This window comes from Arvicanthis niloticus, chromosome 25 (assembly GCF_011762505.2).
Source record: "Arvicanthis niloticus isolate mArvNil1 chromosome 25, mArvNil1.pat.X, whole genome shotgun sequence".
In the NCBI taxonomy this organism is placed as follows: domain Eukaryota; kingdom Metazoa; phylum Chordata; class Mammalia; order Rodentia; family Muridae; genus Arvicanthis; species Arvicanthis niloticus.
This window is the reverse complement of record NC_133433.1, coordinates 41,192,157-41,253,104: the sequence shown is the minus strand read 5'-3', so window position 1 is coordinate 41,253,104 and position 60,948 is coordinate 41,192,157. Positions and strand designations below refer to the sequence as shown.

General features: G+C 37.1%; 1 protein-coding gene across 1 annotated transcript; it reads left to right on the top strand.

Annotated features, from left to right (window-relative positions):
- Nucleotides 1–394: 394 nt before the first annotated feature.
- On the top strand, nt 395–54,245 carry LOC143438427 (uncharacterized). The gene is made up of 17 exons (XM_076923978.1): nt 395–863; nt 9,603–9,717; nt 9,869–10,042; nt 11,688–11,794; nt 15,277–15,370; nt 25,199–25,539; nt 27,679–27,772; nt 30,353–30,459; nt 33,207–33,240; nt 33,733–33,868; nt 35,709–35,901; nt 41,032–41,104; nt 43,300–43,406; nt 46,278–46,389; nt 47,578–47,868; nt 48,652–48,834; nt 54,102–54,245. The coding sequence occupies exons 1-17, from the start codon at nt 613–615 to the stop codon at nt 54,159–54,161; spliced, it is 2,472 nt and encodes an 823-aa protein (XP_076780093.1). The 5' UTR covers nt 395–612; the 3' UTR covers nt 54,162–54,245.
- The last annotated feature ends 6,703 nt before the right edge of the window (nt 54,246–60,948 follow it).

Genomic DNA, 60,948 nt, shown 5'->3' with positions numbered 1-60,948 from the left:
ACAAACCAAAACCGCAAAATAAGGTCAATGTGTTTGGAGTCACCAAAGTCGTCTTACTTGCCTAATGGCTCCTGCTAAATCCCCATGGACAACAGTGGGGGCACAGTGGCTTTCTTTTTCCTTGGGAAGGAAGTCAAAGAAAGGGCAGCTTGACTGACAGGGTTTTAGGAAATTGCTCTTGGAGACTAAACCAGTGCTGGCTCCAGCAGGCTCCAGCAGACCCCAGTGAATGTGTGGTTTCTCAGATCCAAGGCTAGACTGAGCTGGTAATCCAATTTCCCAGATCAGGCCATGAGCATAAACAGCAAGCACACTGACAACTCCTATCATAGTAGTTTGATCCAGGCGTTCCAATTGGTCAGCGTTCGCATGCCTGTGTTCTGATGCGTTGCTTGGCAACAGTTGGAAGGACTTCAGTTAACAGTACCTGTGCTGCATGGACTCTATCCTACTGAGCTTGCTTTGTGGGTGCTTTGTCGTGGTGGTGGTGGTGACAAAACCCACTTGGCTTCCTTTTGATATATAACAGTGTGTTGGTTGAGGGTGGCCAACAACCAAGGTGGAGGGTCAGGGGTCAGGTGACTTCGGGTGGTTGGGTGGGGGAGCTACAACATGAAGAAGTTCTTTGGTAATGGGAACCAAAGGCATTCTTTCTCTGCCTCCCCAATCAGCCAGAGGGAGTCCTTCCTGGGCTCTGATGGGCAGTGCTGGGATGCTATTGCCCTCCACTCCTTCAAAAAGCTCAAAAGCTACAAAGCTTTTGGAAAGATCCACAAGGCTGCGAGCCGGGGTGCTGTTGCCACGATTCAGAGCAGACTCATACTTGGAAAAAATGAGGTCAATGACCGAGACAGGAATGGCAGGTAACTGGGACTGGGAGTCAGGGCCAAGGCAGAGGTTGGGAGTGGAGTGGAGAAAGATGTGTCAGCTTTCCTAAGTAGCCCAGAAAACTAGGGAGGAGGGAACTGCCAATGCCTTCAGTTCTGGTGACTAGTATGTTGACCTTTGTCATTAAGATGTCTTGGGAATCAAAGGTGCTAATCTCTGAGTTTGGCAGTTATTCTACTGTTCCATGAATGCGGGGTGGGGGTGGGGGCGCTACTGACCTCGAACTGTTCACCACTCAACTCGCATGATTCTTGAATTTCTTTATGTTTTGATATCCAGCCTTCCTCTTTCACGTGACTGTCTGATGTACCTCTTTCTTTCCAAGGCTCTATAGTAGGTTGATATGTTCATGTCATTAAATTTCATTCCTTCAGTGCTCCAAAGTAACTCTCACTTAATGGTAATAACCATGCTTTCAGTTTGGCGTCTGAGTTCACCTACGGGAAGTATACAGAGAATCACGTATACGGAAAGTGTACATGAACTCCTGCTATGCTAACATTAATCTCTGGAGTCATTTTCAAAGGCTGTCTCTAGCTGATATCCAGGCTTCTGGAAACTATGGTCTTATCATGCAGCCCAGGGCAGAAATTCAGGACCACATGGTTTATCTTTTGGAATGCTTAGCTCTCCTCGGCCAGTGGAGAGACACACATGCTGCGTCCCCTTCACTCTTTGATATTTTTTGTGTTTTTCATCATCTGCAAACTGTACAGTACTTTTGGTTTTCCCTCAGCTCTTTCTTGTAGGGTGGGTTGTTACCTTCATTTTTCTCAATCTGTATATTCCAAAGAATTCATATCCAATATGTCATCCTTGTTAGATGGCACCTTAATTTTTTCTTTATCTGTGAATTCTGCCATAAACACATGGAGAGTATTATTATACATTTATTGGTAATAAAATATTTCTTGTAACAGGCAAGTTCATAACTATTTTTCACATAATAATTATTGTATACTATTTATACTTTATATTAATGTATTCTAAAAGCAGTTAATGCCTTTAGAAGTAAAGAATAGATCTTAATGCAAAACTGAAAGTTTATTATGCAATCATATTATTATATATGTACAGGTTTGTTACATATAAATAATTAGACATCATCATTTTAGTTGAAGTTTTCTGAAACTAAGACATTGAATATGTTTATCTCAAATGCAGGTTTTCTTTCCATTTATACAAGTTTTCCTTCAAGAGGTTTAATGACTGCAGTCATAATATCGAGAAGGCAAAATGACTTCAAACTGCATATCTGTCTTAAATATGCTCATTAATTTTGGAAACCTTATAAAAAATTTTAAAGCTGAGATACATGAATCATGTATAGTGCTTCGCCTAGAATAGGAGGAAGACAAAAGTTTAGGTTAGAGATAAGTTGAAAAAAAAAATCAGAGATACTCACGGAAAAACCAAAAGTGGCTTCCTGAAATCAGGAAATTATAAATATAGGCACAAGAGCATAAGTATGAGCTTTATAAAGTCATGTGCATTTGCATGTTGGAAATTTTTGGACAGGATGATCATTTACCTCTCATTATGCTTGGTAAACACCAAATGGTTATATGCGTCCATATATGAATACCGGCAGTTTGAAAATCCAATTGGCATACTCTGTGACAACTTCATTCCTTCTTACAGAGTCTGCATAATGCTCTCTATATTTTTCACTGGCCATTGTCTTCTTTATATCTCTGGTACATTTTGTATTTTATCTTGAACATCAGGTATGCATCACAAAACTAAGGGTTATTTTACTATTTCCATGGCTTCATTTCTGTTAGATCAAACACCCTGACAAAGCAACATACTGGAGAAAAGGGGGTATTTGGCTTACAGTTCTAGGTTATAGTTCATCATAGTGGGGAAATCAGAGTCAGGATCTGGTCACACCACATCCACAGACAAGAAAGGAATGAAACAAAAGCAAACTGCTCATAGTTAGCTCTCATTACTCAGCCTATGGAACATTGGTACCTGTAGTGTGTCCTTCTACAGTTAACAAGAAAATACCCTATAGACATCCCCACAACAAACCTGATGTACAGAATTCCTCAGTTAAGGCTCTGGTTCTAGGTGAATGACCCATATTGTAACTATTTAAATGAAAACCTTTCCATGACTATGGGCCTTGAGTTGAAGATAATAAAATAGAGACTTAAAGATTAGCTAACATTTTTCTTCCAGGAAATACATAGGTACACCTGTACACACACACACACACACACACACACACACACACACACACATGCTCACATGCACATGCACAGGCACACACACAGGCACACACTCCTACACATATTAACACAAGAAACACAGAAACACTTCCCCACATACATACATGTACATACACACACATATTGTACACATGCTCACACATACACCATACACACATTCACACACACTCACACATGAAAATAAAATAAAAATAAAATAAAATAAAACCATTGGACATACAAATGCAAATGCAGAGGTTTTGCACTTAACTTCATGGACCCATTTGTTGAGACAATTTTCTCACATTAGGGGAAGAGAATGATTATTGACAGTGTTACTTTATACCTCCTACAGCTTGCTGATAAAATAACTGTAAGTTCAATCTCACCCATTTCTTGATTTATGAGTTGTTAGTTATAATTAATAAAATCATTAATTAAATTTATCAGAATCTTCACGATTATTAAATGTAAAACACTGAACTCCTCAACCTTATTTATTCTTTTTACACAGTAATTCACCAAATAAACATTGATTCTCTATTATGTAGGTATCACATTTATTCTATGACCTGTAAATGCCTCTCACCCTGTACAGATTTTCTGCCCTGTGTAGAAAGTTTAGAGAAATAGGCCTCAAGTCTAACTGAACCTCTACCTCTTTCCTTTCAGTTAACAATATTTCTAAAATTAGGAAATTATAAAGAGTAGCTATTTTGAAAAATTATAGCAGTATCAAAATCTCCTATTCATTAATCATTGAAACCTCTCATTTCTGCACACTGTATACATTTAAGTAATGAATAAAATGATCTGTATTTTCTCATTTGAGTCCTGGTTTTGCTTTAGCTGAAGATTTATAAATCAAAAGTTATTTTTCAGATACAATTTGCTATTACCATATTCTCTTTACCTATAGCAAGACCGTGCCTCAAAGCAAAAATACCCAAGTATCTAAATACTGAGCAGTTTCATGGCAGAAACTGCTCTAAATGATTTGCATGTGTGTTGATTAATTCCTCTGTGACTTATGAGATGAGTGTATTTTGATCCCCATTTTATGACTGAGGGGTTTAGGTATCGAGATAATAATACAATGTCTAGCAACAGAGTTTAAGGCAAGCTTTGGGTCCAAATTGAGGTAAGTTTTAATTCAGAAAGGTTGCTTTGGCCAAGTGTGCTGGATCGTTTTAGGTCAACCTGACACAAGCTAAAGTCATCTGAGAGGAGGGAACCTAAACTAAAAAAAAAAAAAAAGTCTCCATAAGACATGGCCGTAGGCAATCCTATATTGCAGTTTCTTAATTAGTGATGGATGGTGAAGACCCAAACCCATTGTGGGTGGTGCCATCCCTGTTCTTGTGGTTCTGGGTTCCATAAGAAAGATGAGGAACAAGCTAGTAAGCAACACTCCCATGACCTGCATGATCAGCTCTTGCCTGCAGGTTCCTGCCCTGTTTGACTTCCGGCCCTCACTGCTTTTGGAGATGAACTCTTATCTGGAACTGTGAGTGAAATATGCCAATTCACCCCCAGGTTGCTTTAGTCATGGTCTTTCATTCCAGCAAAGGAAATCATAACTAAGAAAATGTGGTACAATTATAGTGGGGGATTGACATGATAGAGCTGACCATATTTTTTGGGAGGATGGCAGAATGATTTTGAAATATTGTTTAAGAAAAGCAACTGAGTGTTCAATGCTTGGTGAGCTGTTTTGTAGGGGCTTGGAAGATAAGAATGTTGAGGGTAATGCAGTGGATGGAGGCTTGGCTTGGAAATCATCAGAGGGATGTTTAAAGTCTCTATCAGGGCCATCTCATGTTTCTCTCCCCTGGTGTCTTTGGTTATGTTGTTTTGTCACAGCAATGGAAACCTAAGACAGCTGGCATTCAGCTCCGTGGTGCCATCCTTGCCTCCTGTGCAGGAAGTATGTGCCATGTTTTTAACAGTGCAAGTAAAAAAAAAAAATCTCTGAATTGGTTGCCCTAACTTAAGGAATTGTGTGCTAAGAGCAGATATATATTGTTTCTACATCAAAAGAAAATTAATTACATGCTAATAATGTTTATAATTGCATGAATAATCGTGTGGTTTTGACATTGTTTTGTAAAAATTCTTTTTAAAAATATTTTATTTATTTACATTTCAGATGCAATCTCCTTTCTCCTTTTCCCCTCCCTAGAAAACTCCTACCCCATCCCCCCATCCTTTTTGCTTTTATAACATTTTAATTACATGCAAGTATTAAGGTCTGTTCTATGTTGAGAAACTAGCAATAAAATAGATGCAAATAATCAAGGAACAAAAAAGACAATAAATATAGTCAAAGAACCAGCATGGCAATAAACAAAGTTCTGTGAAGAACCCTGTGATCACTGTTTCTAAGTGCTTATCTGGATGACCACAGTATCTGAGCCTACTTTCCTGTACTAGCCCAAAGTCATTTTCATGTCTGAAGCCTACTTTCTTTTTTCCAGCCTAGTATTTAGATTCCTGCCTGAGATTACTTCTTTGTTGTAGCCTAAGATTTAGATTCCTGCCTGAAATTACTTCATTGCTCTAGTCTAATGTCAGTTCCCTGCCTGAAGCCCACTTCCTTGTCCTTGGCCAATGTCGTATTCATGGCAAGCAGCCCAATTTCTCTTTTTGATTCTCTGTTCCAAGTCAGGTTTTCCCATCAGGAGTATAGGTAAAGCAGAGGTGGGTCAGGAACATATGTCCAATACAGCTTCCCAGTCACCATTGTCAGGACACGCAGCAAGCTCACAGGTCAGCATCATTCTTTGTCTGGACATCAGTGTGTCCCACCCATCGCTCTAGCAGCCACTCTGATCCTTCAGCTTCCTGCAGAAAAAACACAAACATGTCCTGTTCCCCATATTAAATAGCTGATCAGGATCATGCCGTATGCCAGTAAGTGGATCCTTCCCTTTCACCTATGCATAAGTATACCTAGTTGTTGAGTGCCATAGACACTCAGCAAATAGTTCCTTAGCATCCAAATTTTTTGTAAAAAATTTAAAATAAAAAGATCATGATTTAAATAAAATTGTGGTGTAGGGTGATATACGTCCCCCTTTTTATTTTATGAAGATATTGTTTTAGAGTTCCATGACCCCCTTCCACAGTCCCTTGTTTTTGACAATTATAAGGTATCCCAGTAGTATGGGTAATCTTAAATTGCTTCCAAAAGTCTCAGTTGCTTGACTATATAACCAGTTCCATTATCAGGTTTTTGTTGTTGTTGTTGTTTTTTCATTTTGTTTTTTTAATCATTGAATACTTTATTTATCTACATTTCAAATGTGAACACCATTCACTCTGTCCCAGAATCTCCTTATCCCATTCTCCCTTCTCCTATTTTTATGAGGGTATTCCCCCTCCCATCCACACACTCCCACCTTGAAACCCTCGAACTCCCCCTCACTGGGGCATCCAGCCTTTAATAGACCAAGGACCTCCTCTCCCACTGATGCCTGACAAGGCCATCCTTCACTATGTATACAGCTGGAGCCATGGGTCCTCCATGCGTGTTCCCATGCTAGCTGTTTAGACCCTGGGAGCCCTGGTTGGTTGGTATTGTTGCTCTCCCGATGGGGCTGCAAGCCCCTTCAACTCCTTCAGTCTTCTCTCTAACTTCTCCATTGGGGACCTTGTAATCAGTTCAATGGTTATATACTAGCATCTGCCTTTGTATCTGTCAGGCTCTGGCAGAGCCTCTCAGGAGACAGGTATATCAGGCCCCTGCAAGCATGCACTTCCTGACATCCACAACAGTGTTTGCATTTGTTGACTGCACCTGGGATGGATCCCCAGGTAGGGCACTATCTGAACAGTCTCTCTTCCAGTCTCTGCTCCACAAATTATCCCCAAATTTTCTCCAGTGAGTATTTTGTTACTCCTCCTAAGAAGGACTGATGCACCCACATTTTGCTATTTCTTCTTCATGGGCTTCATGGGGTCTGTGAGTTATGTCTTGGGTATTGTAAGCTTTTGGGATCATGTCCCACTTATCAATCAGCACATTACCATCTGTGTTCTTTTGTGACTGGGTTACCTCACTCAGGATGCTAATTTCTAGTTCCATCATTTTGCTAAGAGTTTCATAAATTAATTGTTTTTAATAGCTGAGTTATACTCCATTGTGTAAATGTATCACATTCTCTGTATCCATCCCTCTATTGAAGGACATCTGGGTTCTTTCCACCTTCTGGCTATTATAAATAAGGCTGCTATGAACATAGAGGAGCATGTGTGTTTGTTATTTGTTAGAGCATCTTTTGGGTGTATACCCAGAAGTAGTATAGCTAGGACCTCAGAAAATACTATGTCTTCTTGTATCTGTTGAGGCCCGTTTCATGACCAATTTTGACCAATTTCATGGTCAATTTTGGAGAAGGTACCATGAAGTTCTGAAAAAAGGATATATTCTTTTGTTTTTGTATGAAATGTTTTATAAATATCTGCTAAATCCATTTGGTTCATAACTTCTGTTAGTTTTATTGTGTCTCTGTTTAGTTTCTGGTTCCATGATCTCTCCATTGCTGAGAGTAGGGTATTGAAGTCTCCCACTATTATTTTTTGAGATGCAATGTGTACCTTGAGCTTTAGTAAACTTTCTTTTGTGAATGTGGGTGCCCTTGCATTTGGAGCATAGATGTTCAGAATTGAGATTTCATCTTGGTTGATCTTTGCTTTGATGAGTAGGTGTCCATGCTTATCTTTCTTGATAACTTTTGTTTGAAAGTCTGTTTTATTCCATATTAGAATGGCTACTCAGGCATGTTTCTTGGGACCATTTGCTTAGAAAATTGTTTTCCAGCCTTTTATTCTGAGATAGTTTCTATTTTTGTAACTCAGGTGCATTTCTTGTATGAAGCAAAATGTTAGATACTGTTGACATATCCAGTCCATTAGTCTATGGCTTTTTATTGGGGAATTGAGTCCATTGATGTTAAGGGATACTAAGGAAAAGCGATCGTTGCTTCCCGTTTTTTTTGTTGTTGTTGTTAGAGGTGGAGTTTTATTTGTGTGGCTATCTTCTTTTGGGTTTGTTGGAAGAACATTACTTTTTTGCTTGTTCTAGGACATAATTTCCCTCCTTGTGTTGGAGGTTTCCCTCTATTATCCTTTGTAGGGTTGGATTTGTGGGAAGATATTGTGTAAATTTGGTTTTGTCATGGAATATCTTGGTTTATCCATCTATGTTGATTGAGAGTTTTGCTGAGCATAGTAGCCTGGCCTTGCATTTGTCTTCTCTTAGGGTCTGTATGACATCTGTCAAGAATCTTCTGGCTTTTATACTCTCTGGTGAGAAGTCTGGTGTAATTCTGATAGGTCTGCCTTTATAAGTTACTTGACCATTTTCCCTTATGGCTTTTAATATACTTTCTTTGTTTGTGCTATTGGTATTTTGATTGTTATGTGACAGGAGGGATTTCTTTTCTTGTCTAGTATATTTGGAGTTCGGTAAGCTTATTTAATGTTCATAGGCATCTCTTTTTTAGGTTAAGGAAGTTTTCTTCTATAACTTTGTTGAAGATATTTACTGGCCCTTTTATTTGCGAATCGTCACTCTCACCTGTACCTATTAGCCTTAGGTTTGGTCTTCTTATTGTGGTTTCCTGGATGTTTTGGGTTAGGAGTTTTTGTACTTTGTATTTCCTTTAATCGTTGTGGCAAGGCTTTTTATGGTGTCTTCTGCATCTGAGATTCTGTCTTTTATGTCTTGTATTCTGTTGGTGATGCTTGCATCCATGACTCCTGATCTCTTTCCTAGGGTTTCTATCTCCTGGTAGTCTCCCTTTGTGATTTCTTTTTTGTTTCTACTTCCATTTTTATGTCCTAGATGGTTTTGTTCAATTCCTTCACCTGTTTGGTTGTGTTTTCTTGTAATTCTTTAAGGGATTTTTGTGTTTCCTCTTTAAGGGCTTGTACCTGTTTAACCTGTGTTCTTTTGTATTTCTTTCAGGGAGTTGTTTAGATCCTTCTTAAAGTCTTCTATCATCATCCTGAGAAGTTACTTTATATCTGAATCTTGCTTTTCTGGTGTCATGGGATACTCAGGACTTGTTATGGTGGGACAACTAGGTTCTGATGATGACATGTAACCTTGATTTTTCTTACTTATGTTCTTGTACTTGCCTTTTGCCACCTGGTTATCTCTAATGCTACGTTCATTCACTATCTCTTACTGGAGAAGTCTATCCTATTATCTTGCTTGTGTCAGAACTTGTCAGAGTCCAACTGTCTCTGTGATCCTGTGATTGTGAGACCCTGGATAGCTCCTGGGAGTCAGGATACTTCTGGGATCCTAACATCCTGGTGTGCCCTGGCTTCTGAGATCCTGTGGTTCCTGGGTGTCTTAGAGCTCCTGGGAGTCCAGCTTCCTCTGGATTTTGGGAAATATGGTACAGAGCTGGTGTCATGTGACCTCTCTGGGCACGGGTGGAGACTGGAAGGGTTGTAAAAATTCTTAAAATGTCTTCATTTTCACAGAACAATGTTGCACTATGCCTGTGCACATGGCCATCCCGTTGTAGTTGACCTCTTAATACAGTGGAATTGTGACATTGATCTCCGTGACAGTGAAAACTGCACAGCACTAATTAAGGTAGACATCACCCAAGAGTTTTAGTGTGACACAGATTTGATGGGAATTTGGGGAATAAAATGATGTCAGCTAAATGCAAATGGTTAGTGAAATATGTGAAATTTTCATGTTTTTCATCTTTTCTATTTATTTCTTGATGTACTACCCATAGACTTCACAGTATGGGAATGGAGAATGCGCGTCAATTTTACTAGATCATGGTGCTTATCCAAATACCAAGGACAACCATGGGAACACTGCTCTGCACTATACTGTTTGGTATAACAACACCTCAATGGCTGACATACTCCTGGAACACCATGCTGACATCAGTATAAGGAACAAGGTACAGACCACACAGCTTTGATTTACAGATTATTTTCACTGCATGTGCTTTAAATTACTTATTTGCATGTGAAAACCATGATAGAACCTTTATAAGTATATTATTTGATGAGACTATGTTGTGTAATTTATAACAATCTTTAAAATGGTATTTTATTTTAATAGTTAAAGGTGGTTTTTAAAAACAATTTTCAGCTCTTATGCAATCCCATTCACTTTGCATATCTGTAAGCTGGATGAAGTTAATTATAGGAGCAGGTGCAAGCCTTATGATTATTGAAAAGAAAAATATCTTCTTGTTAAGCATTGTTCATTGAACTTGCTAGCAGCTAAGTTCCTATCTCTTTGTCTCTTTGTCTGTTTGTCTGTTTGTCTGCCTGTCTGCCTGTTTGCCTGTTTTTCTGTATATCCCTGGATTTCCGAGACTGAGTCTCTGCTTCCCAAATGCTGGGACTAAAGTCATGCATTATTCCACATGCAGTCAGTTAGTGGTTTTCATTGTTCTAAAATGACCACATAGACAGTTAGCAGACTTTGTATTGATAAACAGTTTCATTTTAACATCTGATTTATATTTTGCTTGGAAATAACCTTAAAATGCCTACAAATGTGTCCTCCTGACACACATTTGAGAGTGAAAAGGTCACCTGAGCTTGGCTTTTCCCTGGCATTACCATGGTATTAGAGTCATGTGATTGCTCCTTGCTAAACCAAAGCTCCTTGAGGATGGAGCCATCGTTTGTACCTTTAGTAACTAAAGAAACTGGCCTAAAAAATTTTTAAGTAAATTTTTGTATCCGAGACATTGAGAGTTCTTAAAGATAAAAGATTCACTGTCCTGTAGGTGGGAAAATGGCACAGATCCATTGTTCATAAGATATCAGAGTACATTTGATGCCTGTATCATTTAGTTCACAACTTATGTCTCAGTGAGCCACTTGCATGTCTGCCATGGGTTCCTAATAACATAAGTAGAAACTAAAGAGTTGCTTCCATAGCCTGGTGGGAATGCAGTTGTTTCTGTAATGCTTTCAGTGAAGTTCTGTATGTTTGCCACAAAGTCACCATGTACGGAGGATTATGCATGTCATGATATTTCTTCCATACTGGTCTTATTGTGCTCAGGATTATAACATTTTTTCTAACAGATGAACATAGTGTTCACATGAGGCATGGTATTCTGGTAAACTAAATATAGTTTGTAATATGAAGGATTAAACCCTCTCCCAGAGATGCAATTTAACTCATCACTCAAAGGAAATACTGGGAACATTTCCACTATGGTTTAATGTCTGGGGTATTAGAGGTATAAACGAGGGCTCCATCCTCAAGGAGCTTTGGTTTAGCAAGGAGCAATCACATGACTCACATACCATGGTAATGCCAGGGAAAAAGCCAAGCTCAGGTGACCTTTTCACACTCAAATGAGTGTCAGGAGGACAGGATTTGTAGGCAGCTCTCAGCAGGCAGGCAGAGGCTGTACAAAGGGAAGAGCAACAAGTATAAGAGCACTCTGGGGTAAGAAGGGCAAGACTGTGGCTCACTGACCCTCAGGAGAAGGGAGCTCCATCAAGTCTTCCACGGGATTGTCCATTATTTTGAGAGATATCAAGTTCTCAGAGTTATCAACTATTGTTTTTCCATAGGATAATTTTACGCCATATACTCTGGCTCGATTAAGAAACAACGAAAGCCTGGCAAACTTTTTAGTAGACAAGAGAGACCAGATACTGAAAGTTGATGAATTGAAGAGGTAAAGTTGCTAATTCTGTTATTTTTCTGACTTTGTAGTATTCTATAACGGGTACAATCAGTCGTGTCTGAGGCAATAAATTGATATGAAGAACAAATCAATATATTATTTAGGATATCAACACATAGTATCAATAGATAGAGAAGCAATTATCAAAATTAAAAAGTGTATATACAGATTCAGCAGTAATTTCTCTATGGGACAAAGATTTTCATTCATAATCTGATTCTATTTGTTGTTTATATTAGCTGAAGATTTGTATTTTTCTATTTTTTATTGGATATTATATTTACATTTCAGATTTTATCCCTTGGCCCCATTCCCCACCCCACCCAGGAACCCTTATTCCATCCCCCTTCTCCTGCTTCTATGAGGATATTGCCCCACCTACCCACCAATTCCCACTCCACCTCTCGAATCCCCCACCCACACTCAGTGTTCAGCCTTCATGGGACCAAGGATCTCCTTTCCCACTTATGGCTGACAAGGCCATCCTCCCTTAGATATACAGAAGGAGTCATGTGTCCCTCCCTATGTGCTCCCAGTCCGGTGGTTTGGACCCTGGGGAGCTCTGGTTGGTTGGTTTTGTTGGTCTCCTCATGGGGCCACAATCCCTTTTATCCTCTTCAGTCTTCTCTCTAACTCCTCCATTGGGAACCCCTTGATCAGATCAATGGTTCATTGCATCTGCATCTGAATATATCAGAATCTGTTAGACCTCTAAGGAGACAGCTATATCAGGCTCCTATCAGCATGCTTTTCCTGACATCCACATCAGTGTCTACATTTGGTGATTGCACATGGGATGAATGTGCAGGTGGAATGGTCTCAAGACAGCCCCTCCTTCAGTTTCTGTCCCACATTTTGTGTCCATATTTGCTCCCTTGAGTATTTTGTTACTGCTTCTAAGTAGGACCAAGGCGTCCACACTTGGTCTTCCTTCTTCATGAGCTTCATGTGTTCTGTGAGTTGAATCTGGCTATTTCAAGGTTTTTGGGCTAATATCCACTTATCAGAGAGCAAATACCATGTGTGTTCTTTTGTGATTGGATTATCTCACTCAAGATGATATTTTCTAATTCCATCCATTTACCTAAGAATTTCTCAAAGTCATTGTTTTTAATAGCTGAGTAATACTCCATTGTGTAAATGTACCACATTTTTTTGTATCCATTCCTCTGTTGAAGGACATCTGGGTTCTTTCCAGCTTCTGGCTGTTATAAATACGGCTGCTATAAACATAGGGGAGCTAATATCCTTGTTATATGTTGGAGCATCTTCTGGGTATATTCCCAGGAGTGGTATAGCTGGATCCTCCGGTAATATGTCCAATTTTCCGAGGAACTGCCAGACTGATTTCCAGAGTGGTTGTACCAGCTTGCAATCTCACCAACAGTGGAGGAGTGTTCCTGTTTCTCCACATCATCTCCAGCATCTACTATCACCTGAGTTTTTGATCTTATCCACTCTGACTGGTGTGAGGTGGTATCTCAGGGTTGTTTTGATTTGCATTTCACTGATGACTAAGGATGTTGAACATTTCTTAAGGTGCTTCTTGGCCATTTGAATTTCCTCAGTTGAGAATTCTTTGTTTACCCCAATTTTTAAATAGGGTTATTTGGTTGTCTGGAGTCTAATTTCTTGAGTTCTTTGTATATATTGGATATTAGCCATCTATAGGATGTAGGATTGGTAATATGTTTTTCCCAATCTGTTGGTTGCTGTTTTGTCCTGTTGACAATATCCTTTGCCTTACAGAAAATTTGCGATTTTATGAAGTCCCATTTGTCAATTCTTAATCTTAGAGCATAAGCCATTGGTGTTTTCTTTAGGAACTTTTCCCCTGTGCCTAGGTATTCGAAGGTCTTCCCACCTTCTATTCTATTAGTTTCAGTGTATCTGGTTTTATGTGAAGGTCCTTTATCCACTTGGACTTGAACTTTGTATAAGGGGATAAGAATGGATCGATTTGCATTCTTTTACATGTTGACCTCCAGTTGAACTAGCACCATTTGTTGAAAATGCTGTCCTCTTTCCACTGGATGGTTTTAGCTCCTTTGTTAAAGATCAAGTGACCATAGGTATGTGGGTTCATTTCTGGATCTTCAATTCTATTCCACTGATCATCTGCCTGTCTCTGTACCAATACCATGCAGTTTTATCACTATTGCTCTATAGTACAGTTTGAAGTCAAGGATGGTGATTCCCTCAGAAGTTCTTTTATTGTTGAGAATAGTTTTTGCTGTCCTGGTTTATTTGTTATTCCAAATGAATTTGCAATTTGCTCTTACTATCTCTATGAAGAATTGATTTGGAATTTTGATGGGGATTGCATTGAATCTGTAGATTGCTTTTGGCAAGATGGCCATTTTTACTAAATTAATCCTGCCAATCCTGGATGGGAGATCTTTCCATTTTCTGAGATCTTCTTCGATTTCATTCTTCAGAGACTTGAGGTTCTTTTCATACAGATTTTTCACTTGCTTGGTTAAATTCACTCCTAGATATTTTATATTATTTGTAACTGTTGTGAAGGGTATCATTTTCCTAATTTCTTTCACAGCCTTTTTATCCCTGAGTAGAGGAAGGCTACTGATTTGTTTGAGTTGATTTTATATCCCAGCTGAAGATTTTTAATATCAGAATTTCTTTAAAGCATGTATTTGGAACTCTATACATTAGTATTTGATATTAAATAAACAGCATAAGGATTATTTATCTAAACCTGTTATATTCATTTCCCTTTTAAATGCCATATTAAATGAAAGTACTTTTTTTCTCCTCAGTTTTCTGACTGCTTTCTTTAGTTTCTTCTATTTTTAATGTTGGGTTGAAGGCAAGTACCCTAACATTCTCAAAAGTCATAAACTTGACAAATGGGGATAGCCTTAAGATTTTTATCAGCCTGAATAAGTACTTGGACAGCTCAGACAGGAATAAATAGAAAACAAAAGTTTATCTTTACACTTAATACACACACACACAGGCACACTCACTCACACACACACTCACACACCCACTCACATAAAGAGAGAGGGTTGTAGGAGGGAGATTGAGAGAGATATCTTCCTAGTATTGTGCATATCTTTAATGTAAATGTGAAAACCATTAGTTAACATAGGGAAACATCAGCAGAACTATGCTTCTCTGTCACACTTTTTACTATATTGTACACAATGAAAGATTCTAGTGTTAGTTAATTTATATAGACCTGAAAAGCTAGGATCTATATGGAAAAACTGAATGAAGATTGTAATTGTCAAGTTTTTACAAACCAGGGACTTCTCCCAGAATTAGCATAGGCAATTATTCTTTACATCTTGTATATTTTATCTTGGCAAAATTTTCAAGCCCAGCTAAAAAAAATGATGATTACCAAAACATTCATTTGAATAATTTTAGAAAACTATCTGCACCTTTCAGGAACTCTGTTTTGTAAAAGTTGATCTTTGAGTATAATTATTTTAAAATATGGTTTTTAGACTGAAACTTGGCAACCTGAAGATAAAAGTACAACCAGAACCCCCAACAGAAGATTCAGAACAGCCTCAGGTGATGTTGGATGGTACAAGTTTGGTAAGTCAGTTGTACTCAGAATATTATTTTTCTTTGTCAAGTAAGGTTGTACAGGAATACTTGAGGCACCATGAAAAACATCCCATGAGCAATAGCAGGCATATTCACTCTGCAGAGATACATACAAGCAAAACTCCAATGCATAGAAATGTAACAATGAATAAATTAACAATTTAAAAATGATACTTTTTAAAAATTAAATTTAGCTAATCAGATGTGTGTTGTCATAGGACTGCCCCATTGAGTATGGAATAGTGACAACTTGCAGGACTTGTTTCTCTCCTCATACTCTGTGTGTTCTTATCACGCTTGGTGTCAGCTACCTATACCCATGAAACTATCTTGTCTGTCTAAAATACATACACACGGACATACATACATGCAAACATACATATATGCATACATATGCATGTATGCTGTTAGAGGGCTAATAACCCTAAAATTCTAATAACATTAAAATGGATGTTATCTATTATTTGTGAATCTCACACATATGGATAATTTTTTAAAGCATATACTCCCATTCTTGACAGCCAACATATCTTTGGGATCCCTTCCCAACTTCATGTCTCCTCTTTCATTTCCCCCATGTTTCTATTCCTCCTCATTTTTCTCCATGTTCTTGTCCATTATTAAGTATCTTTCTGAATCTGATTACTGCTGGTCATATATTTATGGATATGGGATCATTTCCTGAATGGTGATCAGTTGTCAAATTAAATATATATAACCTCATTGTAGAAAGTTTTGGTATGATGTACCTTCATTTCATGGGTGGGTAGGGAACACCCTTGAAGAAACAGGAGTAGATGGGAAGGGATAGGGAGTTTCTGAGGTGAAAACCAGGAAACAGGATAACATGTGAAATGTAAATAAAGAATATATCTAATAAAAATGAATAAATGTGTTTATTTATGGATAATATAACATGGCATATAGGAATTAAGCACATTAATTCATTAATTAATTTATATATCCATATATGTAATATATGGATATATATTATATAAAGACACTTCTGAACTAATTAGGAGTTTGGAAAATTAACTGTATATAACCTCATTGTAGAAATCAGTTTTCTTTTTGCACAGCAGAAAGAATGAAATTACAAAAATTCCATTTGCAGTAGCATCAAATATAGTGTTTTTTCAGAAAATGGTAAGTTAATTCTAACATTGGAAATGATGCAAATGTTAAATTATTTAATAAAAAAGAAAATTAATTAATTACATTTAATGTCTTATCTTCAAATTTCCTGTTCAAAATCTAATGAGGAAGAGACTCTAATAATGGCTTGTAGACTGGTAGGATACAATTGAGAGCCCAGAAAATTAAACCTGATTTTTGGTCACTTGGCGTTTACAGAAGTCCCAAGGCAATTTGGCAAAGCTGGGAAGGTGTAAAGACCACACTTATATATTGTATATATATATATATATATATATATATATATATATATATATATATATATAATACTTACAGATTGAAAATATTTACCTCACGCCATCTATCCATCTACAAAATTTAGCTCATGGATGTAAATTCGGGAGCTAGAATAGAGAAACTTGAAGTTTTGACACAAGAAAAATTTTGTGATTTTGTGTCAGAAAGAGTCCTTAGATATGCCACTGAACCTTGATTTTAAAATGAATAGCCTAGTAGTGATTGAACTGGCAAGCTATGCTCACTGGTGTGATAGTGGCATAAATGGCATGGATTTAATACTCGCTCTGCAAGATGGAATCCGTTTCTGATATTGTTAACTAGGCCAAAACTTTCTGACTGGCATGGTCATAAATATAGGGAAGACCTAATACTATTATTTTTCAGTAAGATCATTGTACTAAATTGTCCCTTAAGCTCCCATCTTTATACCCATAGATTAGTGTATCTCTCAACCCTCATTGTAGGAATTTCTTTTTGCAGATGGTGATTAATACAGAGAACAGTAGCTGTTGAGTGCATTATAATCAATACCACTCATTTTCCTCCCAAGATTTTGGGATTATTTAATAGAGGACAGAAGGAGTGTAAGCAGTAGATAGTAGACATCTGCAATAGAGTTTTTTATCTTATTTCATATTTATTTTTATTTGGATATTTTATTTTCATTTCTGATATGATACCCTTTCCCCATCCCCCCAGACCCAGGAATCCCCTATCCCATTCACCCTCTTCCTGCTTCTATGAGGATGTGCCCTCACACACTTTTCCACTCCCACCTCCCCACCCATGAATTCCCTCACACTTGGGCATCCAGGCTTCATGGGACCAAGTACTTCCACTCCATGCCTGACAAAGCCATCCTCCCTTACATATACAGTTGGAGCCATGGGTTCCTTTCTATGTGCTCTCAGCCTGATGATTTAGACCCTGGGATCTCTGGTTGATTGGTATTGTTGCTCTCCCCATGGAGTAATAAACTCCATGATATTGTGAGCTTTGAGGATAATATTCAATTATCAGTGAGTGCATACCATGTGTGTTTTTCTGTGATTGGGTTACCTCACTCAGGATGATATTTTCTAGTTTAATCCATTGGCCTAAGAATTTCTCAAATTCCTTGTTTTTAATAGCTGAGAAATACTCCATTGTGTAAATGTATCATATTTTTGCATCTATCCCTCTGTTGAAAGCATCTGGGTTTTTCCAGTTTCTTGCTATTATAAATAAGGCAGCCATGAACATAGTGGAGCATATGACCTTGTTATATGTTGAAGCATCTTCTGGGTGTGAACCAAGGAGTAGTATAGCTGGGTGCTCAGGTAATGGTATGTCCTGTTTTCTGAGGACCCACCAGACTGATTTCCAAAGTGGTTGTATGAGCTTGCAATCCCACCAACAATGGAGGACTGTTCCTCTTTCTCCACATCCTCGCCAGCATCTGCTATCACCTGAGTTTTTTATCTTAGCCATTCTAACTGGTGTAAGGTCAATCTCAGGATTTTTTTTTTTATTTGATTTTCGCTGAAGTCTAAGGATATTGAACATTTCTTTAGGTGCTTCTCTGCCATTCGAAGTTCCTTCCTTGAGAATTCTTTGTTTACTTCTGTACCACATTTTTAATGGGGTTATTTTTTTCTCGAGTCTAATCTCTTGAGTTCTAATATCAACATATTGGATATTAGCTCTCTATTGGTTGTAGGATTAGTAATGATCTTTTCCCAATCTGTTGGTTGCCATGTTGTCCAACTGACAGTGTCCTTTTCCTTACAGAAACTTTGCAATTTTATGACGTTCCATTTGTTAATTCTTGATATTAGAGCATAAGCCATTGGTGTTCTGTTCAGAAACTTTTCCCCTGTGCCTAGGTATTCGAGGGTCTTCCCATCTTCTATTCTATTAATTTCAGTGTATCTGGTTTTATGTGAAGGTCCTTTATTCACTTGGACTTGAGCTTTCTACAAGAAGATATGAATGGATTGATTTGCATTCTTTTACATGGTGACCTCCAGTTGAACCAGAACCATTTGTTGAAAATGCTGTCCTTTTTCTACTGGATGGCTTTAGCTCCTTTGTCAAAGATCAAGTGACCATAGGTGTGTGGGTTCGTTTCTGGATCCTCAGTTCTATTCCACTGATCTTCCTGCCTGTCTCTGTACCAATACCATGCAGTTTTTTAAATCACTATTGCTCTGTAGTACTTTTTGAGGTTAGAGATAGTGATTCCTCCAGAAGTTCTTTTATTGTTGAGAATAGTTCTTTCCATCCTGTTTTTTTTTTTTTTGTTATTCCACATGAATTTGCAAATTGCTCTTTCTATATCTATGAAGAATTGATTAGGAATTTTTATGAGGATTGCATTGAACCTGTAGGTTGCTTTTGGCAAGATGGCCATTTTTACTAAATTAATCCTGCCAATCCAGGAGCATGGGAGATCATTACATCTCCTTAGATCATCTTACATTTCTTTCTTCAGAGACTTAATGTTCTTGTCATACAGATCTTTCACTTGCTTGGTTAGGTTCACTCAAAGGTATTTCATATTATTTGTGACTATTGTGAAGGGTGTCATTTCCCTAGTTTCTTTCTCAGCCTGTTTATCTTTTGACTAGAGGAAAGCTACTGATTTGTTTGAGTTGATTTTTTATCCAGCCACTTTGCTGAAGTTGTTTATCAGGTTTAGAATTTCTCTGTTGGACATTTTAGGTTCACTTAAATACACTATCTTATCATCTGCAAATAGTGAAATTTTGACTTCTTCCTTTTCTATTTGTATCTCTTTGACTTCCTTTTGTTGTCTAATTGCTCTGGCTAGGACTTCCAGTACTATATTGAATAGGTAGGGAGAGAGTGAGCAACCTAGTCTAGTACCTGATTTTAGTGGGATTGCTTCAAGTTTCTCTCAAGTTTGATGTTGGCTCCTGGCTTGATGTATATTGCTTTTACTATGTTTAGGTATGGGCCTTGAATTCCTGATCTTTGTAAGACTTTTACCATGAAGGGATGTTGAATTTTTTCACATGTTTTCTCAGCATCTAGAAAGATGATCATGTGGTTTTTTTCTTTGAGTTTGTTTATATAATGGATTATGTTGATGGATTTCTGAATATTGAACCATCCCTGCTTTCCTGGGATAAAGCCTACTTGATAATGATGGATGATTATTTTGATATGCTTTTGGATTGGGTTTGCAAGAATTTTATTGAGTATTTTTGCTTTGATATTAATAAGGAATATTGGTCTGAAGTTTTCTTTCTTTGTTCTGTCTTTGTGTGGTTTAGGTATGAGTGTAATTGTGACTTCATAGAAAAAAATTGGGTAGTGTTTCTTCTGTTTCTATTTTGTGGAATAGTTTGAAGAGAATTGGTATTAGGTCTTCCTTAAGGTGTGATAGAATGCTGCCCTAAAACCATCTGATCCTGTGCTTTTTTTTTTTTTTTTTTTTTTTTTTTTTTTTTTGGTAGGTACACTTTCGATGGCTGCTGCTATTTCTTTAGGGGTTATGGGACTGTTTAGATGATTTTTCTGCTCATGATTTAACTTTGTTACCTGATATCTGTCTAGAAAATTGTCCATTTTGTCCAGTTATTCCAGTTTTGTTGAGTATAGGCTTTTGTAGTAGGATCTGGTAGTTCTTTGAATACTTTCCGTTTCTGTTGTTATGTCTCTCTTCTTTTTTTTGGGGGGGGGGTTCGAGTCAGGGTTTCTCTGTGTAGCCCTGGCTGTCCTAGAACTCACTCTGTAGACTAGGCAGGCCTCAAACTCAGAAATCTGCCTGCCTCTGCCTCCCAAGTGCTGGGATTAATGGCGTGAGCCACCTCTTCCTGGCATGTCTCCCTTTTCAGTTCTGATTTTATTAATTTGGATACTGTGTCTGTATCCACTGGGTAATCTGGCTAAGGGTTTATCTATCTTGTTGATTTTCTCAAAGAACCAGCTCTTGGGTTTTCTTTCTTTCTTTCTTTTTTTTTTTTTTTTGAGTCTTTGTATAGTTCTTTTTGTTTCTACTTGGTTGATTTCATCCCTTAGTTTGATTTTTTTCTGCTATCTACTCCTCTTGGGAGAATTTGCTTCTTTTTGTTCTGGAGCTTTCAGGTGTGGTGTCAAGTTCATAGTGTATCCTCTCTCCAGTTTCTTTTTGTAGGCACTTAGAGCTATGAGTTTTCCTCTTAGCACTGCTTTCATTGTGTCTCACAAGTTTTGGTATGCTGTATCCTCATTTTCATTAAATTCTAAAAAGTCTTTAATTTCTTTCTTTCTTCTTTGACCAAGTCATCATTAAGTAGAACATTATTTAAGTTCCATGTATATGTGGGCATTTCATTGTTTTTGTCATTATTAAGGACCAACCTTAGTCCATGATGATCTGATAAGATGCAAGGGATTATTTCTATCTTATTGTATCTGTTGAGGCCCATTTTGTGGCCAGTTATATGGTCTATTTTGTAAAAGGTACCATGAGGTACAGAGATAAAGGTACATTTCTTTTTGTTTTAGGATGAAATGTTCTATAGATATCGGTTAAATCCAGTTGGTTCATTGCTTCTGTTAATTTCACTGTCTCTGTATAGTTTCTGTTTTCATGATCTGTCCATTGCTGAGATTGTGGTGTTGAAATCCCCCACTATTGTTCTGTGAGGTGCAATGTGTGCTTTGAGCTTTAGTAAAGTTTCCTTTTTTCATGTGGGTGCCGTTGCATTTGGAGCCTATATGTTTAAAATTGAGATTTTATCTTGGTAGATTTTTTTTCTTTTATAAGTATGAAGTGTCCTTCTTTATCTTTTTAAATTACTTTTGGTTGAAAGTCAATTTTATTTGATATTAGAATGGCTACTCCAGCATCTTTCTTGGGACCATTTGCTTGGAAAATTGTTTTCCATCCTTTTAGTCTGAGGTAGTGTTTGTCTTTGTCACTGAGGTTTGTTTCCTGTATGCAGCAAAATTTGGGGTCCTGTATATGTATCCAGTCTGATAGGCTACATCTTTTTATTGGGGAATTGAGTCCATTGATGTTAAAAGATATTAAGGAAAAATGATTGTTGCCTCTTGTTAAATGTTGTTATTAGAATTAGAATTATGTTTTTTAGCTATCTTCTTTTAGAGTTGTTGGAAGCTTCCTTGCTTCCTTGCTTTTTCTAGATTGTAGTTTCCCTCCTTGTGTTGGAGTTTTCCATCAATTATCCTTTGAAGTACTGAATTTGCTGGAAGATATAGTGTAAATTTAGTTTTGTCATGGAATATCTTTGTTTCTTCATCTATATTAATTGAGAGTTTTGCTGGGTATAGTAGTTTGGGCTGGCATTTGTGTTCTCTTAGGGTCTGTATGATATCAGTCCAGGATCTTCTGGCCTTTATAGACTCTGGTGAGAAATCTGGTGTAATTCTTATAAGTCTGCCTTCATAGGTTACTTGGCCTTTTCCCCTTACTGCTTTTAGTATTTTTTCTTTGATTTTTTTAACATTTGGTGTTTTGATTATTATGTGACAGGAGAAATTTCTTTTCTTGTCTAGTCTATTTGGAGTTCTGTAGGCTACTTCTATGTTCATGGACATCTCGTTCTTTAGGTTAGGGAAGTTTTTTGTATGATTTTTTCAAATACATTTACTGGACTTTTAAGTTGGGAATCTTCACTCTTATCTGTACCTATTATCCTTAAGTTTGGTCTTCTCATTGTGTCCTGAATTTCCTGATGTTTTGGGTTAGGAGCTTTTTGTGTTTTGCATTTTCTTTGACAGTTGTGTCAATGTTTTCCATGGTATCTCCTGCACATAAGATTCTCTCTTATATCTCTTGTATTCTGTTGGTGATGCTTGCATCTATGACTCCTGATCTCTTTTCTAGGTTTTCTATCTCCAAGGTAGTCTCTTTTTTTAGATTTCTTTATTGTTTCTACTTTCACATTTAGATCTTTGATGGTTTTGTTTAATTTTTTCACCTGTTTGCTTGTTTGTTTGCCTGTGTTCTCCTGTACTTCTTTAAGGGAGTTATTTATCTCCTTCCTAAAGTCCTCTATCATCATCATGAGAAGTGATTTTTAATCTGAATCCTGCTTTTTCAGTATGATGGGGTGTCCAGGGCTTGCTATGGTGGGAGGATTTGGTTTTGATGATGCCAAGTAACTTTGGTTTCTGTTGCTTATGTTCTTGCACTTGCCTTTTGCCATGTGGTTAACTTTAGTGCTACCTGCACTCATTGTCTCTGAGTTGAGCCTCTCTTTCCAGTTATCTTGCTTGTGTCAGAACTCCTGAGAGTCCAGATGTCTCTGTGATCATGTGATCCTGAGCTCCTGGGTGGAAGAACTTCTGGGACTCAGGCCACCTCTGGGATCCTGAAATCCTGCTGCTCTGAGTGCATTGGTTCCTTTGATGCTCTGTGTGCAGTGGTTCCTCTAGGATGACTCAGGATATGGTGTCTTTACAGAAGCAGACCAGCTAGTTTCTGCCCTAGCCGAAAGGGTGCAATAATGTTTTATTTATTGATCACAGTAGGACAATTGTATACATGAGTTCACAGAAGCTCTGACTTCATGTACAACACCTGTACAAAATGAAGCCAGCCAAAATCCTAGTCAAAAAGCCCCATCCCTGTCTGAGAATCTATTTGGTAATTAATGGCTGTTGAACAAGTTTGAGTAACTTTTCTTCAAATATGCTCCCACTGCAAAGCTACCCATGTCCAATAGATGATTCTACACTCTTGTGTACACAAGCAGCACTAATTAGACTCCTGGGTTTTGAAACAGACAGGCACACAAGACTGCCTACAAACAGGTATGTGCCCACGTACGTGCACGCGCACACACACACACACACACACACACACACACACACACACACACACAAACACACATGCACACACACGCGGGCAGGGAACAAAATTGAAGTCGTATAAAATAGAGGAGAAATTGGAAATAAGAAAATGGAGAGTGAGTTTGATAAAAACACATTATATGCATAAATGAAATTTTCAATAAAATTGTGCCTAGGGAAAGAATAAATTGATAACTTGAGCTTCCACAAACTAAGAACTTGTGAGCTTCATGCTAGAAATGAAATGATAAAACACAGATAAGACACAAGACACAAGATTTTGAGTATATCTAAAAATCATGTTTTCATAATTGTTATTTATATATCATAAATATCTCATAATATATATAGATATATTCCATAGTATGATAAAGAATCCTTTTGAAACTCACAATATTTTGAATATATATTTTTCTGAATAAACAGAAATTGCCAAAAAACAGGAAAAGATACCCAACATGATTAAACTTAGGGTAAAGTAAACTTAAACCAGCAGATTCCACTTCATACTTCTTTAGTAGTTATAATTCTGTTTTTTAAGGCAAATATAAATATTGTAGAAGATGTAGAGAAATAGAACCATCCCACACAACTAGAGTGAATGCAATATTGAATATTATACTTCAAACATGTTGTAAATTTCTTAACAGTTAAAGTGAATGGAATCCAAGAGCACAACAATTCGACTTATCACTGCATTCCAAGGAGAAACAAAAACATATATCCATAAAAAGTCTTGCAATTAGAGATGTTCAGAGCAATATTATTCATAATAGCCAAAAGATGAAGACTGCCTTAATGCACATCAGTTGAAAACTGGATGAAAAATGTAATGCACAATACAAATTCCATTTAGTAGCTAAAATATTTGAGGGCAATTTGGATTGTGAGAAAGAATTTCTCAAACTGTACTGTGTGTGTTGTTGAATAACTCTGAATGTATTCAAAGTTATTAATAGTAAGAATAAGTACATTATTATGGGTTATTTAGATTGTCTTTCTGACACAATGTAGAATCAGTTTGGAAATGTGTCTTCAATGGGAAATTTCCTAGATTAAGTTGGCCTGAAGTCATTCCTGTGAGGGATTTTCTGAATTTGGGTCACTGGGTTTGAAAGACTTACTGTGAATTTGGACTGCCCCATTCTTGGGCTGGGCCCAGGGTTATTGCAGTCTGGACTGACTGTAGTCTTAGCATGCATGCATTCATTGTTCCTGTCTGTGGATGACCTATGGCTAGCTACCACAGGTTCCTGCTCCTTTGTTTTCCCTGTGATAATACAGTATAACTTGGACTTTGTAGCTAAACAAACCATTTCTATGTTAAGAAAAGAAAAATCAGGGAAACTAATGAAATTGATAAAATTATTGAAGGAAAGTTTGTATATTGAAACACATCAGTTACTTGGGCTAGAGAGATGGCTCAGCAGTTAACTGTTCTCGCTTCTCTCTTGGAGGTTCTGGTACCAATCCAAGCACCCATACACAGACATACATACAGGATAGATACTCTTTCCCTTAAGAGAAATAAAACAATTAAAGTCAGTTATTCTTAATATTAATTTTTCATTAAAGGTCACTGAAGAAGCTGATAAGCAGAAAGTTATCGGGTTGCGATCAGCAGAAAACCTGAATGACAGTTGGTTGCATTCATCAGAAGACCAGTTTCAAAGTGTGGTTCATGCTTCAGAAAATGAAAATCACAGTGCAATTCGTGTATCAGAAAACCTGAATCCTAATTTGGCAAACACATCAGCAAATAAGAGTCAGACTGAGGTGCCTGAAAACCTGATGAACAATGTGGTTCAGGAAGCAGAAAAAACGAATCAGAGTGCTACAGCCCTAGGTCTACAAAAAAATGATGGACAAACTGAAGAGCAACCTGTTCCTTTTGAGGAGAATCAACAAGATGATGGGTAAGGCCACCGTGGTATTTAACAGTAGATGTTACTCTCTAGTAATGCTCATAGGAATGATGACCATGTTGGATACTTCTTAAGCATAGCACCATCACACTTCTATGATCATAAGATGCTGATAATCAATCATATGTTATGTTTTCCAATTCTCTGGACATGTTTTGTTTTTTTTTTTTCTTTTTTTTTTTTTTGTAAAAGACAACCACAGTTGGCAAACTCATGTGACAACTAACATTCTAGAACCTGGGGTAAAAGGGAGTTTTGATTGGAAATTACAATAGTAAACAATGTTTTGACAGTGTCTTTACAATATAGCACAAAGTTATTGACTTTGGGTTGTTTAAGCATAAAAGCTTTGCTTCTCTGCACTAAACGTTTTCCTTGACCTGTATTATTTCTCAGTACTTTAGAGTGTGTCAAGGGAGCTATCCATCAAATGACACCTACTGAAGAATATTTAGAAAATACATGTACACACACACACACACTACACATACTACACAAACTACACACATGCACACATGCACACACATACAATATCCACACACTCACATAAAACACACACAGCCGCATATAAAAATGACAGCAGTCTCGTGAATAAAACTATTATATGTGGGAAAGCAAATACAGTGGTTTTGCACTTAATTTCATGGATCCATTTATAGATGCAGTTTTCTCACATTAAAGGAAGTGAATGGTTTTTGACAGTATGTTATTTTATAGCTCCTATTGCCTGCTGATAAATAAGTATAAGTTCAATCTCACCCATTTCTTTATGATATGTGATTTATCATCAAGAATATATTTAATTAAATTTATCAAAATCCTTATAATTATTAAATATAGAACACTGCAATCTCCACATTTATTTATTCTTTTTTACACAGTATAGTAAAAAGATCCATTTAGTTGATATGAAGAACAAATAAATATATTAATTAGGATATCAAAACATAGTTTCAATAGATAAAGAAGCCATTTTCCAATTAAAAATGTTTATATGCCGGGCAGTGGTGGTGCATACATTTAATCCCAGCACTTGAAAGTTGGAGGCCAGCCTGGTCTACAGAGTGAGTTTCAGGACAGCACGGCTATGCAGAGAAACCCTGTGTCGAAAAACCAAAAAATTAAAAAGTGTTTATACAGATTCATCAGTAATTTTTGATATGGGCCAAAGGTTTACATTCATTATCTGATTCTGTTTGTTGTTAATACTAGAAGAAGATTGTTAATATCAGAGTTTCTTTAAAGCATAAGCTTGAAAATCCATACGTTATTGTTTGATTAAAATGAATTGCATAACCAGTTTTTAATGTCGACATGTTTTATTCATTTTTTAAAATGCAATGTTAAATGAAAGTGTATTTTGAAAACACCCTTTTCTCTTCAGTTTTCTGTTTTATGCAAGATTTTTTAATTTAATCTTTGTTTGATGGTAAGTACCTAGCATTCTTAACACTTAAAAACTTGAGAAATGAGGATTGCCTTAAGGTTTTGGTCAGCCTGAATTTATAGTAGGACAGACTCAGGCAGAGATACATAGAAAATCCAAATCCATCTTGACACTTAACACACACACAACACACACACACACACACACACACACACACACACACATGGACATATGCACACACAAATGCAAGCGCAAATGCATCCAAGCACTCACACATGCACTCACACACAGAGAGAGGTGTGTGGGAGGGAGATTGAGAGAGATATCTCGCTGGTCACTGTGCCTATCCCCATTTCAAATGTTAAAACCATGAGATAAACATAGGGTGTAATCAGCAGAACTTTGTTTCTCTGTCAGACTTTCCACTATATTGAATACAATGAAAGATTCTAGTGTTTGTTAATTTATATGAACCTGAAAAGCTTGGACCTGCATAGAAAACCTGAATGCAGATTGTAATTTTCATGCTTTTATAGCCCTGGGACTTCTCCCAGAACTTATCATAGGCAATTATTCTTTATGTCTTCTACATTTTGTCTTGGAAAAATTTTCAAGTCCAGCTAGAACAATGATGGTATCCAAGCCATTCATTTGAATAATTTTAGAAAAGTATCTGCACATTTCAGGAACTGTTTTGTAAAAGTTGATCTTTGAGTATAATTATTTTAAAATATGGTTTTTAGACTGAAACGTGACAACCCAAATATAAAAGTTGAATCAGAACTTCCAACAGAAGATTCAGAACAGCTTCAGGTGATCTTGGATGGTCCAAGTTTGGTAAGTCAGGTGTATTCAGAACACTATTTTCCTTTCTCAAGCAGTGTTGTACAGGAATACATAGGCACCATGAGAAAAATCTCATGAGCAGTATGAGGCATATTCACTCTGCAGAGATACATACAGGCAAAACTCCAATGCATATAAGTAAAACAATGAATAAATTTAACAATTTAAAAAATAGATTTTGCTAATCAGTTGTGTGTGTTGTCCAGTGACTGTGCTAGTGAGTATGAAATAAAGACAACTTGTAAGACTTGGTTCTCTTCTCATATTGTTTATGTTCCAGGGGATGTACTCCAGTTACCAAGCTTGGTGTCAACTACCTGTACCTATAAAACTATCTTGTCTGTATGAAATACATACACACATACATACATATATACATACTTACATATATATGTATTTAAGTATACATATAAAGTGCCTATAAAGCTATCTTGTATTATACTTACATATTATGTATGTATGTATGTATGTATGTATGTGTGTGTATTCTGCTAAAATGCTAATAACTCTAAAGCTCTAATAACTTTAAAGTCGATGTCATCTATTATTTGTGAATATCACACATATGAATAATTTAATGCATATACTCCCAATCTGGATATCCAACACATCTTTAAGATCCCTTCCCAACATCATGTCTCCTCGTTCTTCTCCTCCTTCCTTCTACTCCTTTTCTTTTTTCTGCATGTTCTTGTGTTGGGAGCCGACATTAATCAGAAAGCGGCTAGAAAGCAGCTATCATCTTTGCAGCCATCTGGAACCATATACCCTGATAGAGACGTATTTTTCAACAGCCTACAACAGCTGAGCACACACTGACAAACATCTTGTTTATCCCACATAGCTTGTTCTGCTGTTTAGGACCCCAGCTGAAACATCTTCTTTATCCCACATAGCTTGTTCTGCTGTTTAGGACCCCAGCTGAAACATCTTGTTTATCCCACATAGCTTGTTCTGCTGCTTAGGACCCCAGCTGAAACATCTTGTTTATCCCACATAGCTTGTTCTGCTGTTTAGGACCCCAGCTGAAACATTTTGTTTATCCCACATAGCTTGTTTTGCTGCTTAGTGACCGCAGCTGCATGTTGCACGTGGTAAAATGTTTTCACCTGTGTTCTCCTGTTTGTGCTCATAAATACCCAGGATTTCCTTGTAGTGGTGTGGTGTAGGAGTGGTGTAGTAGGAGTAGGTGTAGTGGTGTGTATGGTGAAGACAATACAGGAGACTTGACTACAGATCCTCTGGCTTGTCTCTATTTTTCGCATCTCTTCCCCTTCTTCCCCCCACTCTCTCTCTTGCTAGACCTCGACCTGCAGAACAGAGCAGGCCGTTACATTCTTCTCCATTATTAATTATTCTACCAAGTGTGATTACTGCTGGTCATATATTTATGAATGTGCGACCATCTCCTGAATGGTGATTGACTCTCAGTACCAACACTTCCTCCACCCAAAAAATTCACGCATCATCACCAGCCATCAACTACCAATATCTCTTCAGAAAAGGATGGAGCCTCATGAGCCATTTCTCTGTACATTCTGTCATTCTGATTACTCCCTGTATGTTGTATGTAGGTACCATAGCTACAATGAGTTCTTGAAAGTTGGTTTCCATTTTGTTCTATTGAAAGTGTTCTTTGCCTTACAGAAGAAGCTTTGCAATTTTATGAGGTCCTTTTTGTCTAGTGTTGATCTTATAGCATGAGCCATTGTTGTTTTGTTGAGCAAAATTTCTCTTGTGTGCAGGTGTTCAAGTCTCTTACTCAATTTCTCCTCTATTAGTTTCAGTGTATCTGGTTTTATGTGGAAGTTCTTGATCCACTTGGACTTGAGGCTTGTAGAAGAGATAAAAATGGATCAATGTGCATTCTTCTACATGACGACCCCCAGTTGATCCAGCACCATTTGTTGAAAATGCTGTCTTTTTCCACTGGATGGTTTTAGAACCAGCTCCTGGTTTTGTTGATTGTTTATATAGTTCTTTTTACTTGTACTTAGTTGATTTCATCCCTGAGTTTGATTATTTCCTTGAGAAATTACTTAAATTGCCTTTCTAGCACATGATTTAATCCTTTGTATCCCAAAGTATTTTATTTTCACAAAATATCAAATCTAGCATAAGGCCATGCTCATTTCTTAGAGAGATAGTATAGCTAGGAGAACAGTAGGTCCAGTATGGGAGAAGCAACGTGACATGTGTTATCTTCTCTACATGGTGCTTTTCTGTCAAACATTCTCTGCTTCAGTGACTTGGAGTTAACAGCACTTCTGAAGCATTTTCATTCTCACCAGGCTATGGAAGAAAGTCTTTATACTCTACTCGTGGTATCAGGAACTCATGGCAGACACTATTTTAAATGGTTCACTAAGACATAAGTTCTAAATTAAATGACACAGGTATCAAATGTACTCTCATGGCTAATGAAGAATAGATCTGTGTGAGAACACTGTGTGTGAGAAGGTGAAGGATGCCGTTCACTGGACCTCAGAAGTGAGCACCACTGTGTTTTCTGCATGATTTTCTTTAGAGAAATATTGAGTTCTCAGCGTTGTAAATTATTATTTTTTATAGGATAGCTTCACACCACTTATACTGGCTGGAATGAAAAACAATGACAACCGGGTAAAATGTTTAGAAGACCAGACAGGAAAGATTAAGGAACTTGATGAATTAGACAGGTAAAGTTATTAATTCTTTATCTTTAAGTCTTTATGGGATTCTATAGTGTGCACAATCCCTGAAGCCCTGTTGCTAGAGTTTCCAATCCTATTAAATAGTTATAAAACCCCACATAATCCAGGTATTATAATGATAAGGTATGTGCCATAATTATAAGCTATATGCCTAGATTGGACAGCCTAGATTCTAGCACTGAACTAACTTACTCACCAGCTATGAGACCCCTTGCTTCTTGAGGTGTCTCCTGTCAAGGGGGTTCTGGTTCATGGTGGCATCTCCTCTTCTTCCTCCATGCTCTCTTCTCCCCTCATCTTGCTCCTCTCCTCCTACCTTCCCTGCCCCCCACTCTTGAGTCTCCCTTCCTGTGTTTCACCTCCACTGCCCAATCACTGGCTTAGCCTCTTTTAAGTATAGATTTTGAAGTCTATACTTTCATATTTGATTAAAAATGAATAGCTTAAACATTTCTTTTAAAAAATCTGCCTTTTACATTCATTTCTTTAAAAATGCTATATTAAATGAAAGTACATTTGAAAAGAATTTCTTCTCTTCAGTGACTATTTTCTTCAAATTTTTTTCTTTATTTTTGTTGGATAGTGAATCCCTATCCTAACAGTCATAAACTTGGCAAATGGAGATTGCCTTAAGATTTCAATCAGGCTCAGTGAGTAGTGGAACAGCCATAGACAAGACTATATAGAACCCGCCCCCCACTTACATGCATGGAACCAGCCAACCAAGCAAACCCACACACATGCAAACACCCAAGCACAGACACACACACACATGCACATGAACACACACACGCACACACGCAGACACCCCCTCACACACACAGAGAATCTATATGTCATTGTGCCTATCTTTAATTCTATAATGTGTGCCTTAATAGGTTGTATAGGTTGAGCATTTAAATGTGAAAACCATTGGAGAAACATAGGCTAAAAAAGCAGCAAGACTCTCTCCTCCAACCATTTCCACTTCATTAAAGACACATGGGAAGCTTTAGTGTTTACTAATTTATGTGGTCTGGAATTGGTAGGACATGTATAGAAAAGCTGAATGCAGTTTGTAAATTTTATGTTTTTAAAGCCCCTGGAACTCCTCCCAGAAAAATAATGTATCCATTTATTCTTAAATTTCCTACATTTTTCTTGCAAATGCACAACTGTTTCATGGGACTCACTGTACCATTTTAGACAAAGTGAAGCCATGAGTTCTTTTTATATGCATGTTTGATTTGAAAACGATGATGACTAATTTAGTGTTGCAAAACTTACCTTTGCATGAATGACAGGGTTGGTACATCTCTCTGCCTCTGTCTGATTCTCAGACCATTTTCAGTTCAGAGAGCAGAATTAGGGCTGGAGAGATGGCTCAGCCGTTAAAGGCTAGGCTCACAACCAAAAGTATAAGAGAGCAGAATTATATGAGTCAGTAAATGGACACCAGTGCAGTCTCCAGGAAAAGTTCTATTCTTCCCCTCTGCCAGTGGGTAGACAAGGTTTCCAGGCACCCTCCTGTTTCTGTCTCCCCAGTGCTGGATCCCTAGTACACACCGCACCACATTTGGCTGTATTTTTTTGTCCCTCACAATTTCTGGCAAATCAAACTCAGGTCCTCATACTTGCAACTTGGGGACTTAACAACTGAATGATTGTGTCAGTCCATGTCTTTTTAGATTTCGAAAATAAAAGTGCTACTTAACAGTTTCCTCAACACTGAAGAGGCTGAGCCAGGAGAACTGGGAATCTGGGCTGTGAGATACTTTCTAAAGAAAAATCTAGTTGAAAATCTCACATTATTAGGTATAGTTTTTACTAAAGTGTGATGATAATTTATGGTCATCTATTATTTCATTGAAATCTACTTGAAGATGAACATTTTGATAGATTATTATGGAATAAATTATGGTTCCAGAATTTCTGAGCATGAATTCTCATACTCAGAAAATCTGTCACCTGTTCATATGGGCTTTCTGTGTCTAATTCTTACAATTATAGAATCTGAAATATGTTGTCTTTGGAATTAAAACATGTTTAAAGCAAGTCCAATGCTTAGGACAATGGGTGGTAATTACATAGTAAGGCCTCAGAACAGCTAACCCTTTCCATTGTTCACAGGTATTTGTTTGATGCCTATAAGGAGTACAGTAGTATTAATAAAGTAGGTTTTTTACTAAATATGAGTGAGACTTTCTTTTGCTGAGAATGACACTGGAAATATTGGTGTATTTACCTGTATCAAATAAGGCATAGGATATTATGTTTTCCCATTATCTTAACTGTTATAATACTTGACCAATATTTATTATTTTAAAAATTATTACTATTGTTATCAGTATTTTAAAATGCATGTACATGTTTGTGCTTGTAGTTGAGTATGCAGATGTGAGTGCAGGTGGCTGAAGAAGGCACAGGTATTATATGTCTCTGGAGCTGGAGTTAGAGTTGGCTGTTAGCAACTCAAAGGCATGGGTTCTGGCTACTGAACTCAACTCCTGTGTAGAAGCAGTACCTGCTGCTAACTGGAGTTTTGTTTCCAGTTGTAAGTTCCATCTTTTTATGATTGTATTAGTGGTGTCAATTGTATATCAATGTTCCTCTTCTTGTCTACAGCTTACTTCCTTTGTAGAAAAACCTTTTATTTGTAATACCTGGTAAGTTTTATGAATAGGGAGAATACACTTTTTGTTCTTTATTTTACAAATTTAATATTCATCTGAAAGGATTTTATGTTTTTGTAGGTCTTCAAAGAAAACTTCCAATGGAGAAAAAAAGGTATGGGGAAATTAATTTTAAATCATATTTAGTTTGGTACAGTAGAAAAGTCAAAGAAATATATTATAAAGTGACTTAGAAATATCATATAAAATAAAATAAAATTAATATTTTTTCTTATATTCAAATATTTATTTCCAAGACATTTTTTAAAGCCACTAGTAGTAAAGGTGTTTTTCCTGCCAGGCAGTGGTGGCCCACGCCTTTAATCCCAGCACTTGGGAGGCAGAAGCAGGCAGATTTCTGAGTTTGAGGCCAGCCTGGTCTACAGAGTGAGTTCCAGGACCACCAGGACTACACAGAGAAAGCCTGTCTGGAAAAACAAACAAAACAAAACAAAACAAAAAAGGTGTTTTTCCTTTCAAAACCAGGTCTTTCAGAAGCATCTTGTTTGTTACTTATGTAAAACATGGGCATCTGTCTCTTCTTTATATTTAGTATATAGGGTGCAAAATGTGAAGAGATCTGAAATTGCTAATATTCATTTTATAGGTCAAAGAACAAGGAAATCATATGTTTGACCTTAACAAATTACTCTCATCATCTGAGGGAAAAGTAGAGGCCTGTGAGATATGCAGTTATGACACTATTTTGCACCTTATTGAACACCTCATGAGACAGAACAAAGGTAAAAGTTTTGCATGCAGTCTCTGTGTGTGCTGTTGACGAGGGTGACTGAGTATTGCCCATGACACAGGTTTGCTTGATATCAAAGAAGAGAAAACTAGTCTCAGCAGGAGCTGCCACCAAGCTTCTGAGCTTCAGAGAGCAAGCATGACACTGTGGCCTTGGGGTTGTTACACTAGACTCACGAGTTACAACAAAATGGAACAGGCCAGTCAGCCAATACATTAAACTGGTAGGTTGTGCCTTTTTGTTACTAGTATCTTCATGAGACTGAAGGATTGAAGCAACTCTCCAGAGTCACTTTGGTAAAGGATGCTAAATCTCCTCATGATGGCTCTGCCATACAGTATTTGAGGAGGTGCTCTGAGACCCCAGCTTTGTTTTATTGCCTCCTCTCTTCTACTTGGCTTACGTTAACATTGTCTTCTGTAATTTTTAAAAAATGTTATATTTTTATTAACTGTGCGTGTCTATGCACGCATGTGTGTCTGTGTTTGTGCATGCGCGCACACACTTGATTGTGAGCATCTGTTTGCATGCACAGACTAGAGGAGAAGTTCTGGTGTCCTGCTCTATCACGGAGGTTTAAGGTAGGTTGGCACACTAGCACCAATAATCTTGTCTGTAGCTCTCAGAGGCTGGGCTTACAGGCACATGTGTAGTCATATGTGATTTTTGTGTAGAGATTTGAACTCAGGTTCTCATGCTTGCACAGCAAACATCCATATACACCGAGTTAGCTCCCTTAAGGCTGATGTATCTAATTCTTATTTGCTCAGATGTTGATGAGTGTGGGTATTAATGTATTTGTGTATGTGTGTGTTTGTGTGCTCATGCATGTGTGTATGCTTATCTGTGTGTGTGCCTGTAATGCGTCTTCCTCAATTGCTCTCAACCTCATTTCTTTTGAAATAACAACTCTCACTGAAGCCAAAGCTAACCACTTCAGTTAGGTTGGCAGGCCAGTGAGCTCCAGGTATCCTCCTGCCTGTGTCTCCCCTTCATTAACATGATGGGAGGTACCATCATGCATAGCTTAAAAAAGTAAACAACAAAAACAGCGACAAACCTGCTAAGTTTTGGGTACTGGGGTACAATTTCAAGTTAGAATAGCTTGCATAACAAACACTTTAATGACTGAGAAATCTTGTCAGACCTCATCCTCTCAAATGATGTCACAACGTTTTATAATCTTAGATTTTTAATAAGCACTTTAATAAGGGTTCTCAAATGCTTCAATCACCTTTTTAGGCCACTGTCAAAAGGTAGGGGGAAAAGTTTGGAAATAGGACAAGTGGATGTGTACCTGTTTTAAAAGTAGTTCTTTGTGGGTGATTCTAATCTCCACAGTCAGGATAACATCAGTTCAGTTCAATAGTTCCAGGATACCAACAGTCCAGTACAAAAGTGTCACCTAACATGAGTCAGCAATGGTGGCATGATTCAACAGAAAATACCAAGCCTCCCCTTAGTCAGCAGAGGCTGCTGTATACTACTGGCAATGTGCCTCTTTACACTCTGACCAACTATTTCTTGTTCTCACTTCATGCCTATGCATCTCTTCCCTTAGGACATATTCCTGCATGCTTATTCGACATTAAAACTGTGTTTGATCTAATACCATCTGAGTCTGTAATGTCTGTTTTTATGTCTTTCTTGTCTTCTCCACAAGGTTTTGGGCTAAACACCTTAACCTTCTTCTCTTTTTATCTGCAGATTGTACCATGTGTGGGTCCTCAGTATTCCTTTCTGCAGTGTATCATAAGTTTATTTGAATCTCTAGTCTGTTTTATTTATCAAAAATACTACGGTACTTCAATTGTTCTTTTCCCCCAATGCAGATTCTGACAGCTTAGTGAAAATCCGGCGTGCGGTTTGTTCACATAAAATATCAATGGAGTTACAAAAACAAAATATTGAACGACTCAAAGGAATAAAGAAGAGTTTGAAAAATGAAATTCCTGCACTAGAAAAGGAAAGGTTGCAAATGGAGATTAAAAAGACTAATCTGCAGGCAGAGCTGCATGCTATGAGGTATGTCCCAGGTTTAGAGAAACATTTTAACTGTTTACATTGGAGGATAAACAGAACATTTCTAGTTTGTCACTAACTATTTAAGTGTTCTGGAGGGGGAAAATCTTTTCAGATTTGGGGTTTATTATTATTACTTTTGATATATATCTTTATGTAGTCTAGGGAAGCCCCAAATTTGTGATCTTCTGGTCTCAGTTGTTTGATTTTGGGGGTAACTGGTTGGCTGCCTCTATGGCTAAATGAGAGAATGTTAGCCTTGTAGAATGTGAAAATAATATAATCAACAAACCTCACTAATTATGACTATTTTCCATAAATAAATATATATATATATATATACATATATCCTTTGAAATCACACTTTTGATATCGACAGAGAAACTTCATATTTTTTGTGAGACAACAATTAAAGTTTTAAAAGATATTTTACAATTATGCTACAAAGAATACAGTTTCTTAAACAGTTCTCTAAATATTGAATTATTGAATATGTATTTGAATAAATTCTTTAAAATCAATTTATTTAGCTAAAGGCTATAAATCATATTAAAGGACTTGGTTGATATAATTGTTCCAAACTAAATTTATGTTAATTTAAAATTCCACTGATGGAATATGAAGCGATAGTTTTCTTAATCCAGAAAATGTCATTTAGTATTATGCTGCTTTGTATTGAACCTGGACTTCTCCATGCAGTAGTAAGATATCACTCTTCCATAGAGAAAAACTTAGATAGTATTTCATTCTCACACGCACAAAGTAAAAAATGACTTCTAAATAGATTATTCAACATTAACTCATAGAAAAAATTCAAATTTGCATGTTGAGAGACATTTGATACTTTGTAATTAATTACTAGGTTTATCAAGGGATTGTAAAGCTATTTAGAAATTATAAAATAATTGACAGAGTAAACTGAAAGAAAATAAAATAGAAATATAAAAATTGTGAGAACACATTTGAGATGGCTTATATGATTTTTGTTTCTAATAATGTTCAAAATGCTTGAAAAAATTTCAAATATGCTTCATTACTTTGTGAGTTATTTTAGTGGATAATTGTATTTTATGAAGATTAAAGTTTACTTCTATGAAATTTATAAACTTTAATTATAATTAATATTTTTATTAATTCTTGGCAATTTTAGATAACCTATTTTAATTATTCATTCTGTATACCACTAGTTCTTCTCAACCTCTGGGTTGTGACCCCTTTAGGGGTTAAGTGACCCTGTTAATGGGGGTCACCTAAGACCATTAGAAAATATTTACATTATGAAACATACAATACATAAAAATACATACATTACAAAACACAATATAGTAATATTATAATCATGAAGTGGAAATAAAAGCAATTTGATAGTCAGGGATCACTACAAGATGAGCAACTATATTAAAGAGTCAAAACATTAGGAAGTTCAGAATTTAAGACCCACCCAGCCAGAGACCCCACCCAGCCAGATACCCATGCTCCAGTCACTTTGCACCTATTCCCAGAGCAGAGCCTGTGCACTGAATTCCCACCCATTAAGCCCCCACCCAGATGCAGCTTGACCCTCAGGAGTTCTGAGATCACAGAATCACAGGCTCACAGAATCACAGGATCACAAGCTTCCAAGAGGGACAGACTCCAGTCAGAGACAGCGAGGCCAATTAATGCCAGAGATAACCAGATGGCCAGAGGCAAGCAGAAGAACATAAGCAACAGAAACCAATACTACTTGGAAACATGACAACCCAGTTCTCCCACCACAGCAAGGCATTGATACCCCAACACAGCTGAAAAGCAATATTCAGCTCTAAATTCTCATCTCATGAAGGTGATAGAGGACTTTATGAAGGACACAAATTACTGCCTTAAAGAAATACAAGAGAACACAGGTAAACAAGTGGAAGTTTTAAAAGAGGAAACACATTAATCCCTTAAACAAATACAGAAAAACACAATCAAACACAGGAAGGAACTGAGCAAAACTGCCTCACAGTTTGAGGTCCTGCAGTTATAGGTATTTCGCATTATTTACCAACATAGATGTCAAAATGCTACTTCATGAGAACTGACTTTAATTGAATCAGGAATATTGATTCCACAGTATCATATTTTCACATCAGTGCTTGTGATGCTTCCCGTAGTCTCATCTGTTACTTCCTGTGTAAGCTGAGAGATCCTGAGTGTACTCTGTTACATGTTCATTCCAGCCAAGCATTACTAAGAAATTAACCTATATGTTATTACAAATGTACAAAATGGCTTGCTCAATGGAATTAGTGAACATCTATGATGTTGTATGGTGTGTTGAGGGATTCATGCTCCTCATATGCATAGTACTGTATGGTGATCAACATAGTGCAACTTATGTAAACTCATTGTCACACTACCTAAAAGATGATCAGCTGTAACCATATTAATGCGCACCACAATTATTGTATGTAGCTCCCATTGTGATGAGTACTCTTTGAAGGGTTTTATTTAAAGTTGCTAATTCAAGTAGCAAATTTCATGTCCATTTTTCAGATGAAAAAGTCAACACCACAAATATTACCTTGTCTGAGCCACAGTACATTATGTATGTTTAAAGCACAATGAGGTGGATATATAAACAAAAGTCACTTTGGGGATTTCTCTACTTATCATGCTTGGCAAATTTATCCAAGGACTGTGCAGTAGTCCTTGACTGTGGGCCCTTAAATATCACTAAAATTACTAAGATAATGTGACCTTAGGTATCGTGAACAATGACATTCGTACTACAGTAGCCGAATGACATTATAGGTGTAGCTTTACACAGGCATAGCAACATGCAAAAGAAGTGCTGGCTATGTTCTAACTTAACATCACAATATGCAGAGAAGACATTTTGATCCAGAATGTAACAAAAGTTATTTCTCCTGATTCTTTACAAAATTTCATTGCGGTTCATAGGGCATGAGACATTCAGTCCATCACGGTGGGCGTGTCAGTGGAATAAGTCTAGGGTTAAAGCTTCAGAACACTGAAACATAATGACTCTTTGAGATTCAAACTATAAAACTCTTCTTCTGACGCCCACAGGCTTGTGGCCATCTCACAAGGCAAAATTTATTTAGTCCAAGTTCAAAGACCAGATAATCTTAATAGTTCCCACTATTAAATTATTATTATTCATAATGCTATATTTGTATGAAACTCAAGTCCAATTCCTAGTTTATAAAATATGAAAATTATATACGTTTTTATCTCTATTACCTGAAATATACCAAAAGGCAGTAATAGGAAAATATTAATGAATATTATGCCAAGTGCAGCCTGAATCCCAGCAGGACAAACATAGAAAATGCATGCTCCATATATACTGTCTGAGTACATGGTGATACCACCTACGCTCCTCTAGGACAGGGCAGCCCTGCCTCTTCAGCACCTTTTAGCACATGCGGTATGATTCTTGGGACAGTTCCGCTCATTTGCTGGTTGAATCTCCTATTTCTGACATCTGCAACATCCTATTACTTCTTAGTATCTCAACAACTTAGGATTCACCTCCTTACACTTCAACCACTCAGGTGGTCTATATATGAATGCTAACAGGTACACATGGCCTTGCATCACTGTCTTTTCTCTGCAAAACTGCTTCATCCCACCTCTGCCATGTAATGCTTGCATTTTGACACATACTGCAAGATCACCACCACAATGGATACTACTCAGTGGTTTTGCAGCTTAAGTAATACCCAGGCCTGTGGACACAGGGCAGCCATACCTCCAGACTCACTACCCTATCTGACTTTTTGCAGCAGAGTGTCACAGAGGCATCTTCAAGGTGCCCTTGAGAGTCACTGCTATCCTAAAGAATGCATTTCCATTTTGTTCTAATTTTATGCCCCAACATTTGAAGGTTGGCCTTGTCTCAAAGGCAACCCTGTCAATGCAAAGTCCTCTAACCTGTTTCCAGTGTGGCTGAGCCTTTTCCTTTTAGCCATCTTGTCTAATCTTTGTCTACTTCCACCAGGATGATATCCCATTTTTTACTGAACTGCACAGTTTTCAACCCACATGTTTACCCTTTTCACTCTTGAGTATCACTGTAAGTAAAGCTAAAATCATGAGCATTAAAAATGTGACAGACCAAACTGTAATGATTTTTGGAATATTTCCTTCACTAAATAACCTTATCCACTACTTTTAAACCCCATATCACTGAGAATTTCAGGCATGGATCCAGATTCCTGGACAGAATCTAACTAATCTAATTATCCGTGTGGCCTCAGGGCAACTCTCTAGAAGAATTCTTTATTCCACCTAACAGCTTATGATGTGCATTTTTGAAAATGAGTTTTCTGGTCTGATGAACTCATGTAACTAAGAGTGGCTCATTAGTCCAGGCTCATTTTGAGCCAACTGTAAACCACAGCTCCCAAGTTTTCCAAATGCTGACAAATCAAGTCTCCAAAGTCTAAGAAGCACATGGGCAATTTGCTCACAGAAGGGATGATCTGGTACCAACTTCCTTTTTAATCACTTTCCTCACTGCTGAGGTGATAGCTCAGAAGTCAGCTGGATAGAGAAAAATGGTATTGGCTTAGTGTTTCAGAGAATCTTTAGTCTATCATGACTAGAAAGATCTGATGGCAGTGGTTTGTCTTTGGCAGCAGTACCACTGGGCACTGTCTACCTAGTGCTTCTTTTAATTGCATGAGGTACTTTATGAACACACGGAAACTGCATTGTGAACTTGGGACATGAGGGTAACTCACAGAGGTCTATAATGAAAGCACTAAACCTGAATAGCTCTAGTGTTTTCAAGAAAGCAATGAAGAAAGAGAAATTGCATCATTCACAGTAATTACACATTTTTAAATCAGGAAAACTTCTGGTTTTAGTTACTTAAAATTTATAGTTTATATTGGTGGATGGTAATCACTCAATGTGCACATGCATTGTGTGTGTCAAAGTTTGATACCCACTAAGATGAAAAAATACATATTTCCTCAAATTACCTTTAAAGTTCATAAAGACAAAGGGGCACACAATGAGTGATAAAGTTTCCAAATTTTTAGAATTTGTGTAATCATTCACATGTTTTTTCAGAAACTAATTTGGTATTTTCAAATGTGGCCTATTATGTACAATCATTCTAAAACATATTTTTAGACTCACAGCAGAAAAGTTAAAAGCTGAAATTATGCTCCAAAAAAAGAAGAATGAACAGCTTTCAAGAGTCCCTGTAAGTACACATGTATGAAGCCTATTTTAATTATGTAAGACTAAAAAAAACTTTCCTATGTCCAGCAGTCCCATATAACCACATTTTAGGAGATATGAATATTATCTGGTTCAAATATTTGATATGTTCATATTGTTTCTATTTGTTAGTAGTCATTAGCTGTCAGTTTAATTCTCTGTTCATATAGCAGGGCACTAGTACTAGGCTCTCCACTAAGGATATTATCTATTTAGCCACAGGTTCTTGGCTCAGTCAATGGTTCCAGGTATGGGTTTGCCATATAGAATGGGCCTTACATCCAATAAGAAAATGACTGATTATTTTTATGATATCCAAGAGTCTTATTTACATCCAGCTATTTCTTTCAATGCTAGTCATAGTTGCAGTCAGCAGGGTCCACATCTGTGTTAGATTGGTGATTTCTTTTCTCCTCTAGCAGTATGCATTGCAGCTTCTAGTACTATGAAAGCTAGCTAGTGGGAATAATGTTTCCAGGTTATATTATTGATTTCCACATGTTATATAAAGCAAGGTGTGAGGTCTCCAGGAATAAGTTCTTACCATCAGGTTCTACATGGTAACCAAATGCACTATCAATTACTTGGATATTGGGGTTCTATATGACCTAGCTTGTCAACAACTGCAAAAGAAGCACCCTAATAGCTAGGAGAAAGCTCTCTTCAGAAATGGGTGGAGCTTCAAAGCCCACTGCCACAGTGAGGAACTTCCTCCTACAAAGCCACACACCTACTCCCAATAGGCCTTACCACTTAAGAGTGCCTCTCCCCAAGAACCAAGCATATCCCTACCATCACACTGTGAGTGAAGAAGATTCTCCCCAAAGGTCCTCTAATGTCAGGGTTAGAGTGTTTTAGTGATGGGAAACAACGACTTGACTGGACCAACAGAGCAAGTTGGCATTCCCAGAGGGTCATAGGGATTTTAGCTCCAAGTAGCATAGGGATGGGAGCATGAATATATTTTCTGCTGAGGGAGAGAGGTTACCCATGTGTGTCCACAGATGATAAGGTGGGAAAGACAGAGGAAAAGGTAAGAACAGAATGAAATGAGGTGAGTTCTGCCAAGTGAGTGCCATAAGTCCTGGGAGGGTGAGGGTTGGAAGTGTGAGATATCTACTTATTATGGTTAGTGGCATTGAATCCTCCAGTATGTATGATAATGGTCTTGGAGACCATTATCTTGGTCTTGGTAGGGTTGGAAGACCAAAGAATATAGGAATAATTAGGAATATTAATTATAATAACAACAAGGGCAAAGGTGAGTAGTAGGAGGGTTAGGGCACCCAAAGGAAGATATAGTTCAGGCCTCTACTGGCTACATCTTGGGTCATGGAATAGTTCTATCAGTGACTCACAAACACTTTCCAGGGATTGACTCTCACAGGTTAGAGTGAGGAGTGGTGTTTTTACCTGGGGAAGAACTTTGGAGTCCTGGAACCACAGGTTAGAGTTCAGAGTGTAAATGTGGACTCTATTTGTGGAACTGGAACATGGTACTAAGATGGACTGTCACTGTGGCAAGCCTGGAAGACAAACATGTCTAGTAGTAGAACCCTGGTGAATCCTGAGTGAGTGAGGGTTAGAGTGGGTAGAAGGGGGACTTCAACATGGAAGGTGCTGCCAGAATCTTAGAATGGAGGTGTAGAGTAGAGAGTAGAGAAACAAGGAGGCTTTTGATGAGGAAGAGACAAAGGAAGAGTCTCAGAGAGAGGGCTACATTAGTGAGCTAGTTAAAAAAAAACTTCCCATGTTTAACAAATTAAATTTTCAAATTTACATTTCAGAAAACGTCATATATCTCAACTCTTCTATAAAAGGATATTACTGGGGTCCAAAGAGATGACTCAGTGTGTAAGAGCCCTTGGTGGTGTTGCAGAGGACCTGGGTTCAGATCCCACCATCCACGTGGCTATGCCCAGTTTTTTGGAACTCCAGCTCTTTTGGGACCTGATAGCCTCTTCTATTCAGAGCTGGCAGTAGCTAGGCCTGAGCCTACAGAAAGACATTCTTGAAAAACACCCATACCCATAAGACTATTTTAAAAATAATTATTTAGGTATCAATCTCATAAAATAATTTCTAGCATTGTCTAAGCATATTACACATGGTAGGTAATATTTCTAAGAAAGCAAAGTAGATCTCTACATTTAAAATTTTGTTCATATTTTTTCCAAGTCTGAGAAGCTTATTGAAGAACAGGTTAAGTTGAACCAGTCACTGACACAGAGTTTGGCTGAAGCAAAAAGGCATAACCGTGAACTTAAAAAGGAAATACATAATAGGTAAGACATTCATTTATCAAAGCATTCACCAATGACTAAAGAGTGATTTTACCAAATCCTAAATGTAAATTGCTATCATGTATGCCTGTTTATAATAAAAGAAATAGTTCTACTTTCGAATTCATATAAGAAACTTGCAATACATTTTCAAACTTTGGAAGGCCAATATTAATTACTCATATCTGTGAAGATTTTGACCACAATAAAGAACAGTGAAAGTGCTTTTTAATGCCAACTGTAATCTTCCTAATGTATTTTGGATTTGTATTTTAAATATGTCTTTGTTCTTTTCTTCTATATTTCAGAATGTTAATACCTGTATCCTGTTTGTGTGCTTGTTATGAAAGTTTAAAATTTACTTGGATGAAGTAGGGTTTTCTTCCACATTTAAATTTTTGGCCATGATATGTTATTCAGAGAGACTCATAAAAAGATATACTGATTTTCCACATTCATAATCCATATATACATGTAATATAAACATAGTTAAACTGAGTTAACTTTAAGAAATATGCATGTAGATTTATATAAACTAAGTAACATACAGATGTCTTATCTTCTATATAGGAATTGTTCCATGGTATCCAACAGAGCTCAAAATCCACAAGTATTACATTTTCATGTAAAGCAACTAACCTGTATCTTTTTTATTTTAAGGCATCTATAAATTATACATAATCACTAATTGTGCTGGTTGGTTTTTGTCAACTTGACACAAACCAGACATATCTGAGAAGGGAGAACCACAGTTGAGAAAATGCCTCTATGAAGATTTGCCTATAGAGAAGCCTGTGCAGATATTTTCTTAATTACTGTTGAGTGTGAGGTAACCAGGTCATTGTAGATAGGTTCTACCACTGGCAGGTGATCCTGAGTATATGAGCAAAATATGAGCAGCAATCTATTAAGCAGCCTTCCTCTCTGGCCTCTGTGATGCCTAGTTTTATGTCTGCTTGACACAAATTATAGTTATCTAAGAGAAGGGAGCCTCAGTTGAGAAAATGCCTACATAAAATCTAATTGTAGGTAATCTTGTAGGACAGTTTTTTAGTAGTTATCGAAGTGGGACGGCCTACCCAATTGTGGGTAGGCTACTTCTGGGTCAGTGGTCCTGGGTTCTATTACAATGCAGGCTGAAAAAGCCAGTATGCAGCACCCATGGCTTCTTCTGTTCCTACTTCCAGGTTCCTGCTCTGCTTGAGTTTCTGTTCTGACTTCCTTCAACGATGAACAGTGATTTGGAAGTTTAAGACAGATCAACCCTTTCCTGTCAAGTTGTTTCAGTCATGGTGTTTCATCAGAGCAATAAAAGCCCTGACTAGATAACTAATATACTGCTGAATGACAATTATACTCTGTTATTTTTGGAATATTGTCAAATTCCTGTGTATACTTAGCATCTTCCGCATTTTGTGAAAACCACACTAAGAGGGCCTCTAGATTTCTTTTTAAAAAGTTGTGTTAGTTACTCTCCTGGTGCCATGATAAAATACAATGACTGAAAACAACTTAAGGAATAAATGGACTGTGTTTTCAGAGGGAAAGATTCCACAATAGTTGGGAAAGCAGAGCATGACTTCAGAAAGAGAAAGCTGGCTGACTACAGTTCCATTCATACATAGCGGGTAGACAAGAAGGGAATAGGAATTGGGGTAAGTGTATAAACCATGCCCTCCTCGATGGTCTAATTCCTTCAGCAAGCCTCTTCCTCATGAAGTCTCCATAACCTCCCCAAGCAGCACCAGGAACTAGAGACCAAGTGGTCAAAGAGGTCTCCTTCAAACTACCAAGGTTTTTTTCAAGTCTTTCCTCATATTTCTATATTTGATCACATATAGCTTAAAGCACTGCCTGGCCTCTTTTTTCCCAATTATCCCTCAGAGACAATTTGTCATCATTCTAAATTTTAACTTTTATTGGAACTTAACCAAAGTGCTTACACAAGCCAAACATACTTGGTACTACTACATAGAATACATAGTTTTTTTTTTTTTTTATTTACACGTGTTTTATTTACACTTGTCTCAGATGTATATTTTTATTTGTGTAGTGTGATCTGAGCCTCCTCCCCATCCAGCACTAATTAAGAAAATGCTCCCACAGGCATGTCTATAGAACGGGATGATCGATACATTTTCTCAGTAGTTTCGCTCTTGTCAAATGAAACTTGCTTCTGTCAAGTTGATAAAAATAAGCAACACCAACAAAAACAAAACAAAATAAAAACAAGATTAACCAACAGAATAATAGTATCTAATTTCAGTTTCCAGCATCCACCTTCAAGTAGCATCTGACTGTCTGTAAATCCAGCCTCCGAAATTTCAGTACTTCTGACCTATGAGGCCACTTGCATTCCTGTGTACACATTCACACAGAGACACACACATACATAGTCAAACAAATAATACTGAAAATTAAAAAGAAAATAATAAGTAAATGATTTATTTTGATGTATGAAAATATGATATATGTTGATATGATATTTATAACAATTCTATTTATGATTCCAATATTAATACTTTATTTACCATTTATATCTCAACCTTTTTGTTTTAAAATTCAGGTTTCAATCTCATTGTAATATTTTAAACTGATCATAGAATCATACTTATGAGAAAGGTTCATAAACATTTTTTCTTTCATATGATAAAAGGTTTTATCTATTTAAGATGTATTAAATGTTTATAATTTTAAAACTTCAGTTATTAGCCAGGTATATTGTTATATCTGTAATCTAAACACATGTAAAATACAGTCTGGAAGTTCAAGTGTTTAAAGCCAGATTGCCTCAAAGACAACACAAATACACATGAACATACACTCATACAATGATGATAATACTTTGCCAACTTGTGTTGCATATTTTTCTAGGCTTGATAATTGGCGCACAATGATGGATGCACATAAAAATAGAGACTTTTCACATAAGTTTTCAAGTACAACTCACCGTGAAGAGGATATGGTACTTAAACTAAGAGAGGAGGTGAATTTAAATTAATTTTGGGATAAATTTTCCATCTAATTTCATACAATGTAAATATAATGACTTTGGAAATTTTTGAAAACTTGAGGTCATATTAAAACAACTATCTTTTATTTTGAAAATGTGTCTTATTTATGTCTTGAAACATCTATGTTGTTCTAAATCCATTTGCTATGTATCCTCTTGCCCAAACTTGAGTCACAGGAACCAAGTCTCAGACTCTACATGTTCAAAAACAACAATTTTGTGTATCTTCTCCTTCTCTTGAACAAAATATGGTTCGGGCTAAATTTTATTGATCATGATTCATGAAACAGTATTTAGACCCATATAAAGACGCCATTGTGTATACCTCTAAATTTAACAGATTGAGGCAATTTATCAAAGATCTGTAATTTTTAAATAATGGATGGAATCACTAAATCTCAAAAGTAGTTTGCATATTATGGGAAAAAAATTCAGTATAGAAGGAGATGAGATGAACGTCTCCACAGAAAGAATCAAGAAGTAAACATTAGGAATCTAGGGAAAAAAAAGAAAATGAATCCAATTTTCTCAAATTAAAATAAAAGCTTGTATTTTCTTCATTTCTTGGAAGGGATACATGTACTCTAGCTTTATTTTTCACAGTTTTTATTTTTTGCTCATTTCAAATGAGTCTTCCATTTAAATTGCCTTTTATTATCTGTGAAGAAGAAATGCCTCTTGTAACAGACACAATGATTTGACAGCCATTCCAATATTAAATTAGGTAAAAGACACATGTAGAACCTCACTTATGTACCTGACAGTGCTTAAGGAGTTTTTCTGATGTGATTGGAAAAACAGTTTATAGATTCTCCTCTCTCTCTTTCTTTCTCTCCATCTCACTCTCTCTCTTTTTCTCTCTCCTCTCTCTCTGTTTCTCTCTCTCTCTCTCTCTCTCTCTCTCTCTCTCTCTCTCTCTCTCTCTCTCTGTGTGTGTGTGTTCTTTGTTTGATTTGGTTGTATTTTTCATAGATTTATGTTTATCAAAAATTCATAAATGTAATAAATGAAGGTGAGAATTAGAAAATCAGGAGTAAAGTCTGGGTTCACGCTTAAATCTATGCTGAATTCAATTGAATTCATGCTGAAATTGCTATTGGTGTTGTGTTAACTTTTTTCTGCCTACTGCCTTACTAGACAATATTGGTTGTTTTCACTCAGCTTGCAACTCTTGAAACAAAAATAGGACAAGAAGAATTCCAAAGGCAATGCCTGGAAGATGAAAATAATCTTCTGCAGCAGAAATTAAAAGATGGAAAATATCAGCAGAAGAAATGTGAAATTGTAGAGGGTAGAATAAAGCAGCTTGAAGAGAAAATCCTCAGCCTGAAGACCCATATGGACAATAACATGGTAGAGCGTAGTGAGGTGGAAAAGCTTAAGAAAGCCATTGAAGAGCAACATAGAAGTCAACTACTGGAAAAAATAAACCAAGTCAATCAATTCTTACAGGTGACTATAGTCATCTGTCTTGTGCTATAATTAACTCCACCTCAAATTTCATTTTCAATGTATTGTGTGTATGATTGTATGTATTCTTTTGTGTTTCACAGCAGTTTCTGTTGTAGATTTCTGGAAAAAGGAGCCATCCACTTCTATTAATAATCTTCTTAGTTAATTCATCTATCAGAATTCCAGTTTTCAATAGGGAACCTGTGATCTTTAAGATTACTTGAAAAACTGTGGGAAAGAAAATAATTGTTATTTGGATACGACAATGTTGTTTATAAGTTCAATGGTTTACTACAAAACTGTATTATGTTATTAATTTTTGCTTTATTATATGAATATTTCAGGTATGAGGATATAGTTCTATGGTTGGATATCTCTTTGTTATCCACAAGTACCTGGGTTCAGTCTACAGCACCACAGAAAGAATTCATTAAAAAATTCTGCTTAAACACACTTGATGCTGATGATAAAGAATTTGAACTCCAACCCCTTTCTCTTTCATTTAAAATATTCTCTGCCTTCCTTGTGAATTCAAATGTAAAGAAAATTACACAATAATTTGTTGGATGGTTATGTTTCAAATAACCTTTTCCTTTATTTAGAATATATACAATGATATTTGTAATTTCAACAGAATTTTTCTGTTTTTTGAAGTCATTTATTTAATTTAATCTTGATAAATTCAAATACATAGTATTTTGATCACATCAGCCACTCCTTCTAATCTCTTTGAACTCTCCTTAGACGTCCTATTTTAACATGTATCTTTTTAATGTTCTTTAGGAAGATGCTGCCTCTAACCAACAGACAGAGCAGGAAAAACAAAATTATATACTTTTACTGGAGGATGAACTTAAGAATATTGAATCAGAGTTGGTGGAAGTAAGATCACGTACAATTTCTCTGAACAGAGAAATGAGATTATACAAAAATAAATATAGAGCTGAATTGAAAACTGGAGAATCAGTAAGTCAGAGCATAGAATCCTAGAAAGCCAGTGTCCTGAATTTAAACTGTATTCTGTAGTCAGATGACTCATGTGATTATTAGAGTCTGAAAGAACATTACCTTCAAGAAATAATATCCATAAGTGTACTTTCCTTTAAAACACTTGTGGAGGACAGACAGGATTCCTCAACTGCTGTGCTAGATCAGATGCAACTTTCTTCCCTTTTAATAAGTACATAAGTTAACTTGAGGTGTGTACATTCAGCAAAGTACACATACAGCTTGTTAATTCCTAATTCCTAATCCATAGAGCTGTAATTTTGGGATTCTTCTCATCAATGTTCTCTTAAGTAGAAGTGTTTGAAGAAAGGTTATAATAGAGACACAAAGGATGTAGCTTGCACCCCAAAGTCTATTATTCTGGCTCTTGGGATGTTATCTATCTGTAATAGGCAGTTTTGGTGTTACCTGGAGGGAATCTGGAGGCAAACTGTACATTAAAGCTTTCCTACTTTACACAAAGAACTACACTTGCTGTTGACCTTAAGGACTACTTCAGGTGTGAAGGGAAGTATAGTTTATGGAGTGGCTAAACACAACTGAGCATACAGTATAGAATGGAGGGCTGCATGAATGGCAAAAAGGGCAGGTCCCACATCTAATAACTCAATGAAGATTTTATGGACTACTGGCCTCAGGGGGTAGGCTTAATTAATTTTTTGATCACTGGCTCAGCTATTGAGTTTCCCCTAAATCTTGTTGCTCATAATATCTCCAAGTAACTGTAGAAAGTATGGAGAGTGAGAACAAATTATTGATAATATTTGGGGAATAGTTCCATATTCCTAACATAGCTCACCAAATACATTCAGTAAAATATTTCACTTTGCCATTTAATTTTATATTTGAAGTAGATATGTTTTATAGATTTATGCATATTTAAATGCCCACAACTATGAAGCAAATTAATGTATTAACAAATTCAACATTCCTTAACTTGTTATACTTTAAATATAGTGGCATCAGGAATGTTTTAAGTACAACCCTTCTAAAAGGCAGTAGAGTTGCTTATAAAGTCAAACTTCTTTGCTTACCTTTTCAATCTCTCTAAAGTTTTTGAATGCCATACTTTAGGGTAGCCCACATGCTAAGCAGATGGTCAGTAAACAATACAATGAATGCTATTTTGTATTATTTTTAACATATTGCTTTCCTTATGGTTTTTAAATTTAATATTTACTTGCTCAATTTACATCCTGTACAATGCTGCCCTCCTGGTCACCTCTTCTCACAATCATTCCCTCTTCCCTCACTCCCCTTGACATATGAGTGGGTGGGGACACTTCAAGGCTCTGTAGGGCTATGTTCTTCCTCTCTCACTGGGGCCAGACAAGACAGCCCAGTTAGATGAACCTATCCCACGCCAGACAACAGCTTTTGCAATAGCCCCAACTCCAGTTGTTCAGGACCCACATAAAGACCAAGCTGCACATCTGCTACATATGTGTAGGGAGGCCCAGGTCCTGCCTGTGTATATTCTTTGGTTGGTGTTTCAGTCTCTGAGATTCCCAAGGGTCCACCTAGAATTATTGGTATTCTTATCCCCTTATGGGCTGCAATCATTCCTCCTATTCTTTCTTAAGAAGCTCCAAGCCCCAACCACTATTTGACTATAGTTGTGGGCATCTGTGTGATTCAGTTGATTGTTTGAGCCTTACAAAAGACTGTCATGCTAGATTCTAGCCTGCAAGCATAACAGAGTAGCATCAATCGTGTCAGGGATTGGTGCTTGTTTCTGGGACGGGTTTCAAGTTGGGCTGGTTATTGGTTGGCTGTTCCCTCAAACTCTGCTCCATTTAGAGTTCTTGTAATTCTTGTAAAAAGGATAAGTTTTCGCATTAAAAGTTTTGTGGGTGGGTTGCTGTCCCTGTTACCAGACTGGAGATCCTGCCTGGCCACTAGGAGGACAGCCTCCTAAGGCTCCATATCTTCAATGTTGTGAGTCTCAGCTAAGGATTATCCCCCCCACACACACACACTGATTCTTGAGCTACTCTGCTATCCCAGTTCTCTGTCTTTCCTGGAGATCCATCCTGTCTCCACTATCTCCTGTAATTTGCAGATTTTCATAAATTCTTATGGGAATCCTGACATCCCTCAAGCCCTTCCACTACTCCTGCACATGCCAACCCACACTCCTTATTATCCACTCCCACCAATTCCTTTCATCTGCCTTCCACCACTATTCCATTCTCCCTTCCAAGTGAGATGTAAACACCCATCCATTTTTAATTATTCTACAAAATGTGATTACTGCTGGTCTTATATTTATTGATGTGGGGCCATCTCCTGAATGGTGATCAACCTCTCAGTATCTATACTCCCCCACCCACCCAAATTCACCCATCATCACCAGCCATCCACTAATAATATCTCCTCAGAAATGGATGAAGCCTCATGTGACATTCCTCTATACATTCTTTCATTCTGATTACTCACTGAATGTTGTGTGTAGGTAACCATAGCTTGCTGTGAGTACTTGAAAGTTGGTTTCCGTTTTGTTCAACTGAAATTGTACTTCAACTTACAAAAGAAGATTTGCAATTTTATGGTCCATTTGTCTATTGTTGATCTTAGAGGATAAGCCATTGGTGTTTTGTTCAGAAAATTTTCTCCTGTGTGCACATTGTCCAGGCTCTTTCCTACTTCCTCCTCTATTAGTTTCAGTGTATCTGGTTTTAGGTGGAGGTTCTCGATCCACTTGGACTTGAGGCTTGTAGAAGAGATAAGAATGGATCAATTTGCATTCTTCTACATGTTGACCTCCAGTTGAGCCAGCACCATTTGTTGAAAATGCTGTCTTTTTTCCCACTGGATAGTTTTAGATGCAGGTTCTGGTTTTGTTGATTCTTTGTATAGTTCCTTTTGTTTCTATTTGGCTGATTTCAGCCCTGAGTTTTCCTTATTTCCTGCCTTCTACTACTCTTGTGTGTATTTGCTTCTTTTTCTTCTAGAGGTTTCAGATGCTATGTGAACCTGCTAGTGTATGTTATCTCAAGTTTCTATTTAGAGGCACTTAGACCTATGAATTTTCCTCTTAGCCCTGCTTTCATTGTGTTCCATAAGTTTTGATATACTGTACCTTCATTTCATGGGTGGGTGGGGGAACAATCTCGTTGAAGCAGGAGTAGGTGGGAAGGGATAGTGAGTTTCCGGGGAAAACACTTGGAAAGGGGACAACATGTGAAATGCAAATAAAGAAATTATCTAATAAAACAATAAAAAAGAAATGTTTTTATTTTTAAATAATATAATATGGCCTATTAGAATTTAAGTATATTACTATATATATATATATATATATATATATATATATATATATATTATATAAAGATACTTATGAACTAATTAGGAGTTTGTCAAATTAATAATATATAACCTCATTGTAGAAATCAGTTTTCTTTTTGCACACCAGAAAGAATGAAATTACAAAAATTCCATTTGCAGTAGCATCAAATAGAGTATTTTTTCAGAAAATTGCATGTTAGTTCTAACTTTGAAAATGATGAAAATGTTAAATTACTTATTAGTAAAGAAACCAAATTAGATTACATATAATGTCTTCTCTTCAAATTTACTGTTCAAAATCTAATGAGGAAGAGACTCTGTTAATGGCTTGTAGACCAATAGAATAAAATGGAGAGCCCAGAAAATTAAACCAGATATTAGGTCAGTTGGCATTTACAGAAGTAGCAAGGACATTTAGCAAAGCTGCACAATATGCAAAGACCACAGTTATACATTCTACTTATATATCGTAATTATATATATATATATTGTATTTATATATTGTAAATATTTACCTAATGCCATCCATAAAAATTAGTTCATGGATGTAAGTTCAAGAGCTAAAATTAAGAAACTTGAAGTTGTAAAAGAAAAAAATCTTTATGATTCTGTGTCAGAAAGTGTCCCTTAGATATACCACTAAAACCTAGATTTTAAAATGAACAGCCTAATAATGATTGAACTGCCAAGCTATGCCCACTGGTGTGATAGTGGCATGAATGGCATGGATTTAATACTCACTCTGCAAGATGGAATCTATTCCTGATATTGTTAACTAGGCCAAAACTTGCTGAATGCTATGGTCATAGATATGGGGGAGACCTAATATTATTATTTTTCAGTAAGATCATTGTACTAAATTGTCCCTTAAGTTCCCATCTTTATACTCATAGATTAGTGTATCTCTCAACCCTCATTGAAGGAATTTCCTTTGGCAGATGGTGATTAAGACAGAGAACAGTAGCTGTTGAGTGTATTACAATCAATACCACTCATTTTCCTCCCAAGATTTTGGGATTATCGAATAGAGGACTGAAGGAGTGTAAGCAGTAGAGAGTGGACATCTGCAGTAAAGTTTTACTTATTGATCATGGTAGGACAATTGTGTACATGAGCTCACAGATGCTATGACTTCATGCACAACACCTGTATAAGATGAAGGCAGTCAAAATTCCAGTCAAAAAGCCCTATCCTTGTCTGAGAATCTATTTGGTAATTAATGGCTACTGAACAAGGTTGAGTAGCTTTTCTTCAAATATGCTGCCACTGAAAAGTTACCATGTTTAGTAGATGGTTATGCACTCTTGAATAAACAAACAGCACTAATTAGACTCCTTGGTTATGAAACAGACGTGCACACAAGACTGCCTACAAACACGTATGTGCACACACACACACACACACACACACACCCACAAACACAGGGGCAGGGAGAAACTTGAATTTGGATGGAATAGGGGAAAAACTTGAAGTATGAATATGGAGAGTGAGTTTGATAAAAACACATTGTATGTATACATTAATTTTTCAATAAAATTGTGCCTATGGAAAAAATATACTAGTAACTTAAACTTCAGCAAACTAAGAAATCTTGAGCTTCTTGATAGAAATGAAATGATAAAACACAGATAAGAAAGCAGACAGAAGATTTTGAATAGATTTACAAGTGTTGCTTTCATATTTGTTACTTATATATCATAAATATCTCATAATATATATATATATATAGAGAGAGAGAGAAATACTCTATATTGTGATAAAGAATCCTTTTGAAACTGTCACTATTTTGAATATATATTTTCCTGAAGAAATAGAATTTGTCATAAAAACAGCAAATTTGCCTAACATGATTAAACTTAGGGGAAAGTAAATTTAAACCAGTAGATTCCATTTTTTACTTCTGTAGTAGTTTTAATTCTGTTTATTATTTTTTAAAGGCAGATATAAGTATTCTTGAAGATTTGGAGAAAGAGAATGATCCCACACAGCTGGAGTGAATGCAGTATTGGATATTACATTTCAAATATGTTGTAAATTTCTTAACAATTAAAATAAATGAAATCCAAGTGCCGAACAATTCCACTTCTCAGTGCATTCAGTTATTTATTTATTTATTTATTTATTGGTTTTTTGAGACAGGGTTTCTCTGTATAGCCGTGGCTGTCCTGGAACTCACTCTGTAGACCAGGCTGGCCTCGAACTCAGAAATCCACCTGCCTCTGCCTCCCAAGTGCTAGGATCAAAGGCGTGTGCCACTACTGTCCTGCTTTCTCAGTAGATTTTAAGGTGAAATAAAAATATATATCACACATTATGGGTGTTCATGACAGTATTATTCATAATAGCCAAAAGATACAGACTGCCTTAATGCACATCAGTTGACAAATGGATGTAAAAATGTAACACACTATACAAATTCCATTTAGCAGCTAAAATATATGGACTGCAATTTGGATCGTGACAATTTCTGTATTGTGTTTATAGTCGAATAACTCTGAATGTACTCAAAGTTATTGACAGAAAGGATAAGTACATTGTTACGGGTAGTTTTGATTTTCTTTCTGACACAATGTAGAATCAGTTTAGAAATGTGTCTTCAATGAGAAATTTCCTAGATTAAGTTGGCCTGAGGTCATTCCTGTGTAGGCTTTTCTGAATTTGGGTCACTACGGTTTGAAAGACTTACTATGAATTTGGACTGCCCCATTCTTGGGCTGGGCCCAGGGTTATTGAAGTCTACACTGACTGTAGTATTAGCATGCATGCATTCATTGTTCCTGTCTGTGGGTGGACTATGACTAGCTACCACAGGTTCCTGTTCCTTATTGGTTTCCCTGAGATAATAGAATGTAACTTGGGCTTTGTAGCTAAACAAATCATTTCTATGTTAAAAAAAAAAGAAAATCAGGAAATCTAATGAGTGAATTGATAGAATTAATGAAGGAAACTGTATATTAAAACACTTCAGTTACTTGGGCTAGAGAGATGGCTCAGCAGTTAAGAGTTCTTGCGTTCTTCTGGAGGTCTGTGGTGCAGTGAGCTGTGAGAGGCAGTGGGGTACCCAGTTGAGTCTGCTTTGAACCTCGTTGATCCTAATGGGATGGTAGGATTTTGTCCATGCTCCTGAGCCCTGGTCCCTTTCACTTATCCATAGCCCCTCCCAAACAAAGGTTTGTGGCCTTAGATCACATAGCACAAGTAGCACAGGTAGAGGGCATGACTACAGGTTGCAGAGCCTCAAGAGATCTTCATATTAATGAGATACCTAAAGGCCAGAGTGCATAGCCAGTTAAGCATTTCTTTCCAGACCCTCCTCCTAGCAAAAGATATTTAACCTAAGGCCTGCGCTGAGGGCATGGGGTACAGCTTCATCCACTTTCCTGACAATAAATCTTTTAAAACCCTAGACTACCTCTCATCTTTGGGGCCTGCTGTGGAGAACCATAGAAGGGCCCTTCAACCAATGAGCCACCGCCTAATCTCCTACCAGAGGACTTCTCTACTTTCCAGCCATGGAGGCCTGCCAACTCAAGCAAGCTAGCCAAAGCCAGCCATGACCTAGCCAAGTGAGTTGCCTTGACCAAGAGTCTCATCCATCCCACGGGGCACCACTGGAGCTTCTGCCCCTCATCTTTCTCGGCTGTGGGCTGGTCCAGCCTGTATTCCCCCATCTGTGTCCTATGTCCTTTTGTAGTCTCCCTGCAGTACCTGGGTGCGCGAGGGCTAAGACCACTGGTCACTCGCAGCCTCTTTGGCCCAGATATCCTTGACCCAAGAGCTCTGCCCCCATGTGGTCTCACTGAGATCTTACCATGCCAGGAGTGGTGTTCTGCAATTTTTACAGCCTGACTTCTACCTAATGCCTGGTGGAGTGAATTCGGTCAAATTCTCACACTTCTGCACCTCCATTGGGCAGCAGTTCGAGATGCCTGGGGGACAGACACGAGGGAACCACCACTCAGCCCAACAGAACCCACATCCACGCAGGCACCACAGCCCCGCAGAGGTCTTAGTATTAATTCTCAGCATCCACACACAGACATACATACAGACAGGACACTCTTTCCCTTAAGAGAAAAGACTTAAAGTCAGTTATATTACTTTTCATTAAAGATCACTGAAGAAGTTGATAAGCAGAAGGTCATCAGATTGCAATCAGCAGAAAACCTGAATGACAGTTGGGTGCATGCATCAGAAGACCAGGTTCAAAGTGTGGTTCATGCTTCAGAAAATGGAAATCACAGTGCAATTCATGTACCAGAAAACCTGAATCTCAGTTCGGCGTACACATCAGAAAATGAGAGTCAAACTGAGGAGCCTGCAGCTCACAACCTGATGAACAGTGTGGTGCATTAACAGAAAAACTGAATCGCATGGCTGCAGCCCTCGGTCTACAAAACAGGATGTGAAAACTGAAGAGCAGGCGGTTCCTGTTGAGGAGAATGGAGAAGATATGATGATGGGTAAGGCCACAGTGACACTGAACAGTAGATGTTACTTCTAGTGATGCTCATAGGAACGACGACCACGTTGGATACATCTTAAACCTGGCACCATCAGACTTCCATGACCATAAGATGCTGATAATCAATCAGATGCTGTTGTTTCCAATTCTGTGGACATGTTTTTTGTTGTTGTTGTTTTTTTGTTTTTTTGGGTTTTGGTTTTTTTTTTTTTTTGTAAAAGACAACCACAGTTGGCAAACGTATGTGACAACTAACACTCTAGAAGCCAGGGTAAAAGGGAGTTTTGATTGGAAATTAGAATAGTAAAGAATGTTTTGACAGTGTTTTGACAATATTGCAGAGTTATTGAGTGTGTGATGTTGCAAGCATAAAAGGCTTGCCTCCCTGCACTAAACTTTTCCTCGACATGTATTATTTCTCAGTACTTGTAGAATGTGTCAAGGTAGCTAACCATCAAATGACATCTACTGAGGAATATTTAGAAAGTGTACACACAGCCACATGCAGACACAGAAGACACACACACACACCTACACATATTGCCAAAAGAAACACACAAACACATCCATATACACACGTGCACACACACATACACACACTACACACTTGCACTCACATACACCATACACACACTCACACAAAATAAACACTCTTGAAAGTGACAGCAGTCTACAGAATAAAATTATTGGATGTTCAAATGCAAATGTAGAGGTTTGCATTTATATTAATGGACCCATTAGTTGAAGCAGTTTTTTTTACATTAGGGGAAATGAATGGTTATTGACAGTATGTTACTTTATAACTCCTATGGCCTGCTGATAAAATAAATATATGTTTAATATCACCCTTTTTCTTGAATTATGAATTGTGAGTTATCATTAATGAAATAACTAATTAAATTTATCAAAATCCTCACAATTATTAAATAGAGAACACTGAACTCCCTAACTTTATTCCTTTTACACAGTAGTATAATAGATACATTTAGTTGGTATGAAGAACAAATAAACATATTAATAGTATATCAAAACTTAGTTTCAATAGATAAGCCATTATCCAATTAAAAAGTGTGTATACAAATTCATTAGTAATTTTCTATATGGGCCAAAGATTTTCATTCATAATCTGATTCTGTTCATTGTTAATAGTAGCTGAAGATATTTAATATCAGAGTTTCTTTAAAGCAGAGATGTGGAAATTCATACTTTAGTAGTTTATTTAAAATAAACGGCATAATCATTTTGTCTCAACATATATTCATTTCCTATTAAAATGCATCATTAAATGAAAGTGCATTTTGAAAAGATTTTTTTTCTTCAGTTTTTTTTTTTTACTGTTTTCTGCAACTTTTTTCAATCTTTGTTTGATGGTAAATACCTAACATTCTCAATACTCATTAATTTCAGGAATGGGGATTGCCTTAAGATTTTTGTAAGCCTGAATTAGTACTAGGACAGACTTAAGCAGGGATACATAGAAGACCCAAGACTATCGTTACACTTAACACATACACACAGACACACACACACACACACAAACACACACACATACACACACACACACACACACACACACACACACACACATATATATATATATATATATATATATATATATATATATACACATAATACACATGTATGTATGTATTCAGCTAAAATTCTAATAACTCTAAAGCACTCATAACTTAAAAATTGATGCTATTATTTATGAATCTCACATATATGGATAATTTTAATTCATATAATCCCATTCTTGACATCCAACATACATTTGAGATCTCTTCCCAATTTCATGTCTCCTCTTTTTCTCCCCTTTCCTCCTATTCCTCCTCTTCTCCATGTTCTTGTCCATTCTTAATTATTCTAAGTGTGATTCCTGCTGTTCATGATATTTATTGATGTAGGGGCCATCTCCTGAATTGTGATCAACTTCTCAGTATCTACACTCACTCTCCCCCAAAAGATTCACCCTTCATCACCAGCCATCAACTACCAATATCTCCTCATAAAAGTATGAAGTCCTTACTAGAAGAAACTTTGTTTTACAGAATAATCTTTTCAATTTTATGAGTTCCCATTTGTGTATTGTTGATTTTCAAGCCTAAGCCATTATTATTTCATTCAGAAAATTTTTGCCTTGTGTGCACATTTTCCAGGGTCTTTGCCACTTTCTCTTCTACTAGTTTCAGTGTATCTAGTTTTATGTGGAGATTCTTGATCCACTTGAACTTGAGGCTTGTAAAAGAGATAAGAATGGATCAATTTGCATTCTTCTACATTCTGACCTCCAGTAGAGCCAGCACCATTTGTTGAAAATGCTGTCTTTCGCTGATATGGAGGACAGGAAGGGAAAGCTGACAGCAGCCTGATAAGTCTGTCTCCTTAGAGGTCCCCCAGATGTCTGACATACCCAGAGGCAGATACTCAAAGCTAACCATTAATCTGATCAAAGGTTCCCAATGGAGAAGTTAGAGAGTAAACTGAAGGAGCCTAAAGAGTTGGTGGCCCCATGAGGAGAGCAACAATACCAACCAGCCAGAGCTCCCCAGGGTCTAAACCACCAGCCTAGGAGCACATATGGAGGGACACATGACTCCAGCTATATATGTAGGGGAAGATGGCTTTGTTGGGCATAGGTGGGAGAGGAGATCTTTGGTCCCATGAAGGCTGAACACTTAGTGGTGGGGATCTGAGGGTGGGGAGGGGGAGTGGGGGGTAGGTGGGTGCATACCCTCATAGAAGCAGGAGAAGGGGGATGGGATAAGGGGTTCCTGGTGGTGGGAGGAATGTGGTAAGGGGATAAAATTTGAAATGTAAATATTATATCCAATAAAAGAGGGGAAAAAAAGAAAAGTGGTTAGAACCAACATCCTTAATAAAATGTCAGACCTCTTAAAAAAAACTATCTTGATACTAAAATTTGTTTTGAGAATTGTATATTGAAGAATGATCAGCCTTGGTGTATCTACTTATCAAGCAAGCTGGGCAGACCTGCTCAAACTTCTGATGTCCTGGAATTCAATCTGGATGCAATGAAGACACAGCATCAGAGGCTTATCAATTTACTCTTACCCCCACTCCTCTTCTAATATCTCAATGCCCATAATCAGCTTGAAGAAGCTAATGAAGAGTCAGCACCCCTATTCCCTGGACTTGGGGACTGAGGTGGTAAATGTTGGGCTGCCTTTCTAGGGAAAAGTAGTGGTTTTGTGGGAATAGAGAGGATTAGCTAGGATTTATTGCATAGCTATAACCTATTAGTAGAAATCTGTACAATTATTATCAAGATGAAGATATAATTTCTTAAATGGCACCAATTTACTTTGATTACAATTTTAAGGTTTTCACTGGTACGAGCTTCTTATTGATATAAAAGTGAGATGAATATTGTTACTCTCATAGGCATTGTACCAATATAACACATTTAAAAAATACAAGGCTTAGACACAGTCCTTCTTTAACTTTTTTAACAGATTTGCAATGGTTAGCCTGTGAGTTAAGGGACTATAGCAAATTCATGGCTTGGTGTTTGTTGTTAGGGTGTTTTCTATATTTTATGTAGAAATAGCTGAGTGGAGTTAAGAGACAACAGTCCAGATTAACTTACATGGATAGTCGGTTTTCAAACGTCAGAAGTCCACAGAATTGATTTTACAAACATTTCTGTATTAATGTTCATTTTGATTAGAGACCTGTCTGCTCCTGACAGCTTCCTGTATTGAATTCTAAGAAGAAATTGAGCATCTTTGGAGTTACTCCAGTTGTGGGGAGACAGCCACTAGACCAGAATTGCCTCTTTCCAACAACAGACAAATTACTGTCTAGAAAAGGACACACTTGCAGAATAGTTGACTGATTATATCTGCTTAGACAGAGCAATCAGCCCTTAATAATTCTGCAGCACTAAGGTCTGTGTCAGTTGATCCTGGGCCAGAAGGCTGAAGAACACATGCTCCAACGATTTGTAGTATAGGGAGTGTCCAGGTGTTCAGAGGTCTCTATAAATTTTCTAAGTTTTAGAAGCTATGCTTTGTGCTTCCCACAATTATAGTTAACTCAGTCATTCTGGATTTCTGATGGGGTTGAAAACTTATAGCCTCATTGCCAATCCTGGCTATTTACCTTGAGAGAAAAGATTTGAGTGGATGGTTTTCAGTTGACATTCATTCTAAAGCTGAGGAAAAAGCCAGGTTCAGAACTAAGTATTCTAGTTAGGATAGATGACAGAGGTTCTGGTTAGTCAACAAAATGATGGACTGGGTATTAGGACTATCTTGTACCTCACTGGTACAAATTGGCATAATTATGCTCTAATT

Coding starts and splice junctions, on each gene's coding strand:
- LOC143438427 (XM_076923978.1), top strand. CDS start 613: ATGAAGAAGTTCTTTGGTAATGGGAACCAAAGGCATTCTTTCTCTGCC. Junction 9,718..9,868: donor ACTGCACAGCACTAATTAAG/GTAGACATCACC, acceptor TACTACCCATAG/ACTTCACAGTATGGGAATGG. Junction 33,869..35,708: donor CCTCATGAGACAGAACAAAG/GTAAAAGTTTTG, acceptor CCCCCAATGCAG/ATTCTGACAGCTTAGTGAAA.